The 72,089-nt window shown below is 42.0% G+C and overlaps 1 protein-coding gene across 1 annotated transcript; it reads right to left on the minus strand.

The window, feature by feature from the left end:
- Nucleotides 1-12,623: 12,623 nt before the first annotated feature.
- LOC145400232 (ras and EF-hand domain-containing protein-like) lies at nt 12,624-47,370 on the minus strand. Its single transcript, XM_080272745.1, has 17 exons — nt 47,274-47,370; nt 43,628-43,826; nt 41,188-41,343; nt 29,958-30,107; nt 27,603-27,789; nt 27,205-27,404; nt 25,735-25,803; nt 25,110-25,256; nt 24,681-24,710; nt 24,262-24,353; nt 23,923-24,014; nt 23,096-23,292; nt 19,139-19,314; nt 15,551-15,622; nt 14,684-14,808; nt 13,784-13,965; nt 12,624-12,726 (listed from the first exon to the last, which is right to left on the minus strand). The coding sequence occupies exons 1-17, from the start codon at nt 47,368-47,370 to the stop codon at nt 12,624-12,626; spliced, it is 2,274 nt and encodes a 757-aa protein (XP_080128871.1).
- Nucleotides 47,371-72,089: the final 24,719 nt, after the last annotated feature.

A 72,089-nucleotide genomic window follows, 5' to 3' on the forward strand; every position in this document is an offset into this window, starting at 1 on the left:
GTGTGTGTGTGTGTTAATATGGCCTCTTTACAGAGTATGCAACGCGGCACACACACACACACACACACACACACACACACACACACACACACACACACACACACACACACACACACACACACACACACACACACACAGGAGACAGGGGACGTAAAAACCAGATCTGAACACAAAAACAGACTAAGGCAGGCGAACGATTCCCAAAAATAGCTAATTAGAAGTCAAGCCCAGGTGAGATGGACTCTAAGGAAGAAGGAAGAAAAAAATAATATTAATTAGATCATCATCATCAACAATAACACCATCAATAATTTCTTCAACGTAGTAATTAGGTGGCGATGGAGATTATTTATTTATTTTTTTGGTCCCCAGGTAGTTTATGGAGACCAAATTACTACTTCATGCTCCTGTTAATTAATTTCTGCTAAAATATCTATCAGTCGTCAAGTAGATAAAGTGCTAGAGTGTTCCTGACCGTGAGAGGGTGAGAAAGACCACCATAAATAAAATCTATACAGTAATTAGGTATCACTTGAGAATTTTTTGCCCCTGTAAATTCTAGGAAGACAGTATTGACACTCTCAGGCTCTTCTAACTAATTCCCAGGTGAAACTAACAACTTGAAGTTACCTAGAAGAGAGGCCTAGAGCTTTCCCAACCGTGAGAGGGTATAAAGTACAGTTGACATCAAAAATCCTGTCTCCTCTCCTGCCTTCCTCACTATGGACTTTAAAAATCAGTGTTGTGATTCCGCACTAATCGAGAGAGAGAGAGAGAGTGAGAGAGAGAGAGAGAGAGAGAGAGAGAGAGAGAGAGAGAGAGAGAGAGAGAGAACTTTTGAAGCTGATTGTACTTTTATTTACACACGGGTTCCTATGACTCACTCTCAGCTGAATAAAATCGTCTGGCGTTAGGTGGAATAGGTTGATAGAGTTTTCCTTACCGTGAGAGGGTTGAAACAAGCCTCAGAAGGTAATTTCCGGCTCTGTATTTTTTTTACTTAGGTGGGAGAGTGGCTGGGATGGGATGGAGAGAGAGAGAGAGAGAGAGAGAGAGAGAGAGATGATAAAAGGAATCGTTGACCGCAGCTGTATGTACACACACACACACACACACACACACACACACACACACACACACACACACACACACACACACACACACACACACACACACACACACACACACACACACACACACACCTTAACCCACGAATCCTTTCTTACAGACACACATTCACAAGGTACACACACACCCATAAACCACCCCTGTACACACACACACACACACACACTAGTCCTCCGGCATTCAAGCAGTGGGCACATTTGCATAAGTGGCCCTGCGTTTGCCTGACTGGGCTCCATGTCACCTCCCCGCACCCCGAATCACTCCCTTCCATCACTCCCCTCCCTCCCTCTGAATCACCCCCTCTCCTCCCCCTACTCACCTCTAGGATTTATTCTGTCCCCTAGCCTTGTATCTGCTTTGAAATCGTTTGACAATAATTGGAGAGAGTAAAGAAAAAGAGACTAACTAGAAGAGTGCATGTGAGTGAGATGGAGAGAGGATGAGGGAGACCATCGAAGTCTTCCCTTCCCCAGGCTGCGATAGAACTCACGTCCTTTCAAACAACAGGTCACTTCCCTTACCACTTGGCCAGCACCTCCCCCATGCGATGCTGGAGAGGGACGCCTTCACGTGGTGGTGTGGGCGGTGGGGTTGCCTGGTTACATAAACACCCTTCAACTTCCTCCCTTCCCCCGGACAGACGATGGTGGACTGCAGGAGAGAGCAACTTCAGCATGCAGTTCTTCGGGGTCACGTTCAGATGAGCTTGTGTTTACTACTACTACTACTACAACTACTACTACCACCACCACTTCTACTGCTACTACAACTACAACTACTAAACAAACCCAATTACATAACAACAGGGAGCGTTAACTACCTGTGCATCTTAACGAGCCATCACGGTAGTTAAGGCAAGGGGGCTCAAATTGGCCATAATCCACTCAGCCTGAAGTCATTAATGTTCAGTTATCCCCTCCTTCCCCTCATAACTTGACCCTTACCCTCCTCCGTTCCCAAGCATCTTCTCCTGATTGATTTAGTTTTGCCTACTTTACCTTAGTACGCCCGTGTTTTAAGTCTGTTGTTCCCTAGCATCCTATTCTAAGCGATTTATATTACCGGCATTTCATTACTACTCTCTTGTCTTGTTCAAGTCTCTTCTCGTTCTTCCCTAGCACATTTTTCTAAGCGATTTATTTTGCCTGTTTAGTGTTTAATAAAATTTGGTTATCATTTCCTCCCTCCCGCAATTTGACTCGTATCCTTGTTGGTTCCTTAACACCTTCTCCACAGCGATGTATTTTGCCACGTTCACTCTATTTATATTTTCATGTGTTTCTATTTCCAGGACAGATTGGATAAAGAACACAGAAGGGATTTATTAACGAGGTATATATAAAACTAAACCGCCAAGGGGAAGGTGCAACGAAGCTTCCTCAACTGACAAAAATAGGGGAGGTACTGACGTGGATGTCTTTTATGTCAGTTACTTAAGTTTTCTTCGTTTTTCCCTTTCCTTCCGCCTTCTTCATTTTCCGTTCACTCTTCCACTTTTTTTTTTCTCTCTCTCCTACATCCCTTTACCTTTTTTCTGTGCCTTGACTTGGAAAGTAGTCATGATGATGATGATGATGATGATGATGATGATGATGATGATGATGATTGTCTCTTATGGTTCGGATGAATAGGTTATTAGTAAGTAGTATAAGATATAAATATTACATAGAAGAATACTAAGGCGTAATATACAAAATAATGACTAAAAAGAAAATCTAGGAAGCTCCTGATGCCCGCAAGCTTGTAGTAGTAGTAGTAGTAGTTGTTGTTGTTGTTGTTGTTTTGTTGTAAGCCCAGGCTCATCTACATGTGAACCCGGTATACTGAAAGCTGGAATTGCCCTTCTCGTGCAATCTCCCATCCTACTGTCTGAGGCTAGGGAGGGGACTGAGGATCGATTGCATAATCAGGCAACTTCACCCTCCGGCCATACTGGGACCACCACGTGAAGGTTTCCCTCGTAAGCCCCAGTCCGAGTTACGAGCAGGAATGAAACGAACCTGAAGCATAACTGTTTCGAAGCGGCAGCCTCCATGCTTCACTCAGCCCTTTAAATATATACATTGCACTTTTCCAGGCCACTCTGGATCGCACCAAAATTTTTCTTCATTTGTTATTCTGTGATTTCTCTGCTTCTCCTTGACGTACATTGACAAGTGAAAATATAAATTCCATAGTCCTTTTATTTTAACTTGGCCTAGATTTCTTTCCTTTAACAGCATTTTTCACGAAGCTAACGGGCAGAATAGGACAGTACTCAGGATCTACGAGTGCATACGTTCACCAGCACTTCTTCATGACTAGCAGCATACTCTAGTGTTAATTTCTTGTAGCTCAGTATGCAGAATGGAAGGATGGGAATTTTACGCCAAGTCAGAGCAAAAAGGGTACCTCATTTTGTCCTCGAACTCCGGCCGTATCATTTGGCCAGGACGCTCATGATTACACACACACACACACACACACACACACACACACACACACACACACACACACACACACATGAACTATCAATACGTACGGTCTAATTTCAGGGAGTGGTGACAGTGGAATGCTTACAATATCGCATCATGTTACGGGAATATACTGTGTGTTTGGAGTTTAATAAAATCCTCCATAAATTCTGTATACTTACCGATTCGTATTTCTTTTTCCATAATTCAGATTCTCTCTCTCTCTCTCTCTCTCTCTCTCCCCTAAATTGTCATGGTGATGAGTGGGGGACGTTGGTAAAAATTTTTGAGTTAGGAGAGAGAGGGACGAAATGAAGTGGATGAAAATGAGCGAGGCATTATAATGAGGGGGAGAAGGGAAATGAGAGGGGGGGAAGGGGAATGTGTCGGGTGTGGAAAGTAAAAGTGTTGGTTTAGTGTGTGTGAGGGGAATGAGAGGGCAGGATGAGTAGTAGTAGTAGTAATAATAGCCCCAGCTTCATCTGATATGTAAACCAAGTGGACTACAGATTTAAATTCCTTTCTGCAGTCCACTATCCTCCTTTTGCGGGATAGGGATGAAGTTGAGGGACGTTTGTATACCCAGGCAGTTGATCTTCCTGGTTATATCGGTGTCACCACGTGAAGGCGTCCCTCTCCAGAACCAAGAAAATGAGGCAGAGAAAGGGTGATGGGAAAATGAGGACTGGGGAGGGAATGAATGAGGTGTGGCAATTCGAAGCACAGTTATTAAAGAGTCAGGGGTGATGAATGGAGAGAGAGAATTGTGGAGATAATGAAGGAGAGAGGGCTAGACTGAAAATGGGGAAATGATGTAAATAAAAGACAAGAGAAAATGGGTGCAAAGTAGAGAGAGAGAGAGAGTCATTACTGTAACACGCATGAAGGGTACTCAGTAGGGTATTACATTACAAAGCACTGCCCCAGACTCTGCTGCCCACGAGGTATACTTTGAATGCATGTCAAAGTAGTACAGGTGGACAGAGAGCAAATTATCAGAAAAAGAAAAAAGAAAAAAACAGGACAAAAGAAAGCTAAATAATTGTTAACGTGACCGCCGCAAAGTGCCCGTGATTCTTTTTTTTTTTCCTTTCTTCTTCCTCTCTTTCTTTCATTTTGTGTGTGTGTGTTTGTGTTTTAGGTTATTCTCTTGAGGGAGTATTGGCATGACAGGATAAATAAATAAATGAGTGTGCATTCCGCGAGACGGACAAAGAAGAAATCCGGAAAAAACTGAAGGAAAAACACACTACACGTTCCAGGAATTTTTAACAGGGAAGACTGTGCATATACTGAGACAAAGATGTGTGTGTGTGTGTGTGTGTGTGTGTGTGTGTGTGTGTGTGTGCTTTTCCTGGTGTTTTTTCCATTTACTCCGGGTCTTTATCTTAACGCGTTGTTTTATCTCAGTATTTTTTGGCTTTTTTTTTTTAAGAGTTTAGCACATTGCTCGTAGAATACATAAGCCTAAGTTAAATTCTTCCCGACGTGCCTGAGAGAGAGAGAGAGAGAGAGAATAAAAAACATAATATTCCAGTCACGTTCGGAGCGTCGTGTATGTGTGACTGACTTTATCCACACACACACACACACACACACACACACACTATGATGAAGGTGTGTTGCAGTGTACATGCTGTGTAGGTGTGTTGCGAGTGCTGAGGTGTACATGTTGAGCAATTGTGTTTTTGTGTAATGTTCTTTATAGTTGTGTTAGTGTAATTGTATAGTACTTTGTGGAATTAATTTGTGTTTATTGTAGCTGTGTTGCGTGTTGTGTTTTGTGAATGTGTTGTGTTGCGTCTGTAATGTTTTTGATATGGACTTTGGGTGGCTGCGAATGTGTGAGTGAGTGAGGGAGGGAGGGAAGGAGGGAGATTGTGTGTGTGTGTGTGTGTGTGTGTGTGTGTGTGTGTGTGTGTGTGTGTGTGTGTGGGGAGGGGGTCATCGAACTGAAAGGATTAGCCGCACCAGTCCACGTGTCACAATGAACGAGCATTGTGGTTAGCGATCACTTCCGCCTTCACTTCCCTGTCACACGAAGTTCTTTACGTATCGATTTTGAGCGTAAATTTCTCAGATATTGCCTTTTTTTTTTTTTAGCACAGTGGCATTTTCCTTCAGTATTTTTTCTGTGTGTGTGTGTGTGTGTGTGTGTGTGTGTTGGAAAGTAAATCCTTCTCGATATTTTTATGACTTCCTGGTGTGGCATTAATCATAAAAGAATTTTCCTTTGAGACAATTCATTCTCTCTCTCTCTCTCTCTCTCTCTCTCTAAAAGCTAAGTGCATGACCAACTTTCCATAAGCCATTAACAACAACAATAATAATAGAAAATCTTACATCGTACCGGAAGTTTTATATGTGAACGAAAGAATCTGAAATTAAAGTACATTAAGCTCGATATATCTGGAAACAAAGCATTTTATTACGGAAACTGCACACAGAAAATTGGAAAATATTTTAGTAATTATGAAATCAAATATTATGTAATTGTGCAAACCAGCGTGATGAAAGAGAGGAAGTTTCATTGGAATTAATTGCTTTCTGAATTGCACATTTTTTTTTTTTTAACTTAGATGTTATAAATAGATAGATAGATAGACAGGTAGAAAAATATAGATTGATTCATAGATAGACAGATACAGATAGATGTATAACCGTCCGTATCCAAAAATAAATCGTCAAGGAAGAGGTGTTAGGGAGCGTGTTGTGATTTTGATGTATTACTATTTACCGCCTGGCTATCAATCACATGGAGACCGAGCCATTTTGTTGGGAAGGATTATAGGCAAGGTGGTGGCTTTTACTATTATTATTATTATTATTATTATTATTATTATTATTATTATTATTATTATCTGTAATGTGGGATGCAAGCGGACCACGTCTAAAAAATTACATTTGTTACATAAAAAACTTTCAGAAATCAGGGGTTTTCTCCCACTTTCGCGGTCTTGGTTTTCACAACAAGGCCCTGTGTCTGAGAAAGGTCTTGATTTAGGCTGACCTTTAACCTTTCCGACATCTAACACACCTTTACCTGCTTCTACACTCTCAGTCTTCCCAACACCCTCAGGCCACACCTTGCTGAGTCTCCCAGCGTGCGGAACAGGCAGCTTCGATCCCTCCACTGCCGCAGCCCTCCCTCCTCACGCCTTGACTTGCTTCTCGTGTTTCTCCCGCCCCCGTTTCCTTACCTTCACTCTGCCAGGGTTTCTTTTCTGCAGTGACCTCAATCTCCTATCTCACCCCCTCCCGCCTTGCATATTCAGTTTGCATTCAGGTTATTTTTCTCTCTTTTTTAAATTCGCTTTTTAATAATGGTTTTTGTTCTGCGATATATCCACGTAATTACAGCCATTGTTGTTGAGTACTCCCAGTCTGTTAGTTTGATCAGACCCATTAACCGTAAGCAAGCAGTCGCTCCTGTGGAACCACCCCGTGCAGTGAGCCAATGTTCCCTTACGGTAGACAGCGCCTCCCTGTGGCGAGACGCGGGGAAGTGTAGAAGTTTGGTTCCCGGAGAGACGCCGCATTTGCGCCTCTCCACCCAGTTATCAGGGGCACCTTGGTAGGCCCCATATCATCCCATTATTTGGTATTATGGTTACCACCCAACGTAGTAAATGGTTTCCTGGGTTATAGGAATCAATTAGGCTTGTCCAGTGTAGAGCAACCTGAAGTGGAAAGAAGAGCAATAAAAAAATGACAGAAAAGATGGAAGAAAAAGAAAGAGAGGAGTAAGAGGAAGAAGATCAGATATTTTGAATGGGAAACACAGGGCCCGAGCAGCAAAGGAAAATGTGTAAAGAAATGCCGAAGAAGAAACAGGAAATAAGAGGAAAAGAAAAAACGTAAAAAATAAATAGCCTATCTCAACAAACACTAATGGACATGAGAAGCGAAAGAAAGTTGGAAAGATATTAGATAAGAAAATATGGCCAAAGCAGTGGTTAATCTAGGTACACACACACACACACACACACACACACACACATTTATACAGGAAGCAGGAATTTAGGACTGCAATAGCTGAAAAAAAATAACAAACGAAAGCTGAGTAAAGTGACACCGATAACAAAAGGAAAAAAATAAAGAAGTTAGCAGTAGTAAATAAAATGAAAGCTAAGAAGAGAAAGCAGAGAGAGACAAAGCGCTTAAGATCCGATGAAACAGAGAGAACACAATGATAAAATAAGGCGTAAAATTAGCTACGAGAGGAAAAGAGAAAGTAGAACATTTGGAAGAAGTTACTGGAGGAAGAGAAAGTCGAAATTTTGGCTGGGAACAAGGGGGGGACCCAAGGCACCAAAGAGAGTGCCGAAAAGTGACATGACGCCGAAGAGGGCACGGGGGAAATCTAGGCTGCCTCACAGTCCTGACGGGAGAGAAAAAGTATGACAAATATATCGCCGTGTGGAGAGAGAGAGAGAGAGAGAGAGAATAAACTGTTACAGATGAAGAACTTCTGTAGTCGACATGGATTTCTTTTTTCCATATTTAATTTGTTTTTCTTCCTCTTTTCATTTACTGTACTAAAAAAAAAAAAAATAAATACAATAAGAACTATGACATTGGACTGAGGAAAAAAAAGTCCCATTATCAGTGAATCCTAGTGAATCTCCTCATGATAATATACCCTAATTTTGAAGCCGCTACGTCCAAACACGGAGTTAAATTTACTAAAAACATTTCATCACACTGGATAAGCCCGTGTGATCTCCCAAATGGGCTGGCTGTACTGCTTGGTAAAATTGCTCAGTCATATTTTCCTTTTTATTATTATTATTATTATTATTATTATTATCATCATTATTATTGTTTCTTTTTTAGGGGGCGCAATTTAGCGATGTTATGGGTGTGTTTTGCTTTTCTTTTTTCTGTTCTTTTTCATTTTCTTTCATTTTTCTGTTTTCCAGTTTCTCTTTTTTTTTCTGTTTTGTCTTTTCTTTTTCATTTTCTTGTTTTTTCTCTTTTTCTCTTTTCTTTCTTCATATTTTTAAATAATTGAAGTCGTAGTTACCGGATATTTTTTATGAGTCATTTTCATTGAAGAACAGGTCGAAAAGTTTCAGACGATTGTATGAAACTTGTCATAAGTTTCAGGATTATATAGAAATCCAGAGAGAGAGAGAGAGAGAGAGAGAGAGAGAGAGAGAGAGAGAGAGAGAGAGAGACCCTGCCCCACTCTACCCCACCAAATTGGCTTGCCTTCTCTCTCCACAACAAAAGCATTTCTCCATCGCGAAAAAGTCAGGGTAAAAAAGAACATAAGAAGCTTTTGGCTATTAAATTTCTACTGTTGTCTTTATATATATATATATATATATATATATATATATATATATATATATGATTCTTCATTTATTGATTTATTTTTATTTCTGATTTCTGGTACATGACTATTTTGGTGATCTTTAGTGGTGATTTTACTTATTCGTTTATTCTTTCCAACAAGGAGAGTTTGTGTTCACTCCTGTTTGTTTGTTTGTGTGTTTGTCTGTTATCAGGATTACTCAAAAACTAAAAGAGAGATTTGGACCAAATTTAGTGGGTAGCTAGCCCATGTCCCAGGGAACAATCCACTAACTTTTGGGACAGATTTTTGTTAGTTTGCTTGTCTCTCAGCAGGTTTACTCAAAAACTAGAAGAGAGACTTGAAACATTTTCTCCCCAGTAAAAGAGTTTCACCTCGGTAATAGTGTTAGTGAGACAGATACTGTAGATAGACAAAGAAATAGATATATAGATAGATAGATAAACAGATAGACAGACATTAAGTAACATGAATAATCCCGTTTTCTCTGCAGTAAAAGAGTTTCACCCCCGTAATAGTGTTAGTGATCAGTGTCAGGGGCAGCTTCCTTAAAACGACTTCCAATTTAAGGAAATGGCTACTTATGGTTCTCACAGCTTAGGGGGCCATGAGAGCAGGGGATGGGGGGGATTTTAGGGGGAGTGTTTCAGGGGAGGGGTTTCAGGGGGGTGTTTCAGAGGGGTTTCAGGAGGGAGGCTGTGTCAGGTCGATTCTTGCACCCACAGCCACGGCAGTACTATAATCCTTTTACTCTGACTTGGCCTAAAATTGTCATCTCTCCATCTTGAATGTAGAGTTGTAGCAATAGATGAACGCCAGAATATGGTGCTAGTCACGAAGAAGTGCTGTGGCAAGAATGCAGAGCCATAGTACTGTCTTTTTCTGCCAGTGAGCTATGTGAGCGCAAAAGGACGAAAATTTGGACCAGGTTAAGATGAAAGGAGTATGGTAGTTTGAACCCCAGGCTCATCTGAACGTGAACCCAGTGGACTGCAGGCTGACGGTGATCTTTTTCCTACAGCTCACCATCCTTCTTTCGGGGGATAGGGAGGAAGTTGAGGGACGTTTGCATAACCTGGAAGATCCACCGCCCTGTTACATCAGTGCCACCACGTGAAGGCGCCCCTCTCCAGCACCAACGCTAAATACGCTAGGTGAAATGCTCTTATCTCCCCGTCTCTCATTCTTATCATTTTCCCTGCCATGAGTACAATAGTCATCATCATCATTATCATATCATCATCATCATCATCGTAGTCCACTTTCACGCCTATGCATGGAGTGAGAGGGATCATTATTATCATTATTATTATTATTAGGTCCGGATAATGATGATGATGATGATGATGATGATGATCATCATCATCATCATCATCACGTCATCATCATCATCATCATCATCATCATCATCATCATCATCATCATCCTAACCCACTTCCCCGCACATACATGGGGTTGGGAGGGAAAATAATAATAATAATAACAACAGCAACAACCCACTCTCCCACTACAGTCCTAAATGGGAGCGAGGTGGATCGAGAGACAGGAAGAAGTAAACAGTGGATCGAAAATAAGACACACTGTATTTCAAAACAACACAAAGCTTTTCAGAACTGTGCCTTGTTCATGAGTGTGTGTGTTTTTGTTCCAGTACAGACAGCACACGTATGAGAGGACTGAAGAGGAAGGGATGTAAATAGCAGAAGAGGCTACGCAAGACCTCCTCCTCAGCGATTTATTTATATATATTGCACTTTAACTTTCTCTTCTCTGCTGCTAATGTCACTTTGATACGAAGATTTTTTTTTTATACTATGATTTTGATAGTAAGATTTCCCTATCAATTAAAAAAGAAAAAAGAAGATAATGAGGTGCAAAATACGGAATAAATCGCTAAGCAAGAGGTTTGACGAAGCCTTTGCCGCCTAAAATACAAAAAAGGAAATAAAACTGAGGTAAATGAAATATGCTTAAAAAATCCTAGTCACGAAGAAGTGCACTATGATATTTTTACTATGAGATTGCGGTGGGTCTTAAGTCAACCCCTTCACCCGAGAATGTGTTTTTAAAGATTCCACTCTTGCTCTCTCCAGACGGTTTTATTCAGCTGAGGAGAGATTTTTCTAGCTGGAGGGGTTTAGATACAACCATCACTAAATTTTCTGTCCCTAGGGGGGTCTTTTAGGCTGGATAAAATAGCTTGGTGTACTTCTTTTACTTTAACTTGGCCTAAAATTGCCATCTGGCCTGGTGGTGTGGGTGCGGCAGTGCATCAGAGGAATAAATGATGCAAGGTAGACAGTGATGACGCTGACTAAGACGTTCCTGCTAAACACGAGAAAGCACCTGGCCGAGTGGAGGGGAGCGCTTTATAAGGACTACCCTGTACTTTATTATGAAAAAATATGGAAGGAAGAAAAAAGCAAGCACTGTATATACACTGTGTGATTTTACGGCATATAAACTGCCTTAACATTACCGTCTGAACACAGCTGCGATTACCAAGTTCTTATGGCTGTTCTTCATGGCTAGTTTTTCCAGCCTAATGCCACGAGAGACAGCCTTCTGTGTGTGTGTGTGTGTGTGTGTGTGTGTGTGTGTGTGTGTGTGTGTGTGTGTGTGTGTGTATGTGTGTGTGAAGAGGATTCGTGTGTGACTCCCTCTATACTTTGTTATTTCTATTTTCCTTTCTCTCTTTTTATTTATTTATTTTTTTGAGATTCGACGTAAGCTGAAGCATCACTTTTACTTTCGTCTTCCTGGCCAGGTTTCTTTCTCCTTTGTATTCTAGTATCTTCCTCTATTTTCCCTCTCGTCTTTGCTCTTTCTCCACATCCCTCCCAAGTCGACTTCATTCCCACCTTCCCTTCTCCTCACCTTTTTTTTCCCCCTCGTTTTCTTGGCCTTTTCTCCGTCCTTCTGTTTTCCTTGCCTTTCTACTTTTACTTCAACACTTCCTTCCTTGTTCTTACCTCTTCCTTCAACCGACTCCTTTCTTCGTATTTCTTTAATTTCTCCTTTACTTCTTCACTTCCTTCTCACTTTCTGCCATGTTTCTTGCCTTCTTTCTTGTATTTTTCTCTACACGTCCTTGTTTTTCTTAGCTCCTCCCTCCGCCTCCTCTTCTTTCTTCATTTTCCCGTATACTTCCTTCTCTTTTTCTTATCTTTTTCTTTTTGCTTTCCTCGTCTCCCTGTATATTCTCTTTTACTTCCTTGAGCTTTTTTCTTTTGCCTCTGTCTTTTCTGTATCTTCTCTTTTACTTTCTGTCGTCTTCTCGTCTTTCTCTATTTTCTCCTGTACTTCCTCCTATCCTTATCTCTTCCTTCCGTCGCTCTGGCCTCCTCTCCTTCCCATATTTTTTTTTTTTCCGTATTCTCCTCTCCTTGTCCCCTTGCATTTTCTCCTGTTCTCCTTCTGTCGTCATTATCTCTTGCTTCTCCTACCTTCGCCTTCCTCCATTTTACCCTATACTTCCTCGTTTCTCCTTCCATCCTTCTTTTCTTGCCCCTCTTTCCTTTTTTTTTCCCCTTCTCCTCACCTTCCTCTATTTTCCCCTTATTCTTCCTTCTTCCTTAATCGCTCATTTCGCCTTTCTAGTCTTCATGCTTTCCTCTTTTTTCTTATTTTCTTCCTTCTCCTCTCCTCGTCTTCCTCCATTTCCCCTATGCTTCCTCCCGTCCTTATCTCCTCCGTCCGCCGGCTGTCCTCCTCTCAGCGCCTCACAAGTCCTTTTTACTACCACAGCAGGATCTTCTTTGGTCTGAGGCGCACACCCTGAGGGCCGAAGACTGCACCTCCACGTCCTCTGTTGTCACCATTTGTCTGTCGGGGGAGAAGACTTCAGATAACGAGGTTTGGAGGGCGGCGGATTTCTCGAGAGGAGGGGAGGGATTTGGGAGACCCGCCTGAATTGGGTGTTGGAGGGTTTCAGGGGCGGGATGAAAACAGAGGCGAGACTCCAGTGGGAATGAGATTGTGGGGTAAAAAACTTGGAGTGAAAATTTGACACACACACACACACACACACACACACACACACACACACACACACACACACACACACACACACACACACACACACACACACACACACACACACACACACACACACACACACACACACCTCGGGATTTCAGATACCGAATTTGCGCATTATTGAATTTTGGAACTGTGTGTTAGTGAAGATGAGTGCTGGAGAATTTCCCAGGCTTCATGTAAGCAAAGAAACGAGGCCAGAGTAGAAATAGGACTGGGTTGGGGAGGAGGAGGGTGGTGCTGCTGGAGTGAACGATTTAAAGCCAGCATATATCTTGGGGTTTTAGATAGTGGGGGTATACATTACGTGGTCCACAGAGAAAGTAGCAGAGCCCGGAGGAAAGGAAAGGAGGAGGAAAAGAGAAATTGGAGACTTGGGAGACGTTTGTGGATAACCAGATAGAAACTAAGAAGGAATACTCATGAATCAGGACTAGGGTGATTTGAGGATATTTGTAGATAGACTAAAAGAGGGGATTAATTTGGGAACTACGATTAGAGAGATTTTACTGTGTCTAAAATCCCACTAAGAGCTTTGGAACTGCGATTTGAGTGTGATTTTAGGATATCAAGAAATATGTATAAAAGGGTGAGAATTTGCTGAGGAGGATAGGAGAGAGATTATAATATACCTAATGCTAAACTAAGGATAAAAACCATGGACCTGTGTGTGATTTTAGAGTATCAGGAAGTAAACACAAATAATTACTGGAATGATTACAATTATTCTCTTTACTTAAGGATTTGCTTTCCGTACACCTCTTTCTATCCATCCTCGCATAATTCCCTTCACCTGTCTGTCTCTATATTTCCGTCCACCTGTCTACCTCTGTATTTCTCTCACCTTGCCAGCTGCACCAAAGCATCCACCACTCCCGTCCCCGTCTTGCACGATGTCTCCAAGAAGCTCGCGCCAGTGTCTCTAGCCAGCCTCTGCCCCGCCTCGCTGGTCACCCCTCCACCCTCCACCCTCAAATCCACCTTGTTCCCGCACAGCACTACCGGAACACGACCCTCACACGCCTCCTGGAATGGGAATAAGGGCTGGAATAGGAGCTGGAATGAGGAACTGGAATGGTGAGTAAATGAGCAAGGGGTCCATTTTATTTGACAAGCTGTTGGTTAGACTTCCCATAATCATGTTTTTTCCCCTTGTTTTCTGGACCCCGCCTTACCTAATTTGTGGGTGTGAAAAAGAGCCGAATTGACGATGATGATGATGATGATGATGATGATAATGATGATGATAATGGTGATGATGATGATGATGAAATTCAGGGTCTCTGCCATTAGCACACAATATGCATTAAACACATTGCTTTTATCAATACAACGACCAGTATGAGATTCCCAAATATCCCGAAAATGTGGAGGGGAAAGAATATACTCAAGGAAGTAACAATGATCCACACATCCCGCCGACTCCACCTCTCAACCACCTATCTATCCCCCACCCACCAGACTCCACCTCTCAACCACCTGTCCCTCCTCCACCCGACTACATCTCTCAATCACCTATCCCTCCCCCACCCACCTGACTCCATCTTAACCACCTATCCCTCCCCCACCCACCTGACTCCCTCTCTCAACCACCTGTCCCTCCTGCACCCACCAAACTCCACCTCTCAACCACCCACCCTACTCCACCTCTCTAACACTTATCCCTCCCTCACTCAACTCCACCTCCCCACCACCTATTCCTCCTCCACCCAGCTCCACCTCTCCACTGCCTATTCACACTCACATCAATGCTCTGGATCCACTGCCTGACGTTGAGGAAGGATCGCTCGCTGGTCACGTCGTAAAGGAGCAGCACACCGTCAGCTCGCCGGAAGTACGTCTTGGTGATCGACCGGAACCTCTCTTGACCTGGGGTTAAGGAGGGTCAGGTCAGGAGGAGGAGAGGGGAGACCGTAGCGTGGGTGACATTGAAGAATTCTTAACACCTTTTCCTCAGTGATTCATTTTGTACATACACCTTAACAGTTTCTTATTATTTTGTTTTAATATTTACATGGGCTCCGTCAGTAACTTAAAATACAATACTGAAGTCCAGTGTTAAAAATAAATCAGTAAGAAAAATAAATCGCTAAGAAATAAATCGCCAAGAATAATAAATCGCTAAGAAACTGTTAAGAAATCTCCAAAGGCACTAAGAATACGGCACAAGACCTTGCGCTTCTTCTTTAACGATTTATTTTACACATTATGACTCGTATTACTGTTGTGTGAAATTTTTGACTTTTGCAACCTCCCTATAGATTGCAAGAATAAGATACTGTATAAGTGAATATCAACATGCTATATACCGGAATAAAGGGTAAGGAAACTCCCTAACACCTTTTCTTCAACGATTTATTTTGCTTATTACACCTTTCTATCCTATGATGTTGTATAAATCCTTCTAACATCGCCATTCTCTGCATGAATTAGGTACAAAAAGTTATTAACCAGCCATATCCAGAAATAAATCGCTAAGGAAAGGGTGTTAGGGAGCTACCTTACCCGACGAGAATACGGGCCCTTCTCGCAACAGCACGGGAGAGGGGAGGGAGTGGGAGGGGGAAGGAAAGGGTGGGGGGAGGGAATCATAAGGTGACGGGGAACTTACCTGCCGTGTCCCAAAGCTGTATTGCAATGTTCTTCTCGTCTACACAAAGTGTCTTCACCTTGTAGTCCACACCTGCAAGATAAGGGATATTAGAGAGAGAGAGAGAGAGAGAGAGCTAACTTGTGCACATGCATTCATATTTATCTAAGTAATGTGTACAGTACTTATGTCATCCAATGTGCTAGAGTAAATAAACCGATAATTATTATTATTAGTATTAGTATTAGTAGTAGTAGTAGTAGTAGTATTCAGTACAAGCCCCAACACTCTGGAGAACGATATAAATGAAGGCCAATCAGGTATGAGTAAAAATATTGTGAGTATTTACAAATTGGCAAGTGTGGGATGAAATTATTATCGTTGACCAAAGAACACAATAATGCAAGGCATCACAACATAAATGGGATAACACAAGAGAGAGAGAGAGAGAGAGAGAGAGAGAGAGAGAGAGAGAGAGAAAGTTGTTTTTGTAGCCCTAAGTTCATCTGAAACGTGAACCTAGTGAACTGCAGACGGAAGTTGCCCTTTTTTAACAGTCCACCATCCTCCTTTCGGGGGCAGGGAGGGAGATGAAGTACACCCGTATACCCGGAGAGATTAGCCGCTCGATTATATTGGTGCAATGCGTGAAGGCTTCCCTCACCAGCATTGAGGATGGGATGCATGCCGTAGAAGTGTCGTCATTATTGGTCCAATCTCTCTCCCTCTCTCTCTCTCTTGGACACAGGGAGAGGGACAACAGGGTAGGGGAGGTATGGTAACACTGCAGTCCGTGTTTAAGATGTTCCTGTCAGCGTCAGAAGTCTCGAAGCAATACTTTAAGATGGGCATTCCTGTTGTCCATAGCTTATACTCCACCGCGAATAAAGTTAGTGTAGATTAATATGCATCTTCACCGGTGTTTTGGTGAAATGAAAGTTCAGTAAACATAATCCCAATATACATAATGGACTAGATACAATGAGAATTCGAGCTGAGTCAAAGGATGAAGTGGTTTGGGATTAAAAGAGATTGAAATATTGTTGTATTAAATGACTCCGCGATGTAAACATTTACACAGTAAAGAAAACACTGTGAGTATTTAAGTCATTTAAATTACACGTGTTTTTAAAGAGACAAAGCAGACCGACACAACACCGAGATTGTCTATGCATAACATGACGTCACAGATTAAGCCCCGCCTCGCGCATGATGCTATCGCCAGTGTGTTTTTATGTGTCGATGAGTGAGGATGCGCGAGTGACCGTTGTGCTATATGCGCGTAATGCGTTCCGATTTTACGTGGAAATTTGGGCGTATGCGCTTAGAAAATTAATACCGTGAATATCTGCTGAAGTGCTAGGAAGTATATACAGCGAGATGAGTGAATATTAACCAACAGGATGGCGAAATAAGGTTAGTAAAGTGTTTATGCCATGTCGTCTGGGCGAGGATGCTCAAACTGACGGTCACCTGCATCTCGCATTACAACCCTGCTTTGCAGTATAAAAACCTTGGCACTTTTCTGAACTCTTCTTTGTCCCCACCGTAAATTTAAACCTTAGCAGCGAGATGGAATTGATCGTAAATGCGTTTGAGCATCCCTGCAGTGCGTGTTGTTTCGGAGTGCTAGGTTATCCCGTGAGACACCGCATATCTACATCTTTACTGCGCATTCATTTACTATACTTTTACAAAGCTTAGAAGTTTATTATATGGCTGTTAATAATATCCAAGTATCAGCGGAATTGAGTGATAAACAAAGGACGATATACGGTGTATGCAATTAAATGTCGTGTATTGTTTGGGATGCCGGTGGATCGGAGTGTGCCTAAGAGCACGGGCCACTCAACAAGCGTGACCACGTAGAAGGCTTGTCTCTTTAAATTCATTATTATTCAGATATATAGCTATTACATTCTCAGTTCGGATATGTGGGTAAGAAAACAGGTAAAATAGTTGCGATAATACTGAAATTGAGTTGGATGTAATTAGATTGTCGGATTTTTCTACTTACGAAAGCCGACACGTGGTTTGAGAGCAGTGGAGAGCATAGCGCGGCCACTCAGTAGGCTTGACGCGTTGTTGCCTGTTATTTTTCACTTATTATTATTATTATTATTATTATTACTATTTGTGCGATGAGATTATTTGGTTGAGGGGAGATTCACTGAGCGCGTGATGAGAGAAAGGAATGGTAGGAAAAGAGGAATACAGTAAATGATGTGGAAAACAGCGAAGTGACGCGTTGGATGCTGAGCTTACGACTCGAGATTCTGAGCTTACGACTCGTGATGCTGAGCTTACGACTCGCTTAGATTTGCTCGAACAGAGGAGACTGAACCCCCCTCCCCCCCCCTCTCTCTCTCTCACACACACACACACACACACACACACACACACACACACCAGCTCCCATCCACACACCCACACAGTTGTCAGTATCGGAAGCTAACCTGCCGTCATGGAAGATAAAACTCTCGCTTCCCGGGCCCCATAAACAGGGGAATGAGGGAACGGACTGCCGACGCGATGCAACACACGCAGTAATATTATTCAGTATTGTTTGGGGGAATTTGTAACTGTATAGAAGCTTATTTTGATTTAGTACAGGCATATTCGTAATCGCATTCATATTATTATTATTATTATTGTTATTATTATTATTATTATTTATTGTCTTCGTTATCGTGGAAAATTTACAAGATGTGTTGGTGGTTCTAGTAGGATTTTTCGTACTAGTATTCAGTATAGGTAGGTACTATATATATGGGTCTAATATTTGGCGAAACTATACCTGTTTTATTCTAACTTGGCCTAAAATTGCCATCTCTCCATCTTGAATACTTAGTTGTAACAAGGTCTCAGCGCAAGAATATGATGCAAGTCACGAAGAAGTGGGGTGGAAAGAATATGGCACGGTATTGTCTTATTCTGCAACGTGAAATAAGCTGGAAAAGAATAAGAAGATATAGGCCAAGTTAAGGTGAAACGACTATAGTAGATCTGTTAACACTAAGTAAAAGCTTATGTAATAAAAATGTGAAGGTATTAAATCCAGGGAAAGTCATATTATTGCCCATTTCATCTGTATTTATGGACGTGTTTAGTATACATCATTTCTTCTTATTCCTCCTCCGCCCACACTACGATTGACTTTCGGATCATTACGTGTGCTCAGATATCCGTAGTCCTTTGGGAAACACACACACACACACACACACACACACACACACACACACGCCATCTCATCCATATTCCTTCAGCTTTTGCATACATTATTCATCTTCAGCAGACTTCATTCCTTGCTTTTCCCCGTCCGCCCACACCATCATTGACATTCACTGCTTCATCACACTTGCTCAGGTATCGGTCGTCAATTTCGCTACACCCACACCGTCGTCTCAAGTGTATGTGCCCAATAGCCTATCCACTCCAGCAGTTTCAGTCCATTTCTTGTATTCAGAGCCTGTCACTACGAGCAGGTATTTTCTAGTTTATTCTCTCTGTGTTGTAACTACTTTTTCCAGCTTTAGATATTGAGCAGAGCCTTTTGCTGTTTGTCTGCCTGTGTCTTAAAGTCATTGTGTTTTCTGGCGTCCTTCTTACCGAGCGTGGAGGCGATGTTGGTGACGAAGCATCCCTTACACAGCCTCACGATGAAGGTACTCTTGCCCACAGCAGCGTCTCCGGCGAATACCACCTTGTACGTGCGTTCAGGAGGGCCCAGTGCTTCGTAGCCCAAGGACCGCGAGCCTACGTAGCCGTGAGGGAGGTGCTGGGGGCTGGGGAGGGGTGGGGGAAAGGAATGACGAAAATTAGAAGTGGGTGGTTATGTTTGAGTACTGGTGTTGCGATAAGGGATAGGCTGCATGCTGAAAAACACACATGAATAATAATGCATAATACAGATATGAGTTTTCTTAGATAACTTAGTTGCTGTGAAGAAGTTATGACCATATGGTATGTGTTAGCGTACATTTTAGCGACATCATGGTTCCGTTTCTACCTTTGGATATTAATGATTACCCATATGAGAAAGACAAAGACCTTATTATAACAAGAGGTACCGTAATTATGTAAACAAAATTAATAAACTAGGGCTAAGAACTATAAAAAGGAAAATAACCACGCGAAGGATAACATGTTGCACAGGGAAAACTTTTCAATCTTGCTGCCAGAAATAGAAATCAGAAATGAAGCGGGGAGAGATGAGCAAGGGAAAATGTGGGACCGACGAAGATACGCGCTGCATAATTTATAACCTGCTGGGCTTGGCTGACGGAGGGGAAATATCGGGAAAAATATGATGAAGGGTGACGAAATAGAAAGATGTTATAGCTTCTTTACGATGGCGCGTGTTCACTTTTTGTTCTTTTTAAGGAAAGAAAAAGGAAATAAAAAAGAAATATAACGAAAATCAAAAGAGGCGGAGAAACAGAGGCTGATATGAAAATATTAATATTCATTTAAAGAAGAGAACCTGAAGGCAGGAAGGGAATCTGAAGACATGAAAGAGTAAAAGTAAACAGAATAAGTGAATAGTTTGGGTAGGGAAAGGAAGAGGATAAATAATGAAAAATGAATAAAGATGAGGGAGGGATAGGATAGGGTGAGGTAAGGGAAGGGGAAAGCAAGAGAGAGACTGGAAGGTAAAGAGCTAAATAACGCTGATAGAGAAGGAAGACTAAGTTAATTAGTACCGGTACTAAACAGAACACGCGGAAGAGGAGGAGGACGAGGAAGAGGATTGGTGATGATGATGATGAGGAGGAGGAGGAGGAGGAACAGTGACTAAAGACAAAATAAGTGAATTGTGTTGTAGAGACACTGTGATACAAAATAATTAAAAATGAAAAGAAAAATGGGAGTAGAAAAGCAGAGATTGTGTAAAATTTTCAAGGGGTGAAGTACGGCAGGGTAGAGTTCTGAGAGGAAGAGAGAAGAGGGCGACGGAGAGGGTGAGAAGTTTGGAGGGGGATGAAGTGGCCGGAGACATGGAGGGGAGACGAGGTTCGTGAGACGCTCTGGAGTGGGTTCGTGCCCTACTGATTGCCATGAGATTTAATCTCTTTAGTCCTGTATCTTACTTTTTTTTTTCTTCACTATTTCTTGATTACATTCATCTGAGGAGAAATTTTTCAAACTTAAGGGGTTAATTATAGCCTTAAAAACCCCATCACAACATAATATATCCCTGAAGCTGAATGAAATCGTCTGGACGTAACAAAAAATGAAAAGAAAAAAATTACGTCACTGGATTTAAGCTGGTAAGGGGTAGTCAGTTTCAGTCAGCGCTCGTCCGCAATAAAAAGAAAAATTTACACCGTATCTTTACTGTCACCAGTTTATCTATCACCATCTGTGCTTTATATCTACCTTACGTTCTTTCTAATCCCGTGTCAGTTTACCTTTGAAAGATAGGCCTTCAGGAGACCGTTCATTTACCAGACTAATTCATCTTTAGAGTTCGTCTTTTTTTCTCTGATTTTTATCACCCCTTTGCTCTCTATTTCATGTTTAATCCATTTCTCTCTTCGCCTCTCTCCGCATTTGTACAGCCTTTAGTTGCTTTCTTTTGATCGACGACCCTCACTTTTTTAAATCTAATTTTCTTTCATTTGCCCAGCTTCGAACTTCTGTCTCCTTTTGCTATTTATACATCTCTTAACATCCTTTTCCATTCCTCTCTCTTTTTTTTTTTCCCACACAATTTTCTTTAATCTGTGTCCTCGAACCCTCATTCAGTTTTCTTTTCCTTACTTTGATCAATCCATTTGGGCATCCCTTTTCATCATGGCATTAGTTTCATTAATCTTCTAACCATTTTCATCAGTCTTCCTCATTTCCCTTTTCTTTAGTACAACCCATCTTTCCTCGGACCATTTTCTTCTCATACTCAGTTCGTCTTCCACCATATCATTTCACCACTCTCTTCTTCAATACCCCTTCTCTTTTCTCTGCATCCTGCCAACACCGCTTTGCTCGCCATAAATATATACTTCTTCCATATATCTTCTTCTTGTCTTCTCCTTACTCGGTTCATCCTTCCGTGTAACCCCATCTGTCTTTTTTTTTTTTTTTTTTTTTTTTCCCCTTTCACCATTCATTCATGCTCCAGTTTTCGCCACAGATCCTCCTTATTGCTTGCTTTTCTTCATTTTTACTTACCTGCCCATCCTTTTGCGCACATTCTTTCATCATCATGTTTCACTACTTTCTTCATCATTTACTTTCTCCACTTTTCATCAGTTCTTCTGCCACTTACTCCGTCCATCCTTCTCTGTAAACCCTTTCATCTTCTCTCTTTCCCCATTTCATCACTACTCATATACACCATTTCTCTCTATACCTTTTCTCTTCACAGATCCCCCCTTTCTTTTCTCGTCTTTTTCCTAACCCAGGCAATTCATCTGTGCACCTCCTTTCATCAGTATGTTTCACTGCCTCCGTCTACTTTTACTTTTTTACTTCATTCTCAGTACAGTTTTTGTCTTCACAAATCCCTCTTCTCTTCTCTTCTCTTCTCGTCATTTCATCCTGTGTAACGTACTGCTTCATTTTGACAAGTGTTTCATCCGTCCATCTTCCTCTTCACAAATCCCCTTTCCTCTTCTCTTCTCTTCTCAGTCCATCCTTCTATGCACTCCCTTTCATCATGGCGAATATTTCATCCATCTTCCTCTCCGCTATCCCCCTTTCTCTTCTCTTCTCTTCTCAGTCCATCCTTCTGTGCACTCTTTTTCATCCTGACAAATATTTCATCCGTCTTCCTCTCCACAAACTTCCACTCCATCTTCGCCGCACCAAACATCGCTTCTGGCTCTCCATCCATCCTCATTCGGAACTCTTTCCATCCATTTCAAAACCCCATTCTTTATCTTTCAGCTTCGCACTTTTCTTCGTTTTCCCCAATTTTCTTGGCCATATTTTCATTCTTTTCTGTACAGTGACGTTTTTGGTTTATTTTTACAGCTACTAGACAACTTTATTCACCCATCATCCATTTCAAAATATTATTCCGGTCTTTATCTTTCATCTTCTGTCCTTTTCCGTCTTACTCAGTTTGCCACGACCGTATTTTCAGCCCTTTTATATTACTTTCACTATCTCCTGGTGATTTTATTATCTTTTATCATTAATATCAAAACTCCATGCTTTTATCTCAGCCTCGACTATTCTCCATATTCAGGATAATTCTTTTGTGTGTGTGTGTGTGTGTGTGTGTGTGTGTGTGTGTGTGGCGTCTTTTTGTTTTTGTTAATTCTTGCATATTTGGAAAGCTTCTGGGATCGTAATCATAATGTCTCCTGGGGTTCAGTTGCGTGCAAGATTAATTTTCATACTTTTTTTTCTCATACAGAATTTAAAACGTTGTCTGAACCCATATTGCTACTAAACACTTCATTACAGTAGAGTGAACAATATAACTAAAATATCGACAGCCCCCCCCCTCAAAAAAATATATATATATATAAAAAAGGGCTAATATGGAAAATAAATCTCTGAGGAACAAATGCTACGGTCTCCTCTGCCCCTTACTACTTTTTTTTTTTTTTTTTTTACCTTCCTCCGTTTCTCTCCACGTCTTCTCCAACCAGCTGTGCGACGCGACGGGGCCTTAGCGGGGGCGTGGACACCTCCAGGATGGGCGGGGGCGTGGGCGTGGGCGTGGCAAGGGGCGGGGTGCTGCTGTTGTCCCCCTCCGCCCTCTGCGTCTCGGGCGGGGAGTGGGAGCCAAGACTTAGCAGTTCTTCCTCGAGCTGTTTGGAGGGCGAGATGAAATTATTGCTTGAAGGGGTGAAATAGAGGTGGAATGATCTATCTGCCTGTCTATCTATCTGTGTTCTACTGTTTATCCGCCTATTTGTTTATCTGTCTTTATCTGTGTGTGTATATATCGTATGTATTGTCTATCTGTCTTTCCATCCATCCAGTCATCCACTCACCCATCATTTATCAGTCTGTCTGTTTACTTATTTGTCTGTATACCTGTGTCCCTCCCTCCATCCCTCCCTCCCTCCCTCCCTCCCTCCCTCCATCCATCCATCCATCCATCCATCCATCCGTCCCTCCATCCATCCCTCCCTCCATCCATCCCTCCCTCCATCCATCCATCCATCCATCGATCCATCCATCCGTCCCTCCCTCCCTCCATCCATCCATCCATCCGTCCCTCCATCCATCCATCCATCCATCCATCCATCTCCCTTTATTCACCGACATGGGCTTGTGGGTTTGTGGCAGGGGTCAGATACGGTGGACAGCTCTAAGTTTATCTGTACACCTATCCATCTGTCTATTTATCTGTGTGTCTGTCAATCTATCTATCCATCTATCTATTTATATGTGTATGTGTCAGTCTATTTATCTATCTATCTCTATCTACTTACCGACATGGGCCCTTCGTGTTCTGACAGCCTTGGGTCGTCGTGTGGGTGTGTGGGGTCGTGGCAGGGGTCAGGTAGGGTGGATAGGCCGGAGTCTGCTGGGGGACAAGGAACCTGTTTTAGTGCCTTTGTACTTTGATTTTTCCGCCAACCAAAACAGACAATTTTATGAAGTTTGCTAGCGACATCATGATATTTTTTTCTTGTAACAAAGGCGTTTTCGAAGAGTACCGTATATCCTATCCCTCCTGTTCGAAGAATCTCTCCTGGGCATATTAAAATTGCCTGGATATAACAAGAATAATAAAGAATACGGTGTAGGCGTAAAGTTAAGATCCATACCGAGGTCGTCCATGAGGCGCCTGATGCCGTACTTGAGTCCTCCCTCGCTGTCCAAGGAAGAGAAAACGGGTACTTGCGGAGACCTGGATCGACTGAGAGAAAACGAAGGTATTTTTAGGGGAACTGGTATATTTTGCCCGTGTCAGTTTTACATTCAAAGTTTTACACAGTAAGCACTTGATTCACATTAGATAACATTAAAGTACCATCAGAAAGTAGCTACATGACACGATTTGTAACCAGTATTATTTGCAATACCGTAATGCCTTTATGTTTACCACTTAAACTGCCAAAGAGGTTGAGAAGAGCGTTACTACTGTTAAATCGATTACAGAAAAATTGTGTATTGCTGTGATGATTATAGCCCAGTTAGGAAGCAGCGAATCATCATGCACATTCCATATATACCTGCCTCTTACCTAGTGTCACAGGTGGAAACAGAGCCAGACCTGAGGGGATCAAGGTAGGTTAGCTCAGGAATGATGAGGTTAGTTCACATAAGGTTTGATTAACGTGAATATTGTCGACGCACCTCATTAAGATCATATAAATCAAATTACGCCATATTAAACTAGCTCTTCCTTTTATCCTAAGAGTAGCAATGTGTTCCAGGTAACTTCATTGATGGTATGGGTCGTAAGACTTTTTGAGGCACCACTTGTCCCAGTAACTTTAACTCCCCTTTCTCCATTTTTTCTTCCCCTCATCTGTGGCTCCCCTTTCTGCTTTAATGCCTTTGGAGTGAGGAGCATGTGGAGGAGGCTTGTATTCTCCCCTTTTTCCTCCCTCTCCCTCTCCCCATCCTTTCCTCCCGTATCTCCCTCCCTCCCACCCCTCCTCCCTCTTACCTGTTGCTCCTCTTTCGGTCCTTGTGCCTGTGGAGCGAGGAGGAGCGAGTGGATGACGCTCTGGAGCCTAGTGGGGACCGTCGCAGTTCCCCCTCCATGGCCTCTCTCATACTGTCATTCGTGTCCTGTAGCCGTTTATTTGCGTCGCTGGAAAAGGGAAAGAAAGGAGGGAAAAAATGACCCACAGTTGCCGATGCTAGAGAGGGAAAAGGAGAGGAATGATGCTTGAAAGGAAAACAGAATATAGGAAAAATGGCCGACAATGCTAATGCTAGAAAGAGAGGAAAGTTAACCGACTTTCTGATGCTAGATAAGGGAAAAAAATAGGGGAAAAATAACACACACTTCCAAATGTTAGAAAGGAAAACAGAGACGCAAAATGGCACAGTTACTGATATTAGAAAAAGGAGAAAGAGAGAGGAAAAAATGACACCGTTACTTAGGCTAGAAAAAGGAAAAAAAAGGAAAAATGACTGACAGTTGCTGATGCGAGATAGTAGTAGTAGTAGTAGTAGTTATAATGACAACAGTAACAGCAACAACAATAGTAATAATAATAATAATAATAATAATTCTCTTTACATTAAAACATGTAAAAGAAACATTAGGTCTGTTTAATACTCACTGCAGTAAATCCAGCTGTCTCTTCATGTGGTCATTCTCGTGCATATACTCCAAGACTTGTTCCCGTTCACTGAGGGGGCAAGGAGGAAGTTTAAGAAGAGTTTTTGTGGCTGGTAAAAGAGTTACTAGAACGCGTTTAATCTGTTTTCATTTTAACTTGAACTAAAATTGACATCTATCTTGAATTCTGAGTTGTAACAGATTAACACTAGAATAGGATGCTAGTCACGAAGAAGTGCTTTCGAAAGGATGTAGAGCAGAAGCACTGTCTTGTTGCTGAGCTACGTGAAATAGGCAGCAAAAAGACGAAAATCTGGGCCAAGTTAGAGTAAAAAGTAGTATAGTAACCAAGGAGACTCACTCCTACCTCACAGTTCTCATTGCATTTCACTCAGTCATGACATTGTATTAGAGTAATGTGAGTAACCCAGTTCCTTCCTGTGAAAGCAGACTAATTATGGGTCAGTGAATTATTATGCTGACCTCGGCCAACTTCCAGATGATTAATTGAACCTCGCCTCCATCCCATCCCCTCTTAATCATAACCAACATCAATCACACTCTCCATCAAAATAATTATTCATATTGATGACCTTGCAAAGATTCGCGCTACACACCACTGCGTTAATTTTAAAGCAACCTACTCTTTCTCTCTCTCTCTCTCTCTCTCTCTCTCTCTCTCTCTCTCTCATTTTTAACATGTTAGACCTGTTGAATGTAATTATCGCATGAATTAATTTTCCCTCTACAATCTCTTATAATATGCTATACCTTTTTTTTCCTTCCCTTCATATAGGCGCCACAAACTATACATAGCCTATACTTTTTTCCGGTAACTTTTCTCGTGTAGTTCGTTAGAATATAATAGTTCAGATTGAGCAGATTTATATTATCTAGTTTTTCAACCTAATTTTTTTGCCGCACACCTCTTCCTGTCGACCTTACATGGATAACCTTTGACCTCCTCCTCCTCCTTCTCCTCCTCCTCCTCCTCCTCCTCGTCTTCTACACTGAGAAGAAACTGTTTATTTACCCTTTTTACTTTTATTTTTTATCTAATGTCGTCCTCCCCCGCCTCCAACTCTCTCTCTCTCTCTCTCTCTCTCACCCTCTCCAGCTTTTTTTTTTTTTATTCACACTCACACGCTTTGAAGTCCATTTTTATTTTATTCTTTTGACTTTCTGTCCTTCTGTCTGGCTCATCCACTGCAATTTGTTTTTCTTTTTATTCAGTCACGATTTTTCCTTTCAAAGTTCTTTTTTTTTTTTTTTTAGCCTCTTCTCCAGGTTCTCTCTCTCTCTCTCTCTCTCTCTCTCTCTCTCTCTCTCTCTCTCTCTCACACACACACACACACACACACACACACACACAATCCACTCTACCATCTCTCACTTCTTAGACCTACACAGCCCTACCCAAATCATAATACACACGTGCACACATAGATGCCCACACTCCCTCCCTTCTTACTTATGCAGCTCTCTACACTTCTCCTCATACTGCAGCCTCATTTGGGCCATCTCGGAGCGCATGAGGCCCAGGTTGGTGGTGGTCTCGTGTAGGTTCATGTGTAGGGAGCGATTGGCGTGGTAAGCTTCTTCGAGTTTCCTTCGCACCTCCTCTACTCGGTCGCCTCCTTCGCCCTCCTCCTTCCGCAGCCACGAGTCAACCTGAATGGGGAAGGGAGAGAGGGTTGGATTTGTGTGTGTGTGTGGGAGGGGTGTTGTTTTGTGTATATAATTCCCCTGTCTCTCTCTCTCTCTCTCTCTCTCTCTCTCTCTCTCTCTCTCTCTCTCTCTCTCTCTCTCTCTCTCTCTCTCTCTCTCTCTCTCTCTCTCTCTCTCTCTCTCTCTCTTTACCTCACCTACCTTCTGGAATATCTTAAGATGGGTCTGCAGCTGCGCCATCTCTTGCTCCATCTGGTCCTGCAGCTGCCTCTTCTCCTCCTCGCTCTGCTGCCTGGCCTGCTGCTTGGCCCTCTGCTCTACCTTGGCCACCTGGTCCTCCAACTCACTCTCCAGGGTCTTGAGGGCCGTGACATGGTGCTCTTTTTCTCTGGTGGAGTCGAGGAGGAGGTCAGAAGAAGGATTAATGTGAGGGGAGGTAGTGGGCTAGTGGTTAAGTTGATTGCATGGTTCAGTATAAGTGATTAAACATAGACATTTCTGGGTGTGCGCTCTGTCAGAAAGCATAAATGGCCGTAGTATGTTTAGGTCTACAGGTTTAATTAATGTAGATGTCATGATTTTACTTATTATCCTCATTTCTTTGTTTCCCATCGTTGTTGAATAATGATGGTCGTATTTAGGTTGCAAAGACGGGTTTGTTGCAAAGTTAGTGCATTAAATATTGATCGTTTATCAACTGTAGAATGACGTACTTCAAAATATTCTAATCTTGCTACCCACTAGACAGTTGTAATCAGCTTAGGGGCGACTTCTCGAACTGGAAGAGTTAGATGTAGCCTTTACTAACCCCTTTAACGCTAGACACCAAACTGAGGTTGAATGTAATCGTCTGGGGATATGTAGAAGAAACTAAAATAGCAACCTCATGAAAACAAAGAGGTCAAAATGCAAGGGTCAAGGGTCATGTACCAGTGACGATATCATGTCTTTGTTGAAGCTGCAAAGGTCACCCACGGAGACTCATGGTGAAGAGAGGAAATAGCCACTTTTTCTGCCAAGCCTCTGATTTTCTAGAGCGGAACTTAGATATTTTTAGATAGAGGGGAGAAGAGAGAGAGGGAGGCCGAGAATGAGATGGAGGGATGGAGTGGAGAGGTATATGAGAGAGGGGTGTGTGAGCTGGGAGCAAGGCAATGAAAAGGGGTTGGACAGGGCGACATGGAGGCGATTTGTTTGTGGCCATCCCTCACGGGATTGAGGCGTCTGGCAGTAGATAGATAGAACTTATAAGATTGTTTTTCTTAGGAACTTCACTATACTGACTTTCATTTCTTTATTACCGTACCTCCACACTGGTTTATTGTGCTTAGGTTTTTGGTAACGAGGGTATTAGTGAAGTTAATTCTCTCCATTACTTCTGCTGCGATGTATCTCCCTTATGCTGATTATATACGTTTAGCAGAGGTGAGAGAGAGAGAGAGAGAGAGAGAGAGAGAGAGGCGTCACTATACCTCACGGCGCTGATTGCATTGTTCATCACGTGATATTAATACCTGAAAGATTCTAGTCCAGGGAGAAAGATTCTACTCCAGGGATTCTTAAAAGCACCCAGAAGTATTCAGGAGACGGGTATGTAAACACAAACAAGAAATTGATAACGGAAAATGGAGCGAGAAGGAAAAGTTGGCCACGGAGGGAGAGACGAGAGTGAATCGAGGAGCTGGTTAATTGTAAACAGGTCACCGCCTCTGATAAGGCTTTTAGAGCGGACTGTATTGCAAGATTGAATTAAGGAGGGTGTAGTGGACTGGGGAAAGGCTCTATAGTCACCTGTTTCACCTAGAGTCACCTGTTTCACCTAAGCCCGTATTCTCGCAGGTTTAAGAGGCTTCCTGGCACCTCTTCCTTGGCGATTTATTTTTGGATACGGCTGGTTAATATCCTTTCTGTTTCACCTGAGCCTTATTCTCGCAGGTTTAAGAGACTCCTTAGCACCTCTTCCTTGGCGATTTATTTTTGGATACGGCTGGTTAATATCTTTTTGCACGTTATCTATGCAGAGTTTGGGGTTATTAGAATGACTTACGCAATAGGGAGATGGGCATTAAGGTGTAATGGGCAAAATAAGTTGCTTAGGAAAATGTGTTAGGGAGCTTCCATAACCGACGGGAATACGTGCCCAGGTGGAATTGGCTGCATAAAATTCGATTAGCTTTATTAATGAGATAGGCTTTAGTTTTTTTTTTTTAGTTGCCCTTTTTTAATATTATTGTCTTTTTTTTTTTTTATCTAATGGAACTGAGCCACTACCGCGACGTGAATATTAAATCGTGGGAGCAGGAAAATATGTAATTCATATCTGTTAGGTAAAAATTAATTTCCTTGAGCGACGGGGAGAAGGACAAGTAGATAGTGAGGGAGGAGAAGCAGGAGGAGAAGAAGGACGTGAACTAGGAGAACAAGGAGCAGTAGTAGTCTTAGTTATGAGGTAGTGTGCAGTCTCCTTGGTTACTAATCAGACTACACTTGGCCATCAACTGAACTGATAAAGAGGTCTTCGTCAGGTTAGCACAAAAGCACCATAGAATCACTCACTTCTTGTAGAGCTTCTCGAGGCTGTTCTGATGTGCGTGAAGGTGTTGAATTTCCTGAAGTAGGGAGGACAGGACGGAACTAACTCTTCCTGCTACGTCCGGTGCTGAGCCGCTCTCCAACTCCTGCAGAAGCTCCTGGATTTGGGCACCGCTGAGGTAGACAGGGAAAGAGGTCAGCGATAGAAGTTGAAAGGGAAGGCGTTAGAGCGAGACAGGTTAGAGTGAGAGAAAGTAGAATGAGAAAGCGTAAAATGAGAGAAGGTAGAATGAGACAGGATAGGGTAATACGCGTTAGAGATAGACAGTTTAAAGTGAGACGGGATAGAGCGAGACAGGTAAGAAAGGCGTAGGAGTTATGGGAATCATTGAACGTAGAGGAAAGCGGTATGTGTATAAGGAAGGACGAGGACTGTGTGTAAATAAGGAAGATGCTGAGAGAGACAAGGCAGGTAGGTAATAAATGATGGGAAGGTGCGCAAAGGGAGGGAAGAGCAGGGTAGGTCAGTGAGGGAGTTAAGAGGGGAAAGAGAATACGTAAGGGAAGTAGTGTGCTTAGAGAAAATTGGTAGATGAAAGTAGATAGAATATGAAAGTGTGTGGGAAGGCAGGGGTAGTGTGAGTAGAGGCTAGAGGTCGATACATGAGGAAGGAGTAGGAAAGTGTGAGAAGAGGGAAGAGGTTGATTTGGGGATAGGGGGAGGGAGGTTTGCATAGGTTATTGCTTAAATAAAGGCTGAAAAATTCACACACACACACACACACACACACACACACACACACACACACACACACACACACACACACACACACACACACACACACACACACACACACACACACACACGTAAGTAAATAAATAAATAAATAAATGTAATCAGATATTGCTACAGATATATAATGCAGAACCTGAGATATATGTTACAGTTGCCGACCCTAAAGAGAGTTATCCCAGCGAGAAGCAATTACTTGGGTGAAATGACTGGCTTTGACCCTAGACAGGCCATTATCCTGCCATAGACACAGTGAAGCATATACTGTGGCCAGGCAGCAGAGGGCAGTTGTAATATATATACGTCAAATATCATAAGGCTGCTTTACAATATATATAATGGGTTTACCACGAGAGAGAGAGAGAGAGAGAGAGAGAAATTGTTGGGTCTTACACCTTTTATTATATTCACCCATCATCAGTTGGCTATTTTTCACCGGGTTTACCATGAGAGAGAGAGAGAGAGAGAGAGAGAGATTGCTGCGGTTTAATTACCGTACTTCTTAACTAGCCATACACATTTGCATTATCGTCTTCTGCCAGACTTACTTTAGATTTGCCACGAGAGATGGTACTGTAATTGTTGCTATATTCACATTCTTTTATTTATCACACACACACACACACACACACACACACTAGTTATTTCACAGAAGCACCTGAGCACTTCTTCCTTGCTGTGCTTCCTATTTGCTCTTCTTTTCGTATTTTCATCATCAAGTCTGTGCCAAGCGATTTACTGCAGTTATCCCCTTTTTCTTTTTTTATTCTATTTCTCACTCCCCACAAATAATAGGTAAGGTCAGACAGGTGCTATACTTAGGTGTTATACTTTAGCAGGTGTTATATATTCCCATGTGTCGTGAAAATTGTGTTATTGTGGGTGTGAAATGATGAGGTATGTGTCTAGATGAAGTGTGATTTTGGTGCGATTTAGGGCTGTGAATTCTAGTTAGCCTCGAGACTCCTTAATACCTTATCCCCAGAATTTATTTTACACATTGCACTCTAATATCCCTCTCTTTTTATACTGGTGCAATTTAGGTCAGTGTTAAGCAGGTAAATATAAATACAAGAGAAAATGAGGAGAAAAATCGAAAAGAGGCTAAATCGCTGGCATTGCGAAATCTGACGAGCCGATAAGCATATGGTTCTGGGTGCTTTTAGTGGGGTGTATGGATTCATTCTCTCTCTCTCTCTCTCTCTCTCTCTGCATTAAAAAGAAGTGTAATGAGGGACTGATATAATATTGTTCAGGTATGGTTTGATGATAAGCATGTTGGATATGATGCTGATTTTGATAAGGTGTGTTGCGCTTGTGTTTCCTGTTGTATTTCAGTATAGGTGTAGTGCAGTTCGTATGGTGTAGTGTGAGATGTTGTGTTGCGGTGTGGTGCGAGTGTGATGATGTGGAGTAGTGTATATTTATGCAGTGACGTAGGTGAGGTGTTGTTACGAGACAGTGTTGGTATGGCACAACACGGGTTTATGTGGTGCGGTATGGTGCGTTGCAGGTGTGGTTTGGTGCTGTGTGGTGCAGTGCAGTGTGGTGAAGGTATGGTGTGGTGTAGTGTACTGTGGTGTGATGTGGTAGAGTGTAGGTGTGGTATGGTGTGGTGCTGGAGTGGCTGTGTACAATCATGCTGTTGTGCTATGTGATGCAGTGAGGTGATTGTGGTGCAGTGTAATGTGATGCAATGTAGTACGGTGCGGTGCGGTGTGGTGCAGGTGATGCTCTATACAGGTGTAGTGCAGGTGTGGGTGTAGCAGGGATGGCCCACAGACACACTGGCAGCAAGGTCGCCCCGAGTATGTGGGTCGACGCTGGTGGGGAAGAACAAGGGGGAAAATAGTGGTTATATTTGTTTGTTTCTTGTGTGTGTGTGTGTGTGTGTGTGTGTGTGTGTGTGTGTGTGTGTGTATGCTTATTACCGTATTATTGCTATTATGATTAATATTATAATTGTTGTTATTATTATTGTCATCATCATCTTTATTATAATGCATCAAGTTACTGTAACAAGAATACACCCAATATTGACGTGGGAAAGATAGCTTACTGGTACGGTAGACAAAAATTCTGAGACCTAACTATACACAAATTTAAGATGTTGCAAAATAATATCAGTAACTACGAGGAAATAAGTCGATCGTTTCCCTCGTCATTACACCCACATGGAGGTGTTATGTGAAGTACCCGCATCGCTCCATATACCTAGTACGTAGAAGCACACGGAACAGGAACAAGGAACAGGTAACCTAATTATGTATGGTGGTGTAATATACGCACACAGGTGGGCTTTTCAGGTGCACACCGTCCTTATCGTTAAAATGTAATGACGCTACGTGCCATTTCTCTCTCTCTCTCTCTCTCTCTCTATCTCTCTCTCTCCCATCGGGTGTCCCAGCAGGATAAAAATAGGGGGAAAATTCCTCGCTCCGTCTCATTCACGGTATAAGTAATTCATATTTCTGTAACCATTGGACTGAAAATAATAATTGACTTGACATCGAGCGGAGGCCTCCAAATGCGGCCTTTAAGCGAGTTAAGTATGACTGATGTTTGTAGGACGGGTGACGGGTTGGGATTACGGTGTGCTTTAACCCTTGTAAGCACCTGTGAACACCTGTACGTTAGCATGGGTCAGGCTGAGTCATTGGGGTTGCACCTGTGTGGATGGGGAAGAGGGGAGGAGGGGATGGGAGGAGAGGGAGGGAGGGAGGGGAAAAGATGAGACAAGGGAAGGAAGGAAAGGGATGGGGGAAGTGTGAAGGGGAGGGGGGAGAGAAGGCAAAGAAAGGGAGAGGAGAATGGGAGGAGAGAGGGGAGGGGGAAGGAGGAAAGCGGGAAGAGGAAGGAGACGGATGGGGGAAGCGTGAAATGGGGAGGAAGGTACATAGAGTTACACAGATTACACAGACACTATGGTTCCATTAAGGTGATCTGGACTTAATAGAAAGATTTTAGTGGTAAATATCACAAAAGCGTAAGAAAAGAATGGAACACTAGAAGGGATGGGAGGGGAAGGAAGAGGGAGTAGAGGGATAGTAAGGAGAGAGAGAGAGAGAGTACATTAAGGAATTATTATTAACGGCAGTGAGAGTAGTAGAAAGGGTACCAGTATGCAACAAGAAGGAAGAGGGAAGATGTGCTGGAGAAGAAAGAGGAAAGGAGAGAGGACATGAAAGGAATGTCGAAGCAGATAAGAGAGAGGGAGAGAGAGCGACGGAAATAAGATCAAGCAGGAGCGGAAGTATGGGAGGGAGGGAGGAAGGGAAAGAGAGGGATGGAAGGGAGGAAGGAAGGGAGAGAGAAGGGTGGAAGGAAGGATCAGTAGAGATGAGGAAGGTTATGCAAATGATGGGAGAAGAATAGCGAGGTGGAAGATGATGTAAAGGAGAGGTATTAGCAACTCTTCATTAGGGAAGGTCTTTGTTAAACTGAAAGAAAGCGTATGAAGTCTATAAGAATTAACTAAAGAAAATAAAAACTTGGTGCCGATAAAAGGTGTAATAGGGGAAAATTAGATCATCATCATCATCATCATCATCATCAGGAAAGTAAAAAGAAAGCAAAATAAGATACCGTACCTTTGATAAATAAAACAAGCTCAGATAAGCGATACAGGCTACGAGTTTTTGTTGAGGAAATATGGAGGCACAAAGCGAATGGCACAGGAGACGGGGAGGCAGAAGAACAGGAGAGCTGACACAAAGGAGACAAAGAGGATGGGTAGGTGGGGAGGGGTGAGGGGAAGAGAGGGAAGGGGGAGTGAAGGGATGAGGGAGGAGAGAGGAGAAGGAAGGGAAGGGAGAGGGGGAGGGTGGAGACGGGTTAGTGAGAAGGAGAAAGCATAAAGGAGTGGAGGGAGGGTAGGGAGAAGGGAAGAAATGGAGGGGCAGTGGAAGGAATAAGGGTAGGGAAGGTGAAGGTGGGGAGAGCTGTGGATTAGGTGGGAGGGGGAGGGTAGGGAGATGAAGAATTAAGGAAGGGAGAGGTAAAGGTAGGTAGGGATAAGTGTGGGGATGTTAGGATGGGAAGGGATGTGAGTAAGAAGGTATGGGGAGAGGGGGGAAATGAGAGGAAGGGTGGAGGGGAGCAAATGATGAGGATAGGGGTGAAGGTGGGGATGGTGTAGAGTGAGTTCGGGAAGGGAAAAGCGAAGGTAGGGAAGGGAAGCGAGAAGGTTAAGGTTAAGGGTAGGGGAGGAAGCTTATTTTAGGGAGAATGAAGGCAGGGAGAGATGAAGACAGGGACGGACGTGGGTGGAGAGGAATGAGGGAGGGAGAAAGGTGAGGGGAAAAAATAGTCGAGATGTAGAATCCACGGGGACTCTCAAAGAAGAACCTCCCAGTGTGTGTGTGTGTGTGTGTGTGTGTGTGTGTGTGTGTGAGAGAGAGAGAGAGAGAGAGAACAAAGTGAACAAAGAGAGAGGAATGGAGAGGAAGTAACGACGAGGAGGCTGAGATGTTCAAAGGGAAAAGATGGATGAGGGCAATTCTGTGATATGAGACGGAGGTTACGGGTTGCTTTTAACAAGACCAGGGAGCGGCATCAGAAAATAAAAATAATATTAGAATCAATCCGGAACAAATAAAGTCAGCTATGAGGAAAACAAATTAACATAAGACGAAACGACGTAGGTATTGAAGATGGACGCCTTCACGTGGTGGTACCGATATTTCCAAGCTACTCCTCTGCCTGGTCATGCCAATGTCCCCCAACTCTCTGTCCACCTAAAGGAAGATGGTGAATTACAGGATGAGGACAATTTCAGCCTGCAGTCCACCATGTTCAGGTTTCAGATGAGCGAGAGTTGCAGCCGTCATTACTACTAGCAACAGAGACAACAGTGTAATAATTAAGATAGTATTAGACGAACCAATGTGCCGTGCTTAGTGCCCTCTAACAATACTATCACTTCCACGCTGCTGTAGTTATCTGTTTATTGATATTGGATTTTACTATTACTTCAAACGTTTTTCTATGGCCGTTCCCCATCTCTTTCAAAGGATAATACTGATTAATCCCAAAAGCAAAAGGTAGCTGTTATTTCTAGAAAGAGAAGGAGAACTTCAGCAGAACGTATAACATATTAAAATGCAGTATTATTAAGAAATAAATACAGCACTGTGGAAGGGAAACTATCATAGAGGAAAAAAATATATGTATTAACCCCAAAGGCAAAAGGTGTTATTCGGGAGAGACTTCATAAAAGACATGAAACATTTTAATCCAACAATATACTCGTAAATATGATAAGATATATACTTGGGGAAATGAAAGCAATGTTAAAGTCCCATAAGTAGTAATAGTAGTAGCAGTTGCAATCCTAGGCTCTTTATCGTGAACCCTGTGTACTGCAGATTGATGTTGCTGTTCTTCTTCAATCTCCCATCCTTCTGTAGGGGATCAGAAGGAAATTGAGGGACGTTTGAATCGGTGCTGCTACGTAAAGGCTTCTCTCTCCAGTGCCAGGGTAGGCTTAATTCTACTGGGTTCACATTTCAGATGAACCTGGGGCCACAGCAAGCTTAAGTCATACAAGTTTTCAGTCTTTGTGTGTACAGGACGTAGCCTTGTATGAAGCTGACGTGCACACCTGTCGTTAATTGCGTTCACACCTGCGTAAGGCCGTATCCCAGAGCAACTGAACACCTGTCTTTCGGCTCATGGTAGGGGGTAGCATTAGGTGGCATTGGACAAAGTTATTATGGGGTCTTTGGCATTGGGGAAAGTTATTTTTAGTTCTAGTGTTGGTTCCTGAAAGTTAGAGAAAAAGTAATTGTTTATAGTTATGGAGAAAGTTATATGGGAAAAGTTAGCGTTGAAAATTGTGTGGAAAATCGGTATTAAAAAGTGTTGAGAGTTATTGGAAAAATTATTGTTGAATGTTTTTAGAGAAATTATTTTGTAAAGTTATGGGAAGTTAATATATTTTCATTACTCGGGAAAGTTATTAGAAAGTTACTGAGTGTTAGGATAATATTCTGTTTTCAAAGATATTAGCAATCCGTAATATTCCACTCAATTTCCATATATGTTCATCCATTCCATTAATATTCGCTCAGTTTTCATAAAGGTTCATGATTTTCGAAGAAGGTTTACTCTTATTTCAGAAAGTTTCGGTTTCTGTTCCAACGGCAAAATGTAATGATGTTTATTTTGGCTGTAAAGTAAGCAAGCCTCCACGCAGGCAGTAAAGATTGTGTGTGTGTGTGTGTGTGTGTGTGTGTGTGTGTGTGTGTGTGTGTGTGTGTGAACTTGACCTTGTGTATATATTTATTTACCCTTCAGAATATCTTTGAAGCTTTTAAACAATAAATTTGCTTCTTTTTTTTTAATGAAAGTAAATCTACATGTTATATAATAAGTGTGGTAAAACAATAATGTGCTTTCTCACACACACACACACACACACACACACACACACACACACACACACACACACACACACACACACACATCTCCACCCTCGCATACTCTTGCCCCCGTCCCCACCCCCACACCCCCCCACTCCGACTCCCACACAAAGTTATTCAATTATTTCAACATAAACATAACTCCTGCCACCGAACATGTGAATCCACCCACGTCATCTTCTATTATTCAAGCTACGGCCTCGGGTTCGCAGTCCTTGCCAATATACACCCTTACGAAGCAGGACAGTGAGAGTGGAGGTTGTGTGTGTGTGTGTGTGTGTGTGTGTGTGTGTGTGTGTTCTCCCTGTGGCCACAAACTGGATTGGCCCTTGTTGATAATGCCAAGGCGTACGAAGGAGTTTCAGGGAGGTAGGAAGCTGTCGATTGAGTTCCCTGATATCCTGTAGGACTCGTTTCCCCTTTCCTTTCCAGGTCTCTCTCTCTCTCTCTCTCATTTCTAAATTTTAAAGTTGTCTGGCACTCCTCCCGTGCATATTTTTTCGTTCACCTCTTTTTCTGGGTTACCCTTTGTCTTGTCTGCATTTCGTATATACAGTATGTCCTCCTTTTATTTCATTTCCTTGTTCCGGCTGCTTTTCATAGTTTTGTGTCATTATTTTTCTCAGTTTTTCCTCTTGTGTGCTGATTTCCACTGACTTCACTTTTCTTTTCGTTCCTACTTTCTCTTTTCCATACGTCCGTCAAAGGTTTTGGTTTTCATCGCATTGTGTATCTCTTGTTTATTCACTTGTTTTTCATTTTTTTTTTACCGTTGTCTTCCTTTCTAACTCATTTTCCTTCCTCCTTTGCCTTCCCTCTTTCCATACATTTCCTGACTTCACTAACTTGCTTTTTCCTGCTTGCCCTTCACCTTCGTTTATTCTCTTATCTTCCATTTTTGGTAATCAATCACTTCCGTTTTTTGTTATTTCACTTCTTCTTAAGCTATTCTCTTTCTGCACCTCCTCCACTTTTACCTTCCTTCTTTTATTTCTCTTCCTTTTTCTTTCTTTCTTTCCTTCCTCATCCTCTCAAGGTTTTTTTCTTCTTCTTCCTCTCCCTTCCCTCCCTTCCGCTTACCTTCCTCCTCCTTTCCTTCCCTCATTTTTTTTCTTCCCTTTTATTTTCGCCTTCCGCTTTCATGTTTCTTCCCTTCCTTCCTTCCTTCTTTCCTTTCCCTTCTTCCCCTTCTTTCCATTCATCATTCTTCTTCCCTTCGTTATCCCTTCCCTTCCTTTCACCTACCTTCTTCCCTTTTCCCTTCTCTCTCGTCTCTTCTTCCCTTTCCCCTCCTCTCTTTTCCATCTTTCCTTCCTTTTCACTTCGTCCCTCTCCCCTCTCTCCTTAACATCCTTCCTTCGTCTTCGTTTCTTGCATTCTCTTTCCTCATTTTCCCTCCTTTCTTTCCTCTTTTATTTCGTCTCCTCGCCTGCCCTGTTGTCATCCCTTCTCATTATCCTCTCCTCAATGTCCTTATTTCGCTTTTAACCTTTCTTTACATTTACTCCTACACATGCCAACTCCTCCATGGCCTCTTGCTCTTTCACACTTTCTCACTTCTTGAAATCTGGAAACCTCTCTCTCTCTCTCTCTCTTTTTTTCCGCACTCCTTGACCTGCTTATGTAGCATTTACGTGGTTTCTTGCTGTTTAATTATAGACACACACACACACACACACACACACACACACACACACACACACACACACACACACACACACACACACACACACACACACACACACACACACACACACACACACACACACGTCTCTAATCCTCCTCATTCCCCTCCTCTTACATATACCCCTAGTCTCCCTTCTTTACTTTTTCTCAAACTTTCTCTTTAACACTTTTTTCCATAATCCCTTCTGCTACAACTCCATCCTCCCACACTTCTTTCTTTCTTTGATACTTCCTCCCACACCCCCTTCCCTCCTTCACTAGAACTCCAACCTCTCTGTGTCTTTAAGTCTGTAGGAGAGAGCGATGTTTGACTGAAGGAGTTACGTTGCTGAAAGAGAAAGTCTGAAATCCGGATTGAGACAGTCTGGCTTCTTTTCTTTAGCATCTTGTTTTGTGTGTGTGTATATATATATATATATATATATATATATATATATATATATATATATATATATATATATATATATATATTAGTTAATTGCTGTCGTTTGTTTACTTTTCATATTGACATGCATAAGTTGCTCTGAAGACTAAATTAAGGAACTAGGTAAAAAATAGATAGGTAACAGATATGCTAGGGATACTCTTTAATTTGCGAGAACTCATGTCTGTGTGTTAAATCTGTAGGAGGAGAAACCTGACGAGAGCGAAGGTGTCAGACTGAAATATATTAAAAGGTAAAGGTGGGAGCAGACGCCATGAGGTACTTAGCTGCTGTGCTCATCTTCGCTACACAGGCCATTGAGCCATGGGAAAAGTCTTAAGGGAAAAATCTTAGTCGTATTCTCGTGGATTGGAAAGCTTTATCGCACCTCTTCGGTAGCGACTTATCTTGAATATTACACCGCATTATTCCCTTTGAGATTATGTATGCCTTTTAAATAACTATATAGATCGCATTTATAACATACAGAGGAACAGAGCGTCTCATATAAAGAAGTGCTTAACATTTTTCTAAGTTGGCAAGAACATAGGCCGTAGCAAAACAATAGCATTTTCTTCACTGTTGACTTTGGCCTCTCTGGGATAGCCTGCTGGGAGAGGGTGACTTAATCCCTTCAGTGTGATGACGTAATATTCTATTCTTGTAACTTGCAGGTGACATGGAGGGGTAGGGTGGAAAGATATATCAGGGAGAGGGTGTGATTTGCAGGGAGGGCAGCCAAATGACAGAGAACAGGGCGACGAGCAGGCGATTTGTTTGTGGCCACCCCTTACATGATTAAGGCGTCTGGCAATAGGTAGATAGAACCTCAAGACGATTTTGTCAGGGTTGAAAATAGGGAAAATAGCCCCCTTTAAATTTTCACACCTTATTTTCTGAAGCTGAAATAAATTGAATACAGGGAGAATACATCAGAAAAATACAGTGGAATAAATCAGCATAATACTAGGCTATACTATACGTCATATAATTCTAAAAGTTAATGAGAGCAAACGCCTTAGGGAGACTTGAAGTGCCTAGGTAGGAGTCAAAAGAAATACATTGCCGGAGTCTCAGCAATACTATTTCCTGCTAAAATATAATGCCGAAGAGGAGGATCCCAGCAATACTATTTTCTGCTCAGTCTGTGTTGCTGGAGAAGTGTTAGTGACAAGGATTAACGAGTGGCTGGCTTCACTTCATTTTTACGGGAGAGAGAATGAGAGTTGTGATTATTATGAGGAACGGGAACTTCAGTAATTGGCTCTTTTTTTTCCACCCCCTTCAAGACTAGCGTTATCGTAAAATCCATAAACGTGAAAACTAGACAGAATATTTTCATGTTTCTTTCTGTCTTTCTTCTGTTTATCATTTTTTTTTTTTCAACGCCAGCCTCATCAGTGAGTCCAATACCCTGAAAACTTAACAAGATTTCGTCTCTCTCTCTCTCTCTCTCTCTCTCTCTCTCTCTCTCTCTCTCTCTCTCGTCACCAGTGAATCCACGGTAGTGAAAACTGAGCATTTTTTTTTTTTTTTTTACCAATATCATCCATATTTCCACGACCTTGAAACTAGGTGATTCTCTCTCTCTCTCTCTCTCTCTCTCTCTCTCTCTCTCTCTCTCATGCACCCAACCGATCTATACCTGTATACCCTATCTACCTATCTGTCAATATCTTTCCATTTACCTGCCTATCCATCTACATTATATATTACTCTCTTCATTTCCACATATCCCCATCCTCTTCTTCGCACCCCGTATCCCCCTATTCTTCCCAAGCCTCTAATTTGCACCGAATCCCACCCAATTTACACCCATTCCCACCCACTCCCAGCTTCACTTCACTGATTACACCATAGCAACCGTTCCCTCCTCCCCCCCTCTCTCTCTCTCTCTCTCTCTCTCTCTCTCTCTCATTTCCTACTTACCTCTCTGCCCCCAGCGATGCCCTGCCCAGCTCAGCCAGATTGTGTGTTAGGTTGTTCCACGCTTGGTACACGCTCTCTCTCCTCTTCCTCTCCGCCTCTCCTCCTCCTCCTTCATCCCCTCCTCCTCCATCCGCCGATACATCCTCCAGGGAAGTCCTGCTGAGCAAAGAGAAGAGACCTTGTAGGAGTTGCATTGATTTACAGACCATATAGACCTTACGATCCTTTCTGGGTGGTCATACTTTAATATTACTAGACTTACTCTGTATATTTTTGCAGTGTAGGAGAAGTAAAGGAGTTTCTGGAAAGTGTGGCATGAGTCTGCAGGTAATATCCTGTGAATAAATCCCCTTTACTCCGATCTCGTATCTTTTTTTTTATTGTTACTTTCAGACGATTTTATTCAGTTTAGGAAAGTAGCTTAAGCAGTCAAGTGTTAATGATGGCTCTACATAACCCCTCCAGTCCGTAAAAGCATCGCATAAGCTCAATATAATCGTCTGAAAGTAAGAAAAACATCACATAAGCTCAATATAATAGTCTGAAAGTGACAAAAACATCACATATGCTGAATATAATCGTCTGAAAGTAGCAAAACATCACGTAAGTTAAATATAATCGTCTGAAAGTAGCAAAAACATCACATAAGCTGAATATAATCGTCTGGAAGTAGCAAAACCATGACGTAAGTTAAATATAATCGTCTGAAAGTAGCAAAAAACATAAGCTGAATGTAATCGTCTGAAAGTAGCAAAAATATAGCAAAATACGTCATCGGAGTGAAGGGGAGGTATAAGCAGCTTTGAAAAGAAGATCAGTTGTCTAAGAGGACCGGATTTCGGGCTCAGGCTGATGCAGAGAATAGTTTCCTGATTTGAATTTCTAAAAAAAAAAATAATAATAATGCCATCACTCCATTCCGTAAATTAGACAGTCCAAGCTTGTATTCAATAAGGACAGTGGGCATTAGTGCTGAAGTGGTGACGTGAAGCCGCGAGAGAAGTAGGAGAATTGGTAGGCCTCGGGGAAGGAGGTATGAGGTTTAGACCCAAAGAAATGAGTGAATAGATTAAAATATTATCATGTGAATGGAAAAGCAGGTTTGAGAACACTTCACATGTAAGTGAAGAAGTGATTGTGTGTGTGTGTGTGTGTGTGTGTGTGTGTGTGTGTGTGTGTGTGTGTGTGTGTGTGACTGATGGTCTTAAAAGGTGTGGAAGTTGGAATGATTGGTTCGGGGTTCATGCAGGTCGTGGTAGCTGTAATTCTTGTACCAGTATTGATTGTGGCGTCAGTACGTGGAAATTGTGTGTGTGTGTGTGTGTGTGTGTGTGTGTGTGTGTGTGTGTGTGTGTGTGTGTGTGTGAGAGAGAGAGAGAGTTAGTTCAGCATTGCTCGTAATAGGCTGATCATAAACCCAAATTGTAGTACGTATATTATTCTAACTGAGAGTGTAAAAGTTTAGCCAAGAGAAGCATGTATCGTTGATGTTAGAGACAGGAACGCAGTGTTATTTTCGTCATGAGGCGGTAAAGATGAAACTGTGTACTGTAAGTAGTGGGATAACTTTATAAATCAGAACTGATTCAATGTCCTTCTCAGACTGTCACCTCTAGCTTCCCTCACTCGGTAGCCTATCAGCGCTTATCAGTGTGTTCTTATCTCAGTCTTGCTGCTTTATTTAGTTACTGTTACGAAGAGAATGGTAAATAAGTTAACAGGAAAACAGCGCTAAATGTTAACGTGACCTACACTGAATCTGTCTTTTTTACGGCACTTTATTTTATTATAGTCAGTGTCATTTTTTGAGCATTTTGCCAGAGGGGATTCACAATTTATGTACAGAATGAATGTCCGAATGAGTCAAGAGAAATATCACAGTCCACTTGAGCTGTTTTTATTTGCTCTCAATACGTCCACTTTTTCTTAATTTCTTTTGACACTCGTTTGAACAGTTTTTTTTGGCCAAAAGTCATGCTGCAGTTATGATTACACCCGTTTTTACTCCACCTTGGCCTAAAATTGCCATCTCGCCATCTGGAATACGGATTTTCAGCAAGATATTAATGCTAGAATATGATGCAAGTCATGAAGAAGTGCTGTGGAAAAGATGTAGAGCCACAGTATGGTGTTATTCTGCCTCTGAGCTACATGAAATTAGCTGAAAAAAGGATAAAGTTTGGGCCAAGTTAAGGTAAAAGGACTATGGTCAGGGTATCGTTTTCTTTCACGAGATAACACCTTAACTTTCCCCCACTAATTCATCAGAGGTTCACCTTCAGAAAATCAACTCAGGGATTAGACTGGTTTACCATCACGAAATATTCCTTTTCCCTTACGAACTTTAACATTTTGGCGTGCATAGACGGAAAATACAAGCCAGGCATTTTCTATATTAAAATACACAAATAAGAAATGTCTAAATTCTGACGGCTCTTACCAGGTGGAGAAGCGTTTGGTGGTCTGTGCTTCGGTTTCAGGATTCAGGAACTCTATGAAGCCCCTTGAGAACTCCGTGTAGCTGATCCTGCCGTCCATGTCCTGGTCCAAGTCAGCAAATATGACGTCTGAGTCCTCCGCCGTGATCCCAAGCCCCCCACATAGCTCCCGTAGTTCTTCTTGCACGATGTAACCCTTGCCTAGAGGAAAGATTCGAGAAGGATTAGAGAGGAAGATTATATTTTTCTGTAACATGTTCTGTAATTGCCATCTCCCCGTCTTGCATAAAACTGTCCCATCTCCATCTAGAATGCTGAGTTGTAACGATAAATTAACACGAGAATATGATGCTTGTCACGAAGAAGTGGTATGAAAGGGTGTAGTGCCGTAGTGTCATTGTTTTTCATTTTTCCTGCCACTGAACTACATGAAGTAAGCTGCAACAACACGAAAAGCTGGGCCAAGTTTAGGTGTAAAAACTGCTGCATACGAACAGATGAGAGTTAAGGAGGAAATAGGCTGAATGTAAGTGTCCAGGTTACTCATAAATGGGAGAAAAGTGAGAGAGTATGGATTTAAGTAACACTGCACGTAGCCCTGTATCTCCTCTTGCATCATGTATCCCTTTCCTGTAGGAGGGACTCAAGTGGGATAAGGGTAGGGATAAAAACCTGCTCAAGGACGTCTCTTTAATTTTTACTATTTCCTGAGTGTTGTAATCTGTTTAGGAGAGTCCTCTAATGGTAAAGAAATTTTGATTAAGTATCTCTAACTCCTTCAGTTCGAAAAATTTCTTGTGCTGAGTAAAGTTGACTAGAGATCTTGATGAGAGACAATGCTACGGCTCAGCATTCTTTCCAAAGCACTTCGTAACTACCAATTTACGGTATATAGTTTTTACCTATCGTTACAGTTTTTATTTCAAGACGGAGAGATGGCAGTTTTAGGCCAGCTTAAAGTAGAATGTGTATAATCAGATCGGTTATTCACTCTGACTACTCTGAGCCACCAACTGAGCAGGAAAAAGAGTTATGGATTTTTCGTCAGGTTGTGAACACGTATATTGCATCAGGACACGTAGTTGTTGAATCGAAGGCTTGCAATGGCGAGATGAGAAGGGTTAGTGTTATGGTAAAAGACATATATTTTGGGCTGGGACGGGAGGACTGATATTAAGGACAGGAGAATATATGGTAGGGATACAGAACGTTCATTAGCGAGGAGGAAGATTAATTATAATGGTTGAGGAAACGTAGAAAAGTTTAATTAACATCCATGTATTTTGGGTAAGAAGACAGCATGAATTTTAGATGCAGGAGTAAGAGCGACGTGGACTAAATGTTAAAACCAGGAAATTATTGGAAGCTATTTATTTTTTCCAAGTGATTTTTTCTGTGAGGGTGCAAAAGTTTCAGCCTTCGTCGGACACAGTTTCGTTATTAAGCTGTCCATAGTTTTCTTCCCATATAAAGACTATCTTGATGCAGCCAGATGAAAAAGTTGGCCTGCTATTCCATTGCGTCCACTTCACACTTAAGGCATGTCCGTCACTTTTCCTCCCTGACCCGCCATAGCAGAGAGAACCATCTGTGAGCTGAGAGAGAGAGAGAGAGAGAGAGAGAGAGAGAGAGAGGAGTAACCCTACTGTATATACAAGCTAATTCAGTAATACATATTCAAGAATGCTTTCAGGTCTAAGTGTTGTTAAGAGGTAAGTGGTCATTAGGCTGAGTAGTGGTTCTCCTCTGGGTATTATATATATTGCGCGTCAGTTGAAGTAATTAGCTGTGAATTTTTAAAGCAAATTGCAAATACATCAGTCGTCCAATAATTCTTGCAAGAAATAGGGAGCGCAACGCATGATTTAGATTTGTAGGTACTTAGATGAAATACCATTTTTTTCACATTCTGTCTTTATCTCAGTCAATATAAAAAATACTACCTATCTATCTCTCTGTCTTTCTACCTATCTATCTATATCTACCTGTCAGTCTCTCTGTATCTATCTATAGTCAAACACCTTAGTTCGGAGAAGGGGGGGGGCACGAACAAATAGCCTTCTCGTTGTTATTATTGATTTTTTTTACGTCTGGCCTTGAATATAAAAAGAAAATAATTCCAGGTAATCAGGTACAGTGAAATGAATCAGGATGACGTCAGACCCAGGTATAAATCACACCTGACCTTAAACTGAATGAGGGGGGGGGGTGGCACGTGGAGAGGGGGGGGGTGGAAGAGGAGAGAGGTGGGGATGAGGGAGGGGGAGGGAGGTGGGGATGTGAGAGGGAGAGGGAGGGAGGGAGTTGTAGGAAGGTGAAGAGGGTGGGATGTATGTGTGGAGGGGGAGGGGAGAGGGAGGGAGATAAGTGTGTTGGGGGTAGGGGAAGGTGTGGGAAATGTGAGAGGGCGAGAGGGAAGTAGGAGAGATGTGGAAGGGGAGAGAGAGGGTAAAGGAGGAAGAGGGGAAGGAGAGAGCAGAAGCTAAATGATCACAAGAGGTAGAGGGAGGTGTGGGAAATGTGATTAAGGGGGGGAAAGAGAGAGAGAGAGAGAGAGAGAGAGAGAGAGGCAGGTAGGGAGGTAAATAGTCACAGGTGAGGGCATGGCTGTGATTTACGTGCATTGATGAACAGGAAAAAATTGCTTCGCAAATACATCTCCATAAAGCAGTCCAGTGTATTAAAGGCAGATTCTTATATTAATACTGACATACGGGTAGAAGAAACGATTGATGTATTGCAGGTAAAAAGATTTAGTTTACAGTCTTTGATTGGATGCACAAGATCAGATAATAATAATAATAATAAAAAAATTAGAATAATAGTTTTTTTTTCTTCTTCTTCTTCTTCTTCTTATTATTATTATTATTGTGTTTATTTCCGTCAGTATATACGTCTTGTTTATTTATTCACTAACTTATTAATATCATTTATTCTTACTTGCTGCCATTTTGTATATTTATTTTGCTGAAAAAAGACATCTCTTAGTTAAGGGATCGGGAAGTATCTCAATATATTCTTAAAACTGTAAATTCACTATGTTAAGGAAAGTTGCTTTGAGGTGGCGATCACAGAATGTCATAGGCGTCTTAGTTGCGGAAAGTTTTTAAATCATTCGACAATCATGAGATACAGGTTGCTTTGTGTGTTCCCTTTATTACCACTTAGATATCAGATCTAACTTACACTGTGGTAAAACAAATAAAAGCTGGGTCAAGGTCATTATTCCGTTAGGGACACAGATGTATATACCCTTCATGTAACAACGCTTTATAGATCATCACTGCGCTATAAACTGGTTAACGAAGAGTATGTAGAACCAGTTCAGTTTAAAAAAATCCCCAGAGCTAAACAAAATCATAAGATGGAAGCAAAAATTAAATATAAAAGACGTCACCGATTTCATGGGGTTTATCTCTCCACGATATCTAAGCATCGCTGGGCCCCAAGAGAGACGCCTTCATGCAGTGACACTGATATAGCCGGGCGGATCAACTGCCTGGTTATACAAATGTCCCTCAGCGCCATCCCTGTCCCCGGAAAGGATGGTGGTGGATTGCAAAAGAATAACTTAAGCCTGCAGTCCACCAGGTTCACGTTTCAGATGAACCTTGAGCTACAACAACAGCAACAAAAATAGAGCCTCACCTTTCTTATCACAGGTGTTGAAGAGAGTCTGGAGCTGGGAGGCGGCTTGACTTGCCCCCACCCCTCCCTGGTTGGTGGATGCTGTTGCGTTGCTCATGGTGATGGTAGCTGGGAGGGTCAGGGTGATGGCTTGGTTCTATTAAGAGATGAGGTCTTTTGGTGGATGTTTTGGTGGGTTTTGGAGTGTGAGGTGACTATATGCTTTAGTGACTTAAGGAGAAGGTTGAGTCTATATGATGTAGTGAGTGTAGTGTGTTATACTGTGATGATATAAACTACAGAGAGTGGTGTGGGTGGATGCTCTTGTGAATATGCAGTATAGGCCTACTTGTGGTTACGGGTGCATCTGGGTGAGCGATGATTCTTGATGATGTATTTAGGTAAAGAGTAGGATGTCTTGATAATCTGATTCTGGTTAATTTAGAAGTATGAAGTAAATGATGTAGTTAGTTTAAAAGAAGGATGATCCTTGATTACTTGATAAATCTAATTGAGAGAGATGAGTCTAGATGCTGTAGTGAATGTAGAGCAGTCTTGATTACGTGGGTACGAATGAGTGTGGATTGAATGTGCAGTAGACGAGTTACGAATTTTTTCCCTGGTGAATATGGAGGAGTTATGGGTCAAGAACGTGAAGGAAACCGAGATGTTGATGAGATGAATCCTGGTAAATGCTACTTTGCTCTTGAGTATGACTAATTACTTCGAGGAAAATGAAGTGCTGTATCAATTTTCTCTTGTGATGGATAGATTCGATATCTGGATGAGTTAGTGTAGAGGCGAAGTAGGGAATGAACTAAGTGTTGAATCCTGGGCTGGAAGAGCTGATTGAGTCCTTGGTTAGTTTAGGTAGTCAGTAGTGGGTTGATATGCTGAGTCTTGGAATGATGTGCTGAGTCTACGAGGTGAGGCTTGGGGTACTGGAAACGCGAAGAACAGTGGGATGGTAACGTACTTGACACTGTGGAGAATCGTGATGTTGATGGTGATGATGAATGTTCACTTAAGGCTTAGAGTCAGTGAGAAATGGTATAACCCCGTGTTTGTTTTCCTTTATTTTTAATACATAAGATTACAGTGGCATGCAACCCACATTGAGGACAGTCTTGGTAATGAAGTTGATATTCACTTGAGATTTTGCCACAGTAAGGAATAATATAAGCGCTTGTTGTTTCACTGTTTTATCTGTTGCACATAAGATCACAGCAAGGCATCGTCCTCACTCTCCATCACAGTCACAATTTATCAGTATATTTTTAATCCTTTGCAATCACTACGGTCTTGGCGTTTCCCCGAATCAGTAAGTATTCATCTTAGTACACAGTCAGAGTTTTCAGACACCATCTCGCTGAGCTGCAGTTAAATTTTACATGAGTTTCACGTTCTGTATTGACACATTTTAATTTTCACGTAATTCATAATACTGACTGAACTGAGAAAATAACTGTCTCTCTCTCTCTCTCTCTCTCTCTCTCTCTCTCTCTCTCTCTCTCTGCATTCAGCATTTACCCTCTCAATTCAGTTACATTTTTAAAATTTCATTCGTACTTTGTCCATACAGATATATTTAGCAAGGGAGAGATTTTTAGAGCTAGAGGGGTTAGATATAGCCTTCATTAACCCAGTCATAGCTAGACGACTTCTCTAAGATAAACAAACCCGTGTATTGAGCAAAAAAATATATAAATCCTTGGAGAGACGTGGCTAAAAATGACCTTAGCCACGAGTATCCTTTAAAAATAATTGTATCATTTCTTTGCGCACTGAAAGAATGAATTTTTATTTTTTCATTTCTTTCTTTTTCATTTCATATCGTACTTGACTTCTCAGTGAAACGCTCCGTGCTTGAAAACGAGAGCAATATTTCTCGTGTCTCCTATTTAACAACGGAAATAGACCTTCATACTTTATTTTATTCTTGCGTATTTCATGTACTCATTTCCTAGCGATTTGATAACACTGGCAGGTAAAATAAATGTTGTGTACTGTATAATATATGTGTGGTGGTGTATGTTTTCATGTATAACTACTGGCTAACAGGAAATTATGCAGGGTTAATGGAAAAAATTCTCTCTCTCTCTCTCTCTCTCTCTGGTATGAGTCGAGTTTTTCAGTAAAGTATTTTTACTTGTTTTATATGTCGGAATTCAGTGTCTTTTGGTTATTATGATTTGTGTCGATATACGAGGAATAGACTGAAGACTCCAAGAAAAAGAAAGTAAAAACTATCTTCAATACCGGTCTGAAAAAGTAAAAAAAAAAAAAAAAAAAATACTATCGCCTTTACTACTGCTTTATTTCGCTCCTCACTCAGCTCGAATCACATAAACCGAAGCAAAGCCACTGTTCTTCTCACAAGTCTCACGCAGGCAATTCTTTTCCATGATCCTGTACTTAGCTGGCCATTTGTCTTTAGTGTCATTGGATGAGTTTCAGTAAAGGAGCTAATAATGTTTCAGTGGGAAGTATGGATGATGATGATGATGATGATGATAATGATGATGAGGATAATAATAAGAAAAAGAATGATTAAGCAAAACAGGGTTGTGTATGTTTGGACAGACCCTGCATTCCCCTTTTTAATCAGGTACCTGACTGTGGGCATAGACTTTATATCCCCTTCCCTGAGGCCTTGCATTCCTCCTACGTGCCACCCACCTTCACATGTCACCATTTCGGCGCTAATGCATACCGCCCATAATAAATACAAACGAGGCTGTCGATAATGAGGAGGATCAGTAATGCCTGGGTTTAGCTAAATTCAGATCTTCAGACTGTTCTCCGCCCCAGCTTAGAATTGAACCAGCGACCTTTCAGACAGCAGATCATCACTTTAACCACCTGACCACCACCTCCACCACAGCGTTCAGTGTGTCCTGATTCCCTTAACCCATATATAGTACGACCTAAAGTACGGTAGATATAATGTATTCTGCTCAGGTGGGTAACCGTGGAATAGATATACCCTGACTCATACAACACACACACACACACACACACACACACACACACACACACACACACACACACACACGTCACTATGAAGGTAACCTAAATAGTCCCTTGTATGTTTTCAGACCTGATGCTGCTGCTGTGTTGGTAAAAAAAAAAAAAAAAAAAAAAAAAAAAAAAAAAAAAAAAAACACACACTTTTCTCGATTAATTCCCCCCCCCTCCGGTAAAATTAGTGTTTTCATGCTTTGTCCTGACCCGTTAGCTTAATTATTAGCTTAATTTCACAACAGCTATTTTCTCCAGTTAAAGGACAAGCATATTTTTTGCTAGCTGCCATTAGACTATTATATTCAGCTTAGGGGAGATTTTTCTGAGTGGATGCGTTAGATATGTCGTAATAGTATAGTAGTAGTAGTAGTAGTAATAATAATAATAATAATAATAATAATAATAATGAAAGTATGGCAGGTAGTCTCATTTCAGTGGTTTGGTGCTTTACGTACCTCCATTACGGCCCCATTTTTTATTATCAATTATAACCCTATATGTTACGGCCCTTCATGTTACGGGCTTACCTTTAATTTAGACCCTGTATGTTACGGGTCCATATGTTCTTGTTACGCCCCTATAATGTTACGGTGTAGCATGTTACGGCCTTCTTTAATACGGCTCTACTTGTTACGGTCGCATAATGTTACGCTCCTGTTTTGTTATAGCCTACATGTTACAGGCCTACATGTTGCCACCTTTACACCCATCTGAGCTCCTACATTTCCTTGCCACCCGTAGGTCACGAGACTAACTGACCTTTCGTATCGGCTTCGGTCACGTGTAGATTTAGCCACCTACGCGAATTTGAGCTTAGGAAGAGAGTGAGCACACGTGAGGATCTGAACACATGCTTACCCTCTCTCATACGTCACTCACTTCGACACTTGGATCATATGTCTTATCTCACTTAATCACTTTTTTTTTTTTTACTAGCCACTCCGCGTCTCTTTCTCACGCGTCAGATGCTCACACGCTCGCTCACTGACTGGATTCACTCACTCACTCCAGTATTCTTTTTTAGTCGTCACTCTGCCTCTCTTTCACACATCACTCGCTCACTCGCCTACCAACTCCATTCATCCACCCACTCCATTACTCCACCCACTCCATTACTCCACCTTTACTCTTTTTTAAATCGTGTCCACTCCCCTTCTGGCTTCCTCACACACATCACTCTCTCACTCACTCACTCTCTTTCACGTGCCATTCCCTCCCTCACTCACATGGATTATAATTCGTATATTCTCACGTTGCCACTATTTTTAGGTCTTTACTTCGCCTTTCCGTCTGGTCACACGTATTATGTCATTGTCTAGTCCACGCAGTCAGTCTCATACAGTAGACATTATCACACACACACACACACACACACACACACACACACACACACACACACACACACACTACACCGTTGGTATTTTAAGCGCCACTCTCTCCTGCATTTCTCCCAGGTTGCAGTGAGTCAAGCAACACTTACTTCCTCACTCAGTACGAGGAAAAAATAAATCACACGCCACCGCAGTCAAATCACATGCCCTCCATCACCCCACACTCAGCTCACAGCACTCACACCCTCACAGGCACACCCTTTTCCAGCGTGATTCACAGGCACGGTAAAAATGCTCTCACATTCCAACACGTTCAGGGAGTTGTATTGAATTTACAGCCTTGAGCAAAAGTTCGCCGACACTTCTCTGCCAATCATGCAGTGGAAGGTGTTGCATGAAGTATTTTTATGTGACAGCAATATGAAGCAGATAGCATAAACGTACATGAGGGAAGGATATTCTTTGCCGTTTGAGGAGGAATGAGAAATGTCAAAAGAAGGACACAGTGCTGGTAGTGCACTGTTTCATAACTTGGGGTGTGTGTGTGCCCATTGAGGGTGAGAAACGTCACTTCAGGGAATGCAAAACACGCTACCCAGTTCAATTTCAAAGTTGCCAGATTAAATTCTTAACTACTGAGAGTCTTCATGTCTGGTTGTATTTTTAGTCTATTATTGTATGACACTACTATGATATTGTGTCTTCTTGGCTGTTGTCCGATTTTTACGTCAATATAGACATGTACGAAGTATCTAAAACTGATTCTGGACAAGGGGTACGAGGAGATATTCTGAGACCCGAAAAGGTGTCAGTACTAAAAGAGTTTAAGTACCATTGTAGTAGAGGACTGTCGGCCAACTTTTGCCCATAACTCCACAGTCGGGGGCAAAAAAGTTCGCCTACTTTTCCACTGCATCTGCTTCCCACTTTGGGCAAGTCTGTCACTTTCCACCCTGATGCATCATATCAAAGAGAATCAAACCTCTATGGGCAAAGAAACATACTAAACCTCTCTCAGTTTTGGAGTCCTTAGCCAGGAGAGGAAAGTGAGAAGCGTAAAAGATTAAATTAACATCAGGCGTCTCTCAGCTTAGAAATAATGACCAGCTGAGAAAAGTGAGAAGCAGAGGAGGTTAAAGAAACATTCCAGCCTATCTCATCTCAGGATAATTAGGCAGCAGAGAAAGTTTGAAGTAGAAGAGGTGAAATAACATACCTGGTCTCTGTCTGACAAGGAATATTGTTAGTATAGAAAAATAAGAAGTAAAGGTTATATAGCATACCAAACCTATATCATCTTAGAAATATAAGGCAGCAGAGAAAGTGAGAAGTCGAAGAGGTGGAATAACATACCAAGCCTCTATCAGCTTAGGATTATGAGCCAGTATAGAAAAGTGAGACGTAGAAAGAGCTAAAAAATCACTGTCGAACATTTACCCTCGAATGTACCCTAGAGCGCATTAGGTCGACCCACACTCTGGCATTTGGTCCGTCCCTCATTGCTTACCATGACACCACCACCTACTCCCACGTGACCCCAGGCTTAAGAGGTGTCGTGCATGCGAGCCACAAAGCCGCATACGTGGGAACAGGACATACCGCATTTTTTTTTTTTTTTCAGTAAAACTTGAATTTCGCCTACTATTCCAGTGTCGCTAATTAACGTGAAAGGCTTGAGTGTTGATTGTTTGATTGATCGATCATATTAAAGAAAATCATAGCAGCTTAACAGCAGAGGTGATTGCCGTTGAAGCTACAACAAGAGTAAAGGTAGAACAACGATAAAATATATACATACCGTACATACATAACAATAAAATAAGCAAAAACAAACAGTCATCTAACATAAAAATTCATATAAAAACGCGAAGGACACACTTTAAACCTATGCATAAAAAATTACGGATAAAACTACTTTCTTTCCCGACACATCACATCAAAGAGAATATTCTTTGGGCAGAGGGGCACTTTAAACGTCTGTCAGCGTCAGACTAATACCCATTATATAAAGTTAGAATATGGGGATGTGAAAAATAAGGCGATTAGTTTTTCCCACCGTAAGATAAGGCGAACTTTTTTTTCCCTTACCGTAAGATAAGGCGAACTTTTTTCCCCACTGTAATATAAGGTGAAGTTTATTTCCCGCCGTAAAATAAGGCGAACCTTTTTTTTTCCCGACCGTAGGATAAGGCGAACTTTTTATTTCCACCGTAAAATAAGGCGAAGTTTTTTCCCCACCGTAATATAGACTAAACACGTCATCTAAAAGCGTCAAGAGTAAGTGAATGACGCACATAGGCAAGTCATCTCCAAATATAGCGCTGTGAATAGACGCCTTTTGCTTCATTTCATACATAGAACGAGTTGGCTTACGTCGACTTGATTTATTTCATGTTCCGTTGACCCCTTTACCAAGATATGTTTTGTCATTTATTTTTATTGCAGTTAGACGATTTTATTCAGCTGTGAAGTGCCCCTAATTTTGAAAGGGTTGATCGAGGCTATATTAACCCCTCTGGTTCGAAGAGTGTGTGCACAGTTGAATAAATCGCCTTAAAGTAGGAAGGATAAGATGTTAAGAAAATGGGTCTTTGGATTGAAGAATTTAAGGAGAGAGAGAGAGAGAGAGAGAGAGAGAGAGAGAGAGAGAGAGAGAGAGAGAGAGAGAGAGAGCATGGTTAAGCAAGGGAAGGTTTAAGTGAGCTGGAAGTTTAATGGGGAGGGCATGCCATTAGACAGACACGTAGTTTTCATAGCTTCACTGTGGTTAATTACTTCATATCTTGTTCTTGTTACCCTCAGACCTTTATTCAGCTTTGGAGAGACTTTTTGAAGCCGTTGGAGTTAGATATAGCCTTCATTAAATCCTCCAGTACCTGAGCCTTTCTTAGAGTAAATAAAATCGTCTGGATGTGTCACGAATTTACTGTACTAAGATATACATCATGGGGTTCATAGCGTTCAGTAAAAAGTAAGCATACGTAAGTCAGTTTTAGTAAGGTTGGCGTCCGGTGGTGTGGCATTACAAAGGGGCGTTGCTTTGACAGAGGCGGGGACGGGAAGACTGTGCGAGGCTCTGTTGCTGAGAAGAGGCAAAGACTACCTAGGCATGAGGCGGCAGGTACACAGGCACGTAATTAAAGACAAACACTCAGGTACTTTTAAGTCTTCTCCAGTGCTCAAGGAAGAAAGGAGACAAAACATACTGGCTGATATATATATATATATATATATATATATATATATATATATATATACTGTATATATATATATAATTTTTCTTCCTTTATTCACCTGGAAAAAAAGATGCTACCAACAGACGATTTCTTTCATTTTAATATAAACCTCTACTGAAGGGCTTGATGAAGGATGCATGTATCTCCTCCACTAAAAAAGAGAAAATAAAATAAAAGAAAAGAAAGCGAAGAAACTCCAAAGCTAAAATAATTTGTCAGATGGTTAACAAGAACAAAATAAAATACGTCATCGGAGGGAAGTGATTATCTTCCTTAAATCCGGTGACATTTTTTTAAAACTCGTGCTAATAACGTCAGGCTTTAGCTTAGGGAAGACCTCTCGTACTGAAGGGGTTAATGAAGGCTGTATCTAACCCATCGAAGTTCAATAAATCCCCAGGTAATAGCACGAAGGAAAAAAAAAACTTAAATCCTGTGACGTCCCTTTATAATTCCTCGTGCCTTTCTAGACGATTATTTTCGGGATAAGGGAGATTTTTCGAACGAGGGGGATTAACTCTAGCCCAGATTAACTCTTTCACTAGTATAGATCCTCCCTAAGTTGAATAAAATCGTCTACAGATAGAATTAATGAGAAAATACGTCTTCGAAGTGAAAGAATTGGTGATACAACCCCTCCGTGTCCTTTAGGTCATTTTTTCACCTGATGGAACTGGACTTTTAACTTCAGTGTTGTGTCGTGGTTACCTGAATTTCAATAAGCCATACTGTAGTTATGAGGTAGGACTGAATCTCCTTGGTTACTAGTTAAATCGACTTTCCAGTCTGACTACACTTGGCCATCAACTGGACTGAATTTAGGTATCTTTGTCAGGTTAGAGGAAGTGGCCTTTATTGTGATGGATACTGTTGAGTCTGTGGCGCGCTGATATGTCTGTGTATTAGTTTGCCTCATCTTTGTCCTTAAAATAGAGTAAATGAGTCGATATTATGCAGTCTGTGGCCCACTCGTGTGTCTGTGCATCTTTCTACCGTCTTTCTCTGTCCTCAAAACTGGAGTGGATGGGCCTGCTACTCTCTGTGGAACACTCGTATATCTGTGCATCTGTTTGCCTCGTCTGTGCCCTCAAAACTAGAGAAAATGAGTGTATATTAGTCTGTGTCACACTCATATATTTGTGTATCTGTCTGCTATCTCTCTGTCCTCAAAAACGGAGTGGGTGAGTCAGACAGGTGTTAGAACAGGTGTTTGGTGACGTCAAGCAGGTGAAAAGAGGAGAGGAGGGAGAAGAAGGGAGGAGGATGGGAGGTTGAGAGAGGGGGAGGAGAAGGAGGAAGGGGAGTGGAGAGGTGGTGGGTAAAGAGAGGAGGAAAAATGGAGAGGAGAGGAGGGGAGAGAAGAAGGAAGGTGGGGTGCAGGGAGGTAGAGAAGAGAGGCGAATTACAGAAGTGGGAAGAGAGGAGGACGAGAGAAGGGGGAGGCAGGGAGGTGAAGTGATGTGGTAAAGGAAAGAGGAGGAGAGAGAGAAGGGGAAGTGAAGAGGGGAGCGATGGGAAAGGGAGGGAAAGAAAAATGAAGGAGGGGTAGACTGGAGAGGAAGGGAAGAAATAAGAAGTTGGAGAAAATGGAGAAGAGGAGGAGGAGGAGGTGGAGGGAAAGGTCGTGAGGTGGAGGGGGAGTGGGGAGGAATAGGAGGTCAGACGTGGGGGTGCATTGTTTTTATGTAGGTGAAGGTTAGGTAGGGGGATGAGGTGGGAGGATGATAGTATTCTGGGAGAAGTAGGTAAACAGGGAAACGGGAAAATTACTGTGGAAACAGTGAAGGAGAGAGAGAGAGAGAGAGAGAGAGAGTTAGATTATCCTCTCTTGAATAACCATGAGCGCTGTGGTGTACGCTGCGTGACATTCAGATCAACTGATATGCAGGCCATTACAGTCTCTAATTTGAAATGAACTGGTTAATGTAGAGTAATAGGTTTCAATTATGCATATGAGAGAGAGAGAGAGAGAGTGAGAGAGAGAGAGAGAGAGAGAGAGAGAGAGAGAGAGAGAGTTAGATTATCCTCTCTTGAATAACCATGAGCGCTGTGGTGTACGCTGCGTGACATTCAGATCAACTGATATGCAAGCCATTATGTTCTCTAATTTGAAATGAACTGGTTAATGTAGAGTAATAGGTTTCAATTATGCATATGAGAGAGAGAGAGAGAGAGGAACAAAGACGTATCACAAATTTTTCCTTTGTGTCTTATTCTGGGTATAGCCTATATATAAAAGCCTGTTCTTTTATACCCAATCATTCCTAGACAACTCGACATGTCACGTGTCCACAGATAATTAAAGTACCGCAGTAAGAAATATAATCAGTACCTCTCTCTCTCTCTCTCTCTCTGTCAATAATTCACATCACTTCATCCATTCTTCCTTGCATAACCCAAGGTCTTCCATGCATGAATCAACGTAAGCACTCATGATTCATTCCAGACACTTCGATCATCTAGCTTACTACTTCATATTCAGAGAGAGAGAGAGAGAGAGAGAGACCTACCACATATATCTTTTGAAAGTGATAATGGCGGGGTATAGTCTGTTTGATTGACCTGTGCACCTGAGATGTATGGGGCAAGTAGGGTGTGTTTGATTCGCGGCTGCTGATTGGCCGCCGATGATGTCATTGAAGTAAATTCAGGCATGTATTGTAGTGCAACATGCGGACGTAGGTGTACACCGTTGATGGATATTATAGTGCAACATGGGAACGTAGGTGTACACCGTGGGAGGATGCAGTGTAACATGCGGACGTGGGTTTACACCGTGGGTGGATAATTTACCGTACTTCAAACGTCACTCATCGTTCTATAAAACTTTATAATCATCTTTAATTTTCTTTGATTACAGCAAACTTTTAAAGCTAATTTTTACCTCTTTATGTTCGGAAATTACTCCCTATTTAAACTGGCTGCTTATTTTGCAGGCATTTTAAAAATATAAATATATATGTGTTAAAATAAGAAGAGTTGTAGATTTACGTCATCGGCTGCCAATCAGCAGCCGCGAATCAAACACACCCTACTCGCCCCATACATATCAACTGCACAGGTCAATCAAATAGGGTATAAGAGTGTCAAAAAAATGCCACACGTACCATGCAATCCATAGAGCTCAGCTGAAATAGATAGATAGGTAAAAGAGAGAGAGAGAGAGAGAGAGAGAGAGAGAGAGAGAGAGAGAGAGAGAGAGAGACCTAGATGGTAAAACACAGAACTCGCTCATGCAGTAAAATACTTCACTGACTTTATCTATAGCCAGATGCCTTAATCCCGGAAGGGGGGGCCATAGACGAAACGCCTCCATGTAACCCTGCCCTCGACCAGCAGTCTGCCGTCTCTCCAACACACGCTTCCCTCTCTCATATACCTCTCCACCCCATCCCTGCATCTTATCCTTGGTCTCCTTTTCCCCCTCCCCCTTCCACCTCACTCACATACCCTCAAGTCAGTGTCCCATTCTTCACTCTCTCCACAGGTTACTTCCGCTTATGCATTCTGACACATCCACTTAGCAAGAAAATCCAGTGATAATCTGGTTCCTGCAATGCTATTCAATAATTCTAGTAGAAGAACTAAAATCACCCTCTTGCATAACCTCATCCACCCTTCTTGCATGACCCCACTCACTATTCTTGCATAACCCCACTCACCCTTCTTGCATAGTCCCACCCACCCTTCTTGCATGACGCCACCCATCCTTCTTGCATAACCTCACCCACCCTTCTTGCATAACCCCACCCACCCTTCTTGCATAACCCCACCCACGCGTCTTGCATAACCCCACCCACGCGTCTTGCATAACCCCACCCACCCTTCTTGCATAACCCCACCCACCCTTCATGCATAACCCCACCCACCCTTCTTGCATAACCCCACCCACCCTTCTTGCATAACCCCACCCACCCTTCTTGCATAACCCCACCCACCCTTCTTGCATAACCCCACCTACCCTTCTTGCATGACCCCACCCACTCTCCTTGCATGCACTAAGCTCTTCCATGCACGTATCAACACGGAACTCACGAACCTCTCACGGCAAAGGGATGGCGAAGCATATATCTCTTGCCGATACTGATTACGGAAGGGGAAGTACACGAGAGAGAGAGAGAGAGAGAGAGAGAGAGGGAGGGAGAGGGAGGGAGGGAGGGGAGAGAGTCGAAGAAAGCGAAAAAACGAGACACACACACACACACACACACACACACACACACACACACACACACACACACACACACACACACACACACACACCGCTCGCTGGTGCAGTGGTAACATTCTTGCTTGCCAACTGGTGGACGGGAGTTCGCGCCTCGCTCAGGTTGCGAAAAGTTTCACTGACGAAGTGGGTAGTTACTGTCCCCCTTGAGCAAGGGGACGGGTGTGTGCGTGTGTGAAGGTCACAGCCTTGCCCTTAGATCGGACTATATGAGCTCTCAGCTCCCTTCCGGGAGGGTAAAAGCTGACCATCACGACCATCAAGTGATCCTGACCGACCCGGTGAATTACACACACACACACACATACACACACACATCAAGACACGTGTTGTAGGCGGCACATGGGAAGCTTCGTTACGCCTCTTCCTTAGCGATTTACTCTGCATTTTCCACGCTACTGTCATGGTGGAGAGGGACGCCTTCAGGTGGTGGGACTGACTGACTAGGCGGTGGAGTTGTCTGGTTATACAAACGTCCCTCAGTCATCTCCTAACCTCCCCCACCCCCCCAGAAGGAAGATTGTTGACTAAGAAGGAGATCGTCGGCCTTCAGTCCACTGGGTTCACATTTCGTATGACCCTGGGACAGCGACACCACCACCACCACCACCACCACCAACAACAACAACAACAACAACAACAACAACAACAACAACAACATCTATCTCTCTTCTCGTGTGCAGTCGATGCAAATTATGTCAGTATTAAAACGGTATAAATAACATACTTAAGAACATCATGATGTAATATTCAAAGTAAATCGCTAAGGAAGAGGCGTTACGGACTCTTCAAAGCCATTTAACATGCGACCCTGAAACACACTTGCCTATTTCCTCTTTTGCGGCCTTCGCTTTTAAAATTGATATTTCTTGGCACAGATTTTACGACCTTGCTCTGTATAGACGTGTGGAGGTGATGGTCAGGTGGGTAGAAAAGTGGTCTGTTGGTGAAAGGACGCGAGTTCGATCTTGGATTGGTACAAGAAACAGTTTATTTAAATGGATTTTGCCCAAACACACTTTAATGATCTACCCCAAGACCCACTGTCATAAAAAAAGAAGAAAAGAAAAGGAAAAACTGTCACCATTACACCAGCCCTGCATAGGACATCCTTAGCATGTATCAGATTCGTACGGTGGGTATTAGTGCCGAATTGGTGACGTGCGAAGGTCCTTAGGGAATGGGCTGTCAAGGGTATGCCCAGAGTCGGACGAATTAAATAAGCACTGATGCGGAATATTATGAGGCTTCGCTAAAATGAAGCACCATAAATACTTCGCTAGAGTGAAGCACCTTGTATGTGAAAATCCATTGGAAGCTCCAGTAAAGCATCATATACTGTAGACTTCGCCAGTGAATTTGTGAAAATCTTTAGATGACGACAATGAAGCACTACCGTATGAGAGAGAGAGAGAGATCCAATCAAATCTCACTTAACTTTTTCACATCGAGAGGGACGTCTTCATGTTGTGGCACCAATATAACCAGGCGGCTCAACTGCCTGGCTATACAAGCGTCCCTTAGTTACTTCCCTATCTCCTAAAAGGAGGATGGTGGACTGTGGAAGAAGGGAAACTTTAGCCTGCAGTCCACTGAGTTCACCTTTAGATGAGCCTAGGACTGCGACTATTACATTTACTACCACGAAAGTCTCTCTCTCTCTCTCTCTCTCTCTCTCGTGTGTGACGTTCTTTTACACACACACACACACACACACACACACACACACACACACACACACACACACACACACACACACACACACACACACACACACACACACACACACACACACACACACACACACACACACACACACACACACACAACGTTAACTCCTCTATCATAATCTCGCACCACAATCCCCTCCCGATAACACTATCACCCAAGTTACAGGGCCGGGTCAGAGAGAGAGAGAGAGGGCAGTGTGGTTTGTCCCTCATCCACATCATCCAGGGGCATTGTGGTTTGGGGTGGTTAGGCTAGATTAAATTAGTTTAGGTTGAAATTTTGTTGGCATGAGTTGGGTTGGGTTGGGTTGGGTTAGATAGGTTAGGCTAGGTTAAATTAGGCTAGGTTTGGCTTGATTAGTGAGAAAAGCAGTGTGGCAGGTAACTTAGAACAGGTTACCCTAAATTAGCCTAGGTTAGGTTAGGTTTTAGGGCTAAGTTAGTAAGGAACGGACAGTGGTTTTCCTTCCCTCACGGCGAAAACCCCTTCACGTGGTCGTTGATGGCTTACGTTAGGTTAGTGTGGGTAGGCTAGGTTACATTAGCTTGGGCTAGGTTAGGTTAGGTCATAGAGCCAGGTAACGCTAGGTTAAGGTATAGAGCCAGCTGACTGCCCCTGCCTCACACTCACATTGTCATAACCTTGCAGGGTCATTGTCGCAAGCTCAACTCTCACTGAATATTGATTTCTGCATCGTTATGTGTATGTTTCCCAGCTCGCCACCCGACCAGGCAAGCTACATTCGCTATACAGTTTCCGATAGTAAGAATTTCACAGTTATGGAATTCTGAACTTAATGATTGAGATTCCTACCATCCAGCTGGCTTGAACATGAATCTTTTCAATCCAGTGACGTTTTATTTATTTATTTATTTGCAGACGATTTTATTCAGCTTAGGAAAGACCTCTTGTGTTTAAGGGATTGAGGAAGGATAAAGCTAACCCCTTCAGTTCGAAATCTCTCCCAAGTTAAGTAGAAGCTTCTGTACATGGCAAAAGTAGAATATAATACATGTCAGGGATTAGGCTATAGAGATTAATAGTTTTGCAAGATCTTAGTAAGTTTAGAAAAGATTTAAGGATGATGGAGAGGAGTTATTGACGTTGCCTTCCTAGCTTTCAGAAGTAGGTCATTGTTCCCTTGTTGCACGTGGGTGTTATTTTTCTTTATTTTTTGGGGGGTAATTTTCATACATTTGCTTCAGGGTATTCCTTTAGTGTCAGAATTTATAGACGTGTCCTTGAGACATGTTCACTTATTCATACACTTATTCATTCACTTATTCTTGCGCTCGCGCGCGCGTGCACACACACGCACACACACACACACACACACACACACACACACACACACACACACACACACACACACACACACACACACACACACACACACACACACACAAACCGTGGGGGAACTGTAATAAAGTATTGGGTGCGTCCTGGGAATGAAGCGTATAGTTTTTGAGTCCCGAGAGGTGCCTAAGCTCAATAACATACCCTGGTGTTAGCTGAAATTAAACACCCAGAGATCCCTTCAGGTCTTTAAAAGCTAACCACTTCCACGATGTTGAGTATTTTCATTATATTCTCGATATTTCCAGACGAGTTCCTTCAGCTTCGGAGCCACCTTTTAAACTGGGCGGGGTAGATACAGAGTTTTGAAAAATGCGTCGTATTTCTGACTTACGCAAAAAATAAAAGTTCTTAATGTCTCAGAAACCAGTGTAATCCACCTTTCAATTAAGCACTTTCTGCCATATGACTTTTTTTATACCTTTAGCAACAATTAAGCGTTCATCATGTCTCTCAGTGCAAGATATTGAGGTGAATAACTCTGTAGCGTGCAAGAGTGAAATAGTGTGTCGTCAGAGTGAATGGGATTTAAGAGAGAGCAAGGCACTCACTCACTCACTCACTGGCACGCGCTAAGCCACACTGCCTTGCTAGTGGCGCCGAGCGGGCAGGTAGGCAGGCAGGCAGGTGAGAGTGGGGTCGGATGGGGGTTGACGCAGGTGTGTGTGTGGCGGGGGAACCAGGTGTTCGTGTACAGGTGTGTGTGTGTGTGTGTGTGTGTGTGTGTGTGTGTGTGTGTGTGTGTGTGTGTGTGTCTGTGTGTGTGTGTCTGTGTGTGTGTGTGTGTAAGAGAGAGAGAGAGAGTTGTGTTTCTTTGTGTGTGTGTGTGTGTGTGTGTGTGTAAGAGAGAGAGAGAGAGAGTTGTGTTTCTTTGTGTGTGTGTGTGTGTGTGTGTGTGTGTGTGTGTGTGTGTGTGTGTGTGTGTGTGTGCTCGCTCACAGGTGTAAGTATGTTCGTGTGCTGCAGAGTCAGGTGAATAAGCAATGACAAGGGGGGCTGGGAGGTGAATTATATGATAGAGAGATGTGGATGATGAGTGGGGAATGGCGGGGCAAGGCTGGAAGATGAGTAAAATGAACTTAATGATGGGGAGATGAGGCGGAAGTGTAGGTTATGTGTCTGGGAGATGGAGGGACGGAGCTAGAGAGTGAGTTAGGTATGAAGAATTTGAAGGAACGGGGCTAGATGGTGGACTAAATAAGTGGGGAATGCAGTAGGTGGGTTCGTTCACCATCCACTCACTCGATGTGGTGACCAAATGGTTTCTTGCAATCCTGGAAGCCGTTTACTTCGTTGGGTGGTAACCATATAGCCTAGCCGAATGACGCCTGGTGATGTAGTGGGTTAAGGTAAAGGTAAAGGTTTATTTCCGAAAGCTGGTCGGGTTGACTGCACACACAATGCTACTCAGGGGAAAGTGATCTGGTTACCCTTACCTTTAATGTCGGGGCAGAGTAACCTAGTCCCGGATCCCTACGCTACTAATGTGACAAAAAACGACGGGATGAAAGAATGCGCGGATGGATGAAGGGATGGTGATGGACGTTGGTAGGACTGAAAAGGGAATTGAGGGATGGGATAGATGATATAGAGGGATGGGCCAACCTAGTTATATATACCAAATCTTACAGGACCATAGCGCCTAATTACACTCCTTTACCTTCTTGATCAGTGACGTTCTTTAATCCACACATCTCATATCTCATTCTTATCTTATCAACCAACCTAGAGACTTTCCCTCAGTGACCTTTAACCACCTGTTTTATCATTGTTTCTCACCTTTAATTAGAGTGGGCGCTAACTGCACCTTTATGTAGTACTCTCTCAGCCTATGTTATGATTCCTACGTTTCGTGATTTTTTTTTTTTTTTTTTTCATATTCAGTGTCCAAGTTTTTTTTTCAAAGCATATTTAAATAGTGTGACTTTACTTGGAATAAGATACAAAGTAGATACTTTTAGAGGCAAAAGTTGACATCCTAGTCCACTGCGTCTACCTCACATACAACATTTTTGAAACAGATGATCAGAAGAAGGAAAAAACAAATTTAAAAAAATCCATGCACTAGATTACAGGTGTCCTCAATTCATTTAAAAATCTGTAGCAGTTGGAATTAACTACTATGAGTGTCATCTGTGGGTAGAGAAATATGCCAAGCCTCTCTCAGCTTAGGAATATTATCTAGCTGGGGAAAAGTGAGAAACAGAAGAGGTGAAATATTAAGCAAATTTTTTGTCCTCCAAATGCACTCCACAACTAAAGGATTAATAACCCTTTTAAAGTCGATAGCATGTAATCTACCGCTTCCCTTTCTTCCACAACCCCCTCCCATACCTTTTTCCTTTCTCCCTCCCCCCTCCCCCACCCTCTCCAATTCTAAGGATTAGGTGGCTTGAGAATCCAGTGGCTTTTGTACGGGATGCCATTCGGTGACACCCGTCCAGATTAATTTTCTTTTTTCTCTTCTCCTGTTTTTTTTTTTTTTTTTTTTTTTTTTTTTTTTTTTGAATAATCGTGGCTAGACTCATTGATCGGGGAGAAAAATAAACCCTTGAGAGTAGAACAAAGCTCAATCACTCAGTGTGGTGGTGGTGGTAGTGGTGGTGATGGTGAGGATGAGGATGATAATGGCAGTGGTGGTGGTGATAGTGGTGGTTGTGGTGGTGAGAATGAGGATTATGGTGGCAATGGTGATGGTGAGGATGATAGTGGTGGTGATGGTGGTGATGGTGAGGATTAGGATGACAGTGCTAGGGAGGATAATAGTGATGCTGGTGGCGGTAGTTGTGATGATGTACTAATTGGTGGTAGTGGTGGTGATGTACTAATTGGTGGTAGTGGTGATGATGTACTAATTGGTGGTAGTGGTGGTGATGTACTAATTGGTGGTAGTGGTGGTGATATACTTTTTCCACTTCACCTAAAATTGCCATCTCCCCATCTTAAATGCTGAGCTGTAACAATACATTAGCACTCAATTATGGTACTAGTCACGAAGAAGGGCTTTGGAAAGGATATAGAGCCGTAGTTTTGTCTGTCTCACTGAGCTACGTGAAATAAGCTGCAAAAGGACGAAAATTTGGACCAAGTTAGTGTAAAAGAACTATATATCTTAGGTTTCATTTCATAACGAAGAGAATTTGGAAAATATGTTTCCCTTATTCTGTGTGTGTGTGTGTGTGTGTGTGTGTGTGTGTGTGTGTGTGTGTGTGTGTGTGTGTGTGTGTGTGTGTGTGTGTGTACCTCTAATAACAGTAATCAGCTCTCACCACCTTACCTCCGCGGGATTTCACACCCACTTCTTCCCTACTTCTCATTTCTCCACTATTTTCTTCAGCCTCTTCGCTCCGACGACTTATATGTTACTGCTTTGAGACGATTGTAACTTATGAAGGACCTCCGTTAACTAGTGAATAAGTTAATGAATGCTATGTGTTAATCTGCTGCTCTTACTGATGATGATGATGATTGTCCTTCAGCTCTTAAATCGCTACACAACGATCACGCAATTTTCACTCTTAAGTTTGCTTCCAGATTTTATTAACGTCAGGAAAAATCTTTAATGGTGAAGGAATTAGCGATGAAAGTTGTATCTAATCCATCCAGCTTCTTAATTCAATCCAGAGTTGAATACACTCGACTAGAGATAAGAAGGGATTACATAAAATCACTCTTCTTACATTGGCAGGGTTCCCTTTCTCCTCCTATGCCACATTTGTGAGTATACAGACAAATTTTGGAATCCACTGATGGAGCGCACCCGTCCCACAAATGTGAAATACCCTGAGCCACAAAAATCCTTTAAGCTTAGGACCATGTTACAGCAAAAGCAAAGTGTGGATTATTAACATATTCCACACTTAGTAATATAAGTTGAAAGTACAGAGAAAGAAAGAAAGAAAGAAAAAGCTATTCTTGTTGCATACACATAATTATATCTGTTTCCTGAGAGCGAAAAATTCTCTCTCTCTCTCTCTCTCTCTCTCTCTCTCTCTCTCTCTCTCTCTCTCTCTCTCTCTCTCTCTCTCCTTTATTTAATTTTTATTTTTTGAAGGCACTGCCAAGATTTATATTGTCGCTAATGCTCACTAATGCTCAGATGAGGGGAAACCTTTAGCTGTGTACGAAAAGGGTGAAGTCTATCTTGATAAATCCATTCATTGGTGGAGAAACACCAAGGGAAATTGTTGTGGATAAAGCCAGCGATTTACACTTCTCCTAGGGAAGACCCTGCCGGTTAAAGAATTATGGATTAAACATGTTAAACGGGTAAAAATGTGCAGAAATAATCGTGGTGCATTGTGCTTGATTTGACATCCCTTTAATATCAGTGTGCGGTTCATAACATCACTAGCCTGTCATATTATAGAATAGATTCCTGGTCTGATAAATAGTATTCATAGTTTATCATTCTATTTGAATAGTGTATTTTCCATTCAACTCGAAGTATATTATGGGGAACGACGGGGGCCTATACATTTACTTTAGTCTTCTGTCATATAAGTTTTCTATGATAGGTTTTCTCTCATACTTTGTAGGGCTAACAATTGTAGGTAGTGTCAAACCTCAGGCTACGTACTACCACTTAACCAATATCTCTTCTCGACCCTTATTGACTGTCCTTCCCTGAGTGCTGGGACCAGTCACTGGATAGCAAATTAGGAGTACGAATAAACAGTATATCAAACCGCATGGGATATCACCAGTCCAATGGCAAAGTCAAATGAAACAGGAGAGCCTTTTTGTAAAATTCGCCAGCTTGTTGATCATTCGATATTTCAAAATTTACCCAGCATCCTATCTGAATGTCTGTATATTATAACGTTGCTGAAGCTTTGAGTTTTGGCTTAAGGGTATTAAGGTTATAACAAGAGACAAGTGATGAAAGCAGCATATGAAGAAATCAGATCAGGGTGAGAAGAAGGCGGGTAGGAGGAAGGAAATGAGAGAGAGAGAGAGAGAGAGAGAGAACTGACACATAGTTGCCCAACAAATTGTAGTTCACTGATATTTTATAATGAAACAGTGGAGGGATAGATGTGTATATATTGAAAAGTGTGATGTAACAACACACACACACACACACACACACACACACACACACACACACGAAAATAGAGATGCACAGTCCTCTTTTTTTTTTTCTTTTTTTTTTAAGGCTTAATGTTATATCCACGTAGCCTGTCTGTTTATAATGCCAAGAAACTAATTTATTTATTTATTTTTTGATATTGTGTTAATGAGACAGGGCGAACAGTGGAGGATTATGGAAGATGTACTGCATGGATATTCTAGTTCTTGCAGTGGACCAGTTCCCTTGGGTGAAGGCAGAGATATAGTTACCCTCCAGACAAACTGGAATGCACCTCCTAATCTAAGACGACCAGGTGTTTGAAATCCCAGTCTTACGATCACCTCCCTGTCGTAGCTAAGATATAGTTTTGCAGGAAGGAGAAAGAGTTTTAAGATTCTACCCCGATGTAGCTAACAATTACTACTACTACTACTACTACTACTATCATCATTATCATCATCATCATCATCATTATTATTATTATTATTATTATTATTATTATTATTATTATTATTTTCAGAACTAACAAGGAGAAAAGAGTGCAAAAATTGTTCCATGTTTTCTGCATTCTCTTCAGATTCAAATCGTGTTTCAGTGTGTGTGTGTGTGTGTGTGTGTGTGTGTGTGTGTGTGTGTGTGTGTGTGTGTGTGTGTGTGTGGACATCTCGGCGATTGAAGATAGGTACAACGTCAGTAGGGAATGCAGAAAAACACATATACACATATTTAAGTTCATTCATATACCTCCTCATTGAATATCTGCATACTAAGCGAAGGATACATACATACATACATACATACATACATACATAAATGCAGTGTGTATGCCTTTTAACTGAATATCTGCACATTAAACGAAGACATACATATCTTTTAGTCAGTCTACCCATCTGTATATCTAGCTGTCTATCCATCTATCTATCTAGCTCTATATTTAAGTTTGTATTTTTCTCACTGTCTCTCTGTTACATCCCTCTTCTTGCTAATTTCCTTGTCCATTCACCTCTTCCAAACACAGGCAGCGTTCTCTCTCTCTCTCTCTCTCTCTCTCTCTCTCTCTCAACATTTCCTTCAGTTACCTTTCTCACGACACTCCTCTCCTTGTCAGTCTCTCCTGAACTGTATTCGGTTTCTGTTTTCCTTTCATGAACATAGGCAGCTTCCCCTCTCTCTCTCTCTCTCTCTCTCTCTCTGGTATTCTTCTCATTACGTCCCTCAACCTGTCCGTCTCTTTCTCGTTTACCCTCTCTGCCTAAGCCTTCCCCTCTTCCCTCATTCCACTGTTTATTGCCATTCATTCCCTCTCATTCCCTTTTATCTTTCTGTGCGCCCCGTCTCTCTCTCTCTCTCTCTCTCTCTCTCTCTCCATCACGTTTCACGGTGCATACCTCTCCCTCATATCTCCCATTCCCTCAGTTTTTGACTCTTGTTTCCCCTCGCTCCCATTCCTCCCCTTTGCCGATTGCACTGTACACTCTCTCTCTCTCTCTCTCTCTCTCTCTCTCTCTCTCTCTCTCTCTCTCTCTCTCTCTCTCTCTCTCTCTCTCTCTCCATTGTTTTCTGTAATTTTCATGCTGTTTCAACCTTTCTGTCTTTTTCTTTCATTCTTGTTCCTCTTCTCTCTAATTTTCCTTTCCTTTCCCAGTGTTTTCTCTGCTTTTCATGCTGTCTTTATTTTCTTGTCTTCCTTCCATTCGTATTTGCTACTCTACTCTTTCTTGATTGCTCTTTTCCAGTTTGTATTCCCTGTCTGTCTGTCTGTCTGTCTGTCTGTCTGTCTCTCTCTCTCTCTCTCTCTCTCTCTCTCTCTCTCTCTCTCTCTCTCTCTCTCTCTCTCTCTCTCTCTCTCTCTCTCTCCGTTTTTTATTTTTCCTTCCAGTCATATCTCCCAATTTTCCCCTCTCTATTACTTTTCTTGTTTTTCTCGTCTTCTGCTGCTTTTTTCCTTGTCTTGTTTTTGTTTTCCTCTGTATTCTGATTTTTATCTTGTTTTCCCTGTCTTACGTTTTTGTTTTTCTCTGTTCTGTTTTTGTTTTTTCTTGTTTCTCCTGTTTTTTCCTCTGCCTTCTGTTTTTCGAGCCCTCCTCCTCACCTTCATTCCTCACATGTTTCCGTCTCTCAGTTTTTCCTTTTTCTTTTTCATTTCTTCACCCTCTCCCCTTCCAGCGCCTTCTATTGCTGCCTCTCTCTCTTTCCCTCCTCCTCCTCCTCCTCCTTTCCTTTTCTCCATTCCTCTTTCTCTCCTCTTTACCTGCTTTCCCCTTCCTACTTTCCCTCTTCTTCACCATCCCTCTGTCCTCCATCTTTCCTTCGCTTCTTTTCCTCCTCCTCCTCCTCCTCCTCCTCCTCCTCTCCTCTTTCTCCCTTTCCCTCTTCTTTTACTCTCCCTCCTTCTCCTCCTCCTTTCCGTCTCCTCTCCTTCTCTGTCTCCTTTCTCCTCCTCTCCTTCTCTCCATCCCTCTCTTTCTCCTTCTTTCCATCCCTTCCTTCTCTCCTCCTCCTCGCATTTTCTCTCTAGCAACGTAATTTTCCAGGTCGGAGATGAAGTGGTGGAATTATTTATGTATTTGGAGTGGAATTCGATGCTGTTATTATTTATGCATTATTCACCCCTGCTCTCCTTTCTGGCGCTTGTGTAATGTATAGTGTCATTAGGTGTGTGTGTGTGTGTGTGTGTGTGTGTGTGTGTGTGTGTGTGTGTGTGTGTGTGTTTGGGCGCGGTGTATGTTAATGAGGAAGTATGACGTTTGTATATGCACCACAACTCACTAGTAACAATAGGTGGTTGAGAAATATGTGTAGCTCGTATATTAGTTGTTTGTAGGTGAGATTATAATTCTGCGTCATGGGTGAAACAGGGAATGTATCTGGCATGAATTTCTTCTTTTTCTTGTGGATGTGTATATGTGGACAGGTGAGAATATGCATGGAGGGTGGAAGAGAGGATTTTTTATTTTTATTTTTTTTTGTCTTTTTTTTTTTCTAGTGTAAGAGTGAAAGTGAGCAAGGACAAAGGAGGAAAAAGGAGGAAAGAGTGAGTGTTCTGTATATTGCTTCTTATATATATATATATATATATATATATATATATATATATATATATATATATATATATATATATATATATATTTTCATTGGATCATGAAAAGACGAAGAATTAAAAAAATGTAACGTAGATTTTAATTTCTTTTAGTCGTTGCATTTATTTTTCATTTTATTCGTGTGAGAAGTTGAGTATGAACAAAGAAAGGAGTGAAAGTGTGTGGGTGTTAGCATAGTGTAGTGTGCATGCGTAAGTGTGTGACAAAGTTGCTTGAAGGTGAGACATGAGTGAGTGTATCTTGCTTCTGATAAATTGCAGCTCAGTTTTATGTTTGAGAGAGAGAGAGAGAGAGAGAGAGAGAGAGAGAGAGAGAGAGAGAGAGAGAGAGAGTATGCACGGGAGATGAGTGAAGGTATCCAGCTTTTCTTTTTTTTTTCTGTTTTTTTTGCGGGTGAGTGACCAACCTAGCATGAAGGAAGGAGGAAGGTAAGCACAGGTATGACCGTATCCAATTACCTGCTTTTATTTTCCCTTTTGCGTGTAAAAATGAGAAGTAAAGCAGAAAAGAAGGAGGAGTGTAAGTGCAGAGTTGAGTGCATCTGGTTTCCTGAATTTATTTTCCTTGTTTTGCGTGTGAGGATGAGAATTTGAGCATAGAGGAAAAAAAGGAATGTCAGTGGAGCTTTGAATGTAACTACTGTATGGTGGGTGAAAGAGTGAGTGAATCCATTTATTATTATTATTATTATTATTATTATTATTATTATCTTCCTTTCATTTTGCGTATGAGGATAAGGAGTCAAGCATGGACGAGAAAGGAATGTATGTGAGTGCAAATTTGAGTGCGTCCAGTTTCTTCCTGTGTGTGTGTGTGTGTGTGTGTGTGTGTGTGTGCGTGTGTGTGTGTGTGTGTGTGTGTGTGTGTGTGTGTGTGTGTGTGTGTGTGTGTGCGCGCGCTCCTAGATTTGCATGTGTGTGAATAGATGTTTCTCGCATCCATAGGTATCTGCATAACATCATTGTACGTCTCTCTCTCTTTCTCTCTAAGTTATCTTAAAGTTAGAGAGAGGGGGATATACGATGACGAGGTGTGATGGAACTGGAATGGATGGGAGAAGTTAGAATGAGGTAAGGTTAGAGAGAGAGAGAGAGAGAGAGAGAGAGAGAGAGAGAGAGAGAGAATATGAAAGGGTGAAATGTTATACGGCTGGATAGACTGTGACTATTGAAGAAGAATGAGAAGAAGAAGATCAAGGAGATATTTTTGCCCCTCACCTGCACGCCATTAACCTTTACACCTCAGTGACATATTTTTCTGCTACATTTTTGCTTACTTGAGAATCTTAGTATAGTTCAGTCACTTTAACTTGGCCTGAATATTCATCCTTCTGTGTCATATTTCACGTATTTCAGTGGCAGTAAAGGACAATACTGTGGCTCTTTCAGTAGTACTTCTTCGTGACTAGCATCATATTCTAGCGTTAATCTGTGGTTATGACTCAACATTCAAGATGGAGGGATGGCAATTTTAGGCCAAGGTTAAGTGAACAGTGTAGTGTAAAAAGTAATAAGTAACTTAAGAAATCCTTTTCTACCAGAATTTTCCCCTAAGCCGAATTTAATTGTGTGGCGGTAGCGAAAACAAATTTCAGAACGTAAGTGATCGGTTTGAAGCAGTTAAGGGAAAAAAGTAAATTCTGAGGCACAATCTTCCTCTAGAATACGAACCGCACCAGTCCCTTTACGTCAAGGTCCCAGATTTTACCGCTGGGTGAACGGGGATAAGGAGGAAACAAACTTTATTTAAGAGTCTG

Source organism: Coenobita brevimanus, chromosome 51 (assembly GCF_032717465.1).
Source record: "Coenobita brevimanus isolate Jiangsu-jjx chromosome 51, ASM3271746v2, whole genome shotgun sequence".
Taxonomy (NCBI): domain Eukaryota; kingdom Metazoa; phylum Arthropoda; class Malacostraca; order Decapoda; family Coenobitidae; genus Coenobita; species Coenobita brevimanus.

Coding starts and splice junctions, on each gene's coding strand:
- LOC145400232 (XM_080272745.1), bottom strand. CDS start 47,370: ATGAGCAACGCAACAGCATCCACCAACCAGGGAGGGGTGGGGGCAAGT. Junction 25,804..27,204: donor AAGTGTAGAGAGCTGCATAA/GTAAGAAGGGAG, acceptor TTGCCCCCTCAG/TGAACGGGAACAAGTCTTGG. Junction 19,315..23,095: donor GTGGAGAGAAACGGAGGAAG/GTAAAAAAAAAA, acceptor ACCCCTCCCCAG/CCCCCAGCACCTCCCTCACG.